This window comes from Physcomitrium patens, chromosome 1, assembly GCF_059467195.1.
Source record: "Physcomitrium patens ecotype Gransden chromosome 1, ASM5946719v1, whole genome shotgun sequence".
NCBI classification, from domain to species: Eukaryota; Viridiplantae; Streptophyta; class Bryopsida; order Funariales; family Funariaceae; genus Physcomitrium; species Physcomitrium patens.
Window position 1 is genome coordinate 30,477,762 of NC_143410.1, and position 72,089 is coordinate 30,549,850.

The window sequence follows — 72,089 nt, forward strand, 5'->3', positions numbered from 1 at the left end:
CAAAAAACATTGGACATCTCTTACCATTTTTGGGATCTTCAAATCTATAATAGTTTGAACTTTCTTAGGATCCATCATAAGTCCATCATTTGAAATGATGTAACCTAAGAAATCGACTTGAGTAGTGTGGAATACACACTTTTCTATCTTGGCATAGAGTCCTGCATCTCTTAATTTTTTTAACACACGATGAACATGAAGTTCATGTTCTTCTGGATTCTTAGAATAGATCAAGGTGTCGTCTAGATAACAGACCACAAAATCGTCCAAAAACTCTCGAAAAACATCATTCATTAGATGTTGAAAAGTTGCTGGTACATTTGTAAGTCCAAAAGGCATGACATTGTATTCAAAATGTCCATACCTAGTTTGAAACGTAGTCTTCTATTCATCCCCTTCTTTGATGCATACTAGATTGTATACTCCTCGGAGATCTATTTTTGTATAGATCTTAGCTTGATTTAGTTGATCAAGAAGTCCAGATATTAAAGGTAGTGGATATTTGTTCTTGATAGTAATCTTGTTGAGTCCTCGATAATCAATACACATCCGCAATGATCCATCTTTTTTCTTCACAAATAGAATTGGAGCTCCTGCGAGAGATTTAGATTGGCGTATGAAATTCTTGGCTAGATTTTCTTCAATATACTCCTTGAGTTTAGTCAACTCATTTTGTGATAAACTGTAGATTGGTCCGAATGGCGGTTGTGCTCTTTCTTGAAGGTCAATTGAGCAATCATAGGGACGATGTTTTGGGAGTGTATCCGCATTCTAATACATCTTTTCGAATACATCTTGAAATTCTTCATATTGGCTTGGAATGCCACTTGAAGTCTTTTCACCAGTAGAAACAAGTGTGGCATAAATAATATATGGTGATTCTTTCATAGCAGCATGCAAGAAAGCTTTTGCACCTATAAATACGGGTTTAATTGAACTGAACTTATGACTCTCTACTTCATTAACTACACTGTTAGTTATACTTTTAGAAAAAGTAAGAGTTCGGGAAATCCAATCTATTTGAGGGTTGTATTTTTCTAACCATGATAAATCTAAAATGATTGGATTAGAGGGAGATCTAATGATATTAAATACTACAAAACTATTATGACCATTGATTATTACTTCTATAGGAAGGGTTTCATGAGTAATATCTCCAGAAGACAATGGACGACCATCTATGACTTCTACATGAACAGGTTTAGTTTTCTTTACTAAAGATATGCCATGTCTTTTAATAAATTCTTCATCTAAAAAATACGTTGAAGCTCCTGAATCTAACAAGGCAGAGACTTTGTAATATTTAGGTGCTAAAATAACATTTAATGTAAAACAAGGAGAAGGCTCTGAGGAGAGAATAGGACCTTTACTAGATGTTGTATAAGGTTCCAACCGCACGGTCCCTATTGTAGCTGGACAAACTCGTTTTCCGACATATTCTCTTCTTTCACAGCCATACTCTTCATTTTGTGATTGCGTCATTTCTTTAGATAATGTTGAGCAGTGTGTTTTGGTTCTCCACAATATAAACATAATCCTTCTTGACGACGATGAGTCTTTTCTTGCTCAATAAGAGGTTTAAAACGTACTACATCAATTTGCATATCCTCTACTTCCAAATGTATTTGTTGAAGAAGTATTGGTGTTGCCATTGAATTATAGTAACGTTGAGGTCCACATGTATGGTTCTCAGATCAAAATTCAAAAAGGCGATTGTCGCACTTCACAGCAAAGTTAATTGCTTGACTCAATATTTGACGATCAGATAAGTTGAGCATTAATTTTTTTACCTCATATTGTAATCCATAGAGAAATTGGCTAATAAGTGCAACATCATCCTACTTGATATCAGTTGCAAGTTGTCGAAATTATGAAGCATACAATGTTATTGATCGATTGCCTTGTCATAAAATACGGATCTTATTGGTTGCAATACGAATTGCATCATGTTCTCTATACATGGATCGAAACTCTACTAGAAAAGCCTCTAGATTATCTAATATTACATCTCGTCGTTCAAAAAAAGATGAAAACCATGATAGTGGTGAATCTGAAAGAAGCGTACCAATGAATCTAACTTGCGATCCTGGAGTTGGGTAGCTTTGGGGTTGAAGTTCAATCACAAGTTACATTTGATTGATAAATCCTCGAAACTTGAATCTGGTGCCATCAAACTTCTCGGGTAGGGCAATTCTTGGTTCTCTAACACTGGAAGGGCGTTCTACCATAGGAAAAAGGACATGGTTTGGTGCAGATGTTGAAACAGCTCCAACCATTTCTATATCTTCACTTCCTGCCAATCTTGTTGCTCCTTGTGGTGGTAAATTGAATTGATGCATTGCAAGCATTAACTCCCTCAATTGCTCTTGCATTTGTGCCATTGCACTCTTCATTTCAACAAGTTCTGCCATGATAGCACTTAGAAAAGAGAAGATGTCTAATATCGCTCAAGACAAATAGAAGAGAGGGCTTGAGAACAAAGAAAATACTAAGGACAATATCAATTTAGAAGAGGGTAATCCGCAACTTCTAATATGCTTATATCTTATGAAGAAAAAGAGCTAATCCACTCTTAATCAAGATTAGACAAAGCTCTGATATTGTAGGTATACTCTTATCAATTTGTCAAGGATAAGAACTCGATGAAAAAACAATTCAGACAAGTAAGCCTTCACTCAAAGAAAGGTAACAAAATATAAATAAACAAGTATGTATATTGAAAGAGAAACTGGAATAGCTATTGCCAAAAGACAAGAAAACTAGAGACCCTTGAAACTAGACTAGAAGCAAGAAAGGAGTTGATAAGAGTGAAGAAGGCTTCATTCTTGTCTCTATATATACTATCCAACTAGGGACTACGTGGCGACGTTCTATAGAACCTCCAATATGTGTTGACTTACAAGACAAGTTTTTCTACGTGTCGGCTACATAGTTAGCTTGATCTTCAAGCTAACAACATGTGTGGCACATGGCCAACTTGTTGACCACGTTTCTAATCCAAAAGGTCAATTAAAGACACCTATGAAGTCAAAGCAGCGTCTATGAAGCTTCTAAGAAGCTTCCATATTAAATACTATAGAATTAACTTACTTTTACCTACTTTTACTTACTTCCACCTATTTGTATATGCAATTACTAGCTTATATAAGTATGTCCGTGACATATATATATATATATATATATATATATATATGTATCTAGATGAATCTTTGTTAAAATAAAAAACATAAATTTCTCTTATTTCTATAATAAGATTAAAAACTTGTAGCAAATATAATTTTTTCCAATTATCTAATTTTTTTTATGCCTTAGCAATAATAGTCTCTAAAAATAATTATAAATATCTTAATATAAATAACTTTGTAAAAAAATTAGAGATACATACATGCATTGACAATCTCTAATTTTCTTATCAAAATTACATTTTTATTTTTATATTTAGAAAGATATATCTATAAATTATTTTAAATTATTATTTATTTGAAAAAATTTGAAAATTTTATTTTAATGAGGCTTTAAAAAAACAACAAGTACTTGTACATTCTATAATAAAGACAAAGAATTCTCACAAATTTCTTAAAAGATGAGAAAATAAAAGATTTATGTAGGTTTTTTATTTCTAGTACGTAATTTAAAATTGAGATTATAAAAATTATTACAAAAATGTATATATTTTTTTCTTTTTTACAAAATATATAATTTTTCTTTTTAGTCTTAACTTTTAATTTTAATGCATAATAAATGGTCCTATCACTCAAGTGTCTTTTTTCTTTACCTTTTTATTTTCACAGATTTTCTAAATTATTTAAAAGTAAGCGAGTATAAAGAAATTGTAAATACTCATTTTTTCTTTCTTTATTTTACAACATATTAATTAGTATTATTGTATTGATACACAAATAATTATGGAAGAATATTATTTTTTTATAGAAATTTCACATTTTTATAAAGAATTTTTAATATTCTATTAAGATTATATTAATGGATTATTATATGTTATATTATATATGATTTTTTTTAAAATATATATTCATAAATGAAAAAAAGAAATACAATACAGTCCACAACCACTTATAATATCAACTTTTAAAATAAAATGATAATAGTGGTACTTTTTGACATTTTTATCCCAAAAGAATGTCTCCACTTTTGCAAACAACTACAATGTCACAATTATTTTTTGATTTATTTCTATGACTTTTTTAATGTATCTTTATTTTTTATAATTATAATATTATTTTTTATTCTTATACAAATAAAAATGAAACGATTTTTATAATAAGATTAATATATATAATTTTGAAAAATAATTTTTTATTAATTTATTAGCAAGAATTCATGTGTATATAGAAAAGCTTTTCTTATAATTACAATAACAACCTTTAAATATTCATAAATTTTAAAATCCATATATATATATATATATATATATATATATACGATATTAACCTAAGCATTATTATTTATAATAATCTTAATTCTAAAACTATTTAAGTTAATTTAAAATTAAAGTAGTTTATTTTATAACTTTTATAAGATATAACTTTAAATATAAATATATATATATAAAGACTTGATGCAAAAAGGAGTTATTACAATAATGCAAAAAGTAGTTAATAATAGTAGAATACTTCAAGATATGTATATAAAATAAAAAAAAATAAAAAAATAAAAAAATAAAAAAATTGAAGAACAAAGACATTTAAGATAGATTTTGTATTATTTGACATTAAAGAATTAGTACACATCAATCTTGATAGAGTCCTTGACCCCAAAAAAATCCTCAATCTTATTATTAGATTCAACCTTGACAATGAAATCAACCTCTACTTTGGACTCTACTTTGGACTCTTGCATCAAGACTACAAGTACTAAAGCGCACATCATGATCATCAAAGAACTACTCTAACTAAAGAGATAGTTTCTATGCAAAAGTATAATAGGAATATCCTACAATTCTTAGGATATTTATATTGGTTAAAAAAGAAAAAAAGAAGAAAAGAATCAAATTTAAAAACCAACAACATTTGCGTCTTATTGTTTTTAGAGCTTTGTGTCTTATATTTATAGAGATTTCTATTTTATTTCAAAAGATGTGCTTCCAAAAATATAATTATTGCAACAAAATATGAAATATTATTATACAATTGATTCATAATTTTTTTTTTGGAATCTAAAATGTAAGAAATAAAATAAGAAATAAAAAATTACATATCATAAAAAATATATATTTAATTATATTATATAATATTAAATTATTTTTAAAAAATACAAAACCAAGTGCTGGAAAAAAACTCAATGATGATCAACTTTAGGATTATAGAAGAATATCTATATATATATATATATATATATAGATATATGTAATTAGATATTCTATTCTATCTCTATGTTTTAATTATATTATATAATTATTTATGCATTAAAGCATTTGTAAGAAATTTTAATATTTATTTTAAAGAATTTTTAAATTAAATATTTATAATTATATTCCTTCTAAAAATAATTTTTTTTAGTTAGTTATAAAAAAAATACCATGTTTATAACATATTAATTTAAATAATGACATATATAATTTTTATTTCAAATAATTTTTATTTATTTTATCCACCATTATTTGTAAATATAATATAGTTACTATTAATTGTCAAAATTCTAAAGTAATTCACAAGTATTTTTAAAATATTTTTAAAAACCTCATGTCAAGTGTATAATCATATATATATATATATATATATATATATATGATTTATAAAGAAAATTTAGGTTTTATATACCTTATATGTAATAAAAATATTTTTAGTCATATGATCAAATGTCATTATCAATAATGTCCATACCTTTTAAGAATTTTTATTTGTTATTAGATGGATAAATTCCATTATTGGTTTCTACACTATCATCACCTTTATGCAACAAAAAATTTGAAATGTTGATATTTTATTTGCATCATAAAAATTGAACAAATAATACTATATACAATAAATAAATTAATAAGATTTTTTACAATATTACAAAATGAGTAAACATTTTTGCGTTTGAAGAAAATATATATATATGTATATATATATATATATATATATATATTTGTACAAATACATATGTGTGTATACATATATATAGTAAGTAGTAGAAATAATAAATTAAATTAATTAATAAGTATAAGAAAATATTTTTTATTTAATATTGATATGTGCAATCATTTAAATCTTTTTAGGAAATCATATTATAGAAGAATTTTTTGTAATAAGCTACAATATTAGAATGCTTCTTGTGGTTAATGTGGAAAAATATAAGTGAAGTTAGAACCGTTGACATGTGATTCTTTGAGATTAGTAATAAATAAATTATTTTTTATTTCTTTTTATATTTATAGATTTTTTTTCAATGAGTGTAAATTAATATTGCTTGATATTCCACATAGGCATTACAAATGTAAAGTCTAGATTTTGAAGTAATTAAGTTTAATGCAAACAAAAAGAACTAGTATAGAATCAAATTTGCTTCACTAGCTAGTATCTACATTCAAAAGACATAATAAACCACTTACATGACACATGTGTGTTTAATATATATTATCTTATATATTTATTTCCACTATTGTATAATATTTAAAAATAACTCATTCTTTAAATCTCCAAAAATGCTAATATATATTATAAAATTTAATAGAAAATTGATATGTAAACAACTACCTCACATAGTTAATTATCAAATGCATATCATTCTACATTTACAATTCTAGATAAATTGTTAATATATATATATATATATATATATATATGTATATATATATAGCCTAAATTCTTTCTTGTTTAATGTAACATATTAAGATATATTCACATGTATAAGTATATTTATTGTCAGTTGCAATGCTCTAAAATCAATCATAGAATACCAAAAACTAATATTATTCGAAAAAATCCCTTAATGAATACTTCTCTAATTTAACGACACACAACAATTCACAACCACCCACATTACTACATGACCAATAATCCACAGATCGACATTCACAATCACATAGACTACTTGCTTGCTAAAATGACCTCAATACAACTTCATTTTAAACCAAATTGCACACCAAAGCACTTGACAAATCTTTAACCCTACAACATATACATTGCGAATATTATTCCTATTGCAACACATTTTTAATTGAATTTGATCCTCCACCCACACAAACAGTTTGGCACATGCATACATGGTGGATAATAAACAGCCCCTCATCTTCGCAACATGTAACACCTTCTGCGACATATTCGCTTCCACCAATGGATCACAATTCTAAGGAGTCAAAACCACAGTGATTGACCATCACATAATAGAGTCTTGCGTTATTTATATCCAAAATACTTCTCCTACCCATCCTTTTACTCTGATTCCTACAAAAGTATTGATTCCACGACCAGAGTTGGAGAGGAACACTGCTGCTGCTGTGACATTACCCGAGTAAAGGTACCCAGCTAAAGCATTGGCTTTTCTCATGTCTTGTACGAGTTCTGTAAAATACTCAGATGAAATTGTTGTGCTGAGATGTCGGTAATACTCAAGGTCTGTCAGGTGCTGATAATTTTGTTTTGAGAATTTTTATTCCAGAAGCGAAGGACCAAACTTAACTTAGCACTAAATAGTAATCCTTCAGGATAACTATCCATTTAGTGCACATCTCTGAGGTCGATGACAATATGGTGGAGCTACACAATGTGCAAATTTGCAGCACAGGCAAAACTACGCTACACAACCTTCAGAGTCAAGAAGCCAATGTTCATTCTTGTCAGCTCATCCATATTCATCGTTAGCTTGCTACATCCACTCAAGTGCAATCCAGTTCGCTCTACCATTTTCTGACCCTAGAACTTTCCCCGGACAAGAACCTCCATGTTGTTTTATACCATCTCCTCGACCTATTGTGCCTCCTCACTGTAGTCTCTCGTCATCTTCCACCCGTCTTTTTTCGCAACCCATTCAATTAGGCTTCTGGTCTCCGACATCTTCCAAACCTTTTGGTTTGACTGATCGTCAGCCTCCTTTTTGCTTTCTCTCAGAAATCTAGAAATCACAGTTGATGCTGGTGAGCATGATGCAAGAATGCAGTCATCAGAGTTCTATATCCACCACAAGTCACGCACACAATAACAAATTTAAAATTTTCTGCAATTCTGCCAATGCAGAAACATTTTCAAGAACGAACTCTCCATCTCCAATGACAAGAACGTGCTTTGCATAGCTTGTAAGGCCAAATAAACTTAGTCCGCGCTCCAAAACACATCACGACTCAAGTGCAGGCACTGCCACGAGAAAGATCAGAACCAACCTAGTCCAAGAGCTATCCTCCAACCTTTAGGCAGTCATTTGTAATCTCAATGCCGCTGAAGTTCAAATATAAGTTTAACTCCACACCAAAGATACCCCGTCTTCGCATTGGCTCTTACCACCCACATCTCCTGAACGAAATTGCTCACAGTCGGCAAACCAGTTCATTACACCAATTCAACTCAATATGGTCCTATAAAAACACCCTGGGGAACCATCCAAACTTGCTGTCTGCAGACCATTCGGATCTATGTTATACATGGACCGATCTCCTCGACCAAGACTGCTGTTCAGCGCTTCTAATCGAAGTTACTGTCGCCCAAATTGAGCCAACGGGAAAATGTAACCCTGTAAGATAAACATTCCTGGCGATAAACTTTTGAAGAGCAGTGTTTGTTCAAGGATCTTTGATGTGCGCAAGTCAAAGCAAGTTTTCCATAGTCGATGATTGCAAGGTATTGCAAACACGTGCTGGATCTGTTTCTTTCCATCTTTAGACACGGCACGGGCACGGGATTCACCAACTTACAACAGCGATGAATACAAGTTCCTAAAGAAGTGAAATATCAAGTGCAGCTGTTGACACACTTTCTGTGGGCATCTTCGCAACTGCTATTGCGTACTCCACCACTGGCTAAATCTGCTCAAGGGCAGCAACACTATTAACTTGTGGAACTGTGAAATACGCCTGAATACAAACGGAATGATTTAGATCGAACTCAAGCGCTGTCGCAGAAGATGCTTCCTAGATTAAAATTTTGAAACTCTTTTCACGATGGAGGTTGGTGGCAAGCTTGAAAAAGCTCCCATACATCATTGTTTATGTTTTGACTATTATTGACGAGTGTTATTATAAGATTTACGTAACAGAGTCAAGATGCCAGTGTTGAAAGGTGTGACTGAGAATCTGTGATTTGCAAAACATTCTTGCACACATTGCGGGGACAAAAGCGAGAAGCGTACCTACGACGTAGGAATTTTGAACCCCTAACATGCCGTGATCTCTCCCATTACTGTTATCACCATCAAGGCGTAGATTGGACGTCTCCAATGTGCTTCCAGCACCAGTTCAAACCCGCACCTCTGTTATAGTCAAATGCTAGAACAGACGCTATTTTGAATAAGATTCAAAAGCTGAACGAACATAAACTTAAGGATCTCTACAAGAACATCAGACATAGGGCATGGATTTTTCCCAGTTGATGTATAAACCTTCATTTGCTAAATTGATACTGCTCTGTAGAGCATTTGTAATGCTTCCAGTGTATCTCATACTACTATGACCTGTTGCTGATCCAACCAATACCTTGAATACTGATTACTCAACTATGGCAGATAATAAATCTGAACTGGATAGCTGTTGATGCAGGGTTAACTGGATATGTGCAGGCATTCATTTAGCGAAATCAACCCCATTTATTAGCTCTAGGTCTAGGCAACGGCCTTATACATACGCAAAGTCCCCAGCGAATTTCGAGTATAACAGACTTCTGCCCCTTGCAAGAAACTGCAGATTTAGCATTCATCACAAGTCTACAAAATGCATGGAGGACTCCGTGGCACAAAAGAAATAGGTCTGTTATTAACACATTTCTTTACAACCAAAGGTTAGAGTTCACTTACCAGAAATCGCACGATACGACGGAGAATCATCTACTCCTGATGGCGGAAGCCAATATCGCATCGATGTTGAACTCTATTCTCACCCATAGCTGCCTGGCCCCATCAGAGTCCTTCATAAGTGGATTAAAGTATTAACATCTGTGAACCCCTTGTTGGGGAGGTGGGAGGCAGAGGAATCTCTAGCAGAGGCATTATCCAGATCGAATGAATTATTGTTAGCAAAATTGATTTATTCAATTACGTCTTGCATTAAACGATTTGAAGTTAAGGGTTTAGCCATCAACCCAAACCCTGTCTGTCTATTACTTTGCAAACTATGTGCAGTTTAAGAGGAATTCTCTAGGAACATTCAGCTTCTAGAGGATAGAATCTCATGATTTATTCCCTTCAGAGCTTCGAAATATTTCTACACCCAAGTGATCAACGATTCCTTCTACAGCAACATGAGGCTTACAAACTTTCACTCTAACATCCGAAATCATGGGATGTGCAGTCAAGAGCGTCCTAGCGATTGCACTCGCCACAGCTTCCACTAACTTGAAAGGCGGGCCTTCCACAATGGTTTTTATCTGCTTATACATGTCCGCATAGCTCACAGACTGCTCCATAGCATCGGTTTCCCCAGCCTTGGTGAGATCCATCCATGCGTCCACATCTACTAAGAATTTCTGCCCTAGCTTATTCTCCTCCTCGTACACCCCATGGTATCCATGAAATAACATTCCTCGCAGCATTATTCTGTCCCTGGTTTTTGGGACCTGGGTTCCCTCTTCTCGACAACAGCACGCCATGCTCAAGTCTGTGCTTGCAAAACGAATGCAAACAGACAGGGAGAGAAAACATTGAAATATACTGAAAACATGAAAGCAGACAAAGCATTGTGCAATGGTTCAAAGGATTTCTGAAACACAATGCGCAGAAAGTGAGATTCCGGCATCTGAAGATGCTGTCAATCTGTAAAGTTGAGCAGCTACCAAGAGCAATGTGCGACAGGAAGCATGACACTCCTAAATTCACGAATCCTGAAACAGGAATTGACGCCAAGAGAGAAGGAAAAAGCACTCACACAAGGCCCCAGAATCTCCAACGCAGTCGTACCGCGTACCAAGACCAATTGTGGCACGGAAACCCCAAACACCGCAGCAGCAGCAGCAGCAGACTCAGCAGATTGAGCGAAGGCAGGCAGGCAGGCAGGCAGGCAGGCAGAGGGGCAAGCTTCGCCGGGGGAGAGGAAGAGGAGCATAAGGAGAATGTGTGGCAGCCCATCAGCGGTGAGTGGAAGAAGTTCGAACCAATTATGTCATATGGATATGGTTTACACCATTTTATTGAAACCTAATTTTTTTTTTATGGGTACTTCTCAAACTTGTTTACAATCTCGTATAGTAGATTTCATTTGATCTTCATGAATTTCGTACAAGGTATCCAACAATTCTTAATAAATTTTGTAAGTCAACCAAAACCCAAACTGTGAAATAGCAATTGTGTTCTTCGATATATAGCCGTGGTAATACGTGATCATGGCAAAATACGAGACACTTCAATCGTGCAAGCATAAATCCTGAAGGATTCAAGCTACATGTGTTTTGGACGTATAATATCGACTGTTAAGGAGACTCTACGAGAAAAGAATTTAACTCAATTTTGAGGAAAGATTCTAGAGAACAGGCCTCGTCACCAAACGGCTTAGAAATTCAACAATTTGTTTTAACCAATTGCGGCGAGCAGGCTAATCTACCAAGACAGAATCAACTGCTCTACTTATATTGATTAGTTCAGCATGCGTATGTATACCCTTTTGAGGTCTGTCAATGGTATATTTGAGGTATTGATCTGGAAACAATCTGTACAGAAGTTCGTAAATGTGCTCCTAATTGTGAAACTACTGTACTACTATTTAACTAAAATCACTGAAAGGCGAACTGAATAATAAGTTCATACGTTAGTGAAATCTGCAAGAGCTAGGGTGGTTGTTAAGTTACGCTGCTGGGTTAACAATTTCGTGCAATATGATCAAGAGATCAACTCTCCGATATTGGCACTACCAGGGTCCGAAACTCAAGGAGCACAGCGCTAATACACAATCTGCGAGATGCAGAACTAATGAAGGTACCCCATAGTCACTTTGTATTGGATCTGCTCTTGCCAAGTTAAACAATCCTTCACCCAGTCACCACTGCTGCCTCTTCGTTTGAAGTCCGGCCTTTTCTTGGATCCTTTGACTTCAAATACTGCATGTACGCACGGAGAGGTAAGCGGCAAGTAGCGAACATCACTACGAAACTCTTGAACGCACAAGTAATGCATGCATTTGCAGTCAAAAAAACTCACTAAGTTGTTAGCACAGAAGGAAGTTTCCACGTGCAGGGAAAAACCAACAAGCTCGGATTCGTCGAAACACATACCCTCGTCAAGGCTGCATGAGCTGGCACCAATAAAGATGTCATCGGGATCTTGTTCAAGCTGTCTCACGAGTTGCGATAGAATATGCTCTTTCCTGTTGGAAGGTAAGAAGTAGAATAGGAAGGATAACGTAAGTCACAATGTGTCTTTAAACAATCCTCTAACCCGTGTGCTCCGTAGAGATTCAACACAATTAAATGCTCGGTAGTCAAAAAATAATGTACACACCTTGCCCATTGTGGAATCGGTTTTTGGGATCGTTTCTCTTCCTCATCAGAATCTTCATCTTCAGAATCTCGATAGGGTGAAATCTCATACGACTGCAGCCCTTTATCCCCTTGTCTAATCACACCTCCCGGAGGACCTGAAAGATTGACGAGCAAAATCATATAAATTTACGACGAGATGTTCTGAAATTATTTTCAATTCAGTAGTATTGATATTACGAGACAGAAACATCTCTGTAAACAAAGCCAGTTTGCAAACCATAGGACGAAGTACAATCCTGTATCCAGCGCCATTTAATTACCTGAAAAACCATTATGTACAGGTTTAGTTAGCTTGCTGCCTAACGCCACAGCATTGACTCCAGTTTTCGAGCCATGTTGATCTTGCGGAACATTGATGGCCCTATCTCTCAAGACTTTAGTTGATGAAACAATTCCGCCTGTAACGACAATGGAAGCCCCTGTAGGATTACCAAAAGCCTCAGGAGGTGTACGAAATAGAGGCTGCCCGGACCCCACTATCGTACTTGAAACACCATGAGCGCCCTCGGGAGTTGTACGAGGCACTCGCATTGCTGTCTGTGAGTTTCTACAAGCCCCTGCACCTTCACCACTTTGTTGAGGAACTCGTAGCGGATGCCCGATCAGGCTGTGAGAGCTAGGTCTCTGAGGGTCAACGAGGTTGTTGACACCAGAAGGTAGGGCAGCCCCTATGCCATCCCCAACGCCCATAGCAGTATGGAGTGAGGCTAAAAACGAATGATACGGACCAGCCACAGGAACTGTAGGATCTTCAGACGAGCGAAGAATCTGCAGTGCACAAGATGGAAGATGTAAGAAGTGACACATACATTAAGCTTGCCTTCTATTCAGAATTCTACGAGGAAATTGTGCTCCATTATTTTGGATGTCCAGTGGTTGGACAGAGAATTCTAGATAGGCACATATTGGAACCAAGAAATGCTGGATCAAGTCGGAATTAAAATATTATCAACTAGGAGCCGTTGCCATTTCAGAGTTCAGACAGCTGCTACACCCAGTCTTGTGGACTTTTACATACACGTACACCACGAGGATGGGTACCTTCGCAGCTTGTTGATACCCTTCAGATTCAAGTAATTTCAACTGTTTGGCAGCCTCTTCTTTCCGCTTCCGAGTGGCTTCTTTCGATTCCAACCATGCTAGCTCCCTCTCCTCCTCCTTTTTCCGCCGTTGCTCGACCTCCTTTTCTTTTTCCAATCGCTTCTGCCGCTTTATCTCCTCCTCAATAGTCTTTCGTTCCTTTTCCATCTCCTCCTGATCGATGATAAAAAATGAAAACACGGGTTATAGATGTACTTTGAATCTACGTTATGACAGGGACAAATGTCGCACCATCAGGAACATTTGCATGCATCGATTGAAATATCGTTTTTACTTTGAGAGAAATGAGACACTAGTGATCGAAGATGAGGAAAGTCTTGTGCAAAAGCCATCCTTTTCTGAAGGGATCAATACTTCACGGAGGAAATGAAGCAGAATTAAAATATATGAAGACGTAAGAGGTTGTCGATTTGTACCAGAGCTTTTTGCTTCTGTGCCTTCCTCTCTAACTCCAATCTCTGCCGCTCTTCCATCTCTCGATTCGCCTTCATGACTTCTTCGAGGCGCCTTCGCTTCTCCATCTTTTCTTTTTTCTCCGCAGCTTCATGCTTGCGTTTCCGGGCAGCGTTCTCTGCCTCCTTTTTCTTCCAATCCTCCTCTTTGCGACGCTGCTCTTCTAGAAGTCTCTCTTGCTTGTCCTGGTCCATCTTCAACTTCAGCTCATATGTTTTCTTGACCTGTCAAGACATACACTCACATGGGGTCACCACCTTACACCTCACATATCACAAATATAATGCATCGTCAGTCCATCTCAAATTCCATAGTTGATCATGTTATTTAATTTCTCATGCGCAGCAATGAAGTTACACCACTACGCCTGAATCGAATCGGAAAATTGTGCTATATGAAGATTCTAAAATCGACGGAACGAAATTAATCTGCAACTTCGAGTAATCGTGTGTAGTAAATATGAATGTTTCAGTCCAAAAGAGATTATTTTCACTCACCTTCACAAGCATATTCTGGTTACTACTCCCTTTACAAGTAGCAGAGTCTACCAAAATCGATTTAGTAGTGCCTGCAGCGACGGCTTTCCGCTTGTTAGATTCCTCGGCTCGTGCTTCTTGGTGAAGCAGCTTCTCTTGCGCAGCTTTTTCTTTTTTGGCCAACTTATCTTGTGCAGCTCTTTCCAGCTTCTCACGTTTCGCCAACTCTGCGGCCTTCTTGCGCTCCTGCTTCTCTAACTCTTTCTGTTCCGCCGCTCTTCTAGCTGCTTCAGCCGCTTCCAACGCTTTCACTTTCACATCACGTTTTCCTGAAAAAAGAGGGTTAAAGTCAGGAGGTTAAGCTTGATGTCAAAACATCAGATTACTCAAAGAAAATGATAAAGAAAATAGTAATAAATTGCGACGGTATTAATGCCGCGGAGTTCTGAATATACCAACATTGCTCAGTACTTCATGGGAACTAAATCGAAACAGTGCATAGGCGGGGAGACAAAGATACCAAACAGACAACTTCGAAAGCTGGAGCCTACCATTCGGATAAGGAGCGGCAGGTTGCTGATGCTGCACAAGCGGTATGAAAGAACGCATGCTAGACACCAAATTTGAACGAGGGAGACCTGGATTGCTTGCTAAGGAGCCAGGGACAGCATTGATCAGATTTGACGAGCACTGCGGCTCAACTCGCAACATAGAGGCAGGAGAGGAAGTCAACTTAAGCTGAGAGTGCAACACAAGCTCATTCGAGGGTTCTGAAGTGCTGTCTGGAATAAAAGTTTCCGCTTCAGGTATCACAGTCTTCTGGAATTCAAGATGAGGAAATGAAGGAACGGCTATAGAAGTCCCCAGCACGTGACAAGAATCATCTTGCCCAGATTGTTTTACAATGAAGACTGGAGAACAGGGAATCCTTGAATCTCCCTCATAAATAGCAGCGGTCACTTCAGGATCTCCAGCTTCGAAATGAACCTTTTTAGATGAGAGCGAAGTCTTACTGTGATGATTGGACGCGCATCCGGGAGAAAATCGAAGACTTTGCACAGGCGTAGGTAGGTGAGTAGGGTGGCTGATTAAAGATTCTGTCCCAAGGAGGTGGAGAACGTCCTTTGCAGTGGAGTAAGTCCCTACAACATCGTCTTTCGATTGAGCAGAGAAACGCGACATGGTTTCAGTTGAATTCTCTGCAACACCAATAGTCTTGAAACTCCAGGGATCTGGATTGTCAGTTTGGCGGGTCGAATGCTCTACAGTATCAACTGTACCTGTCGGACCCCTAGTAGATTGTTTACTCCCATTGCATGACTTCAAAATTCCATCTTTCTGACAACCTGGATGAGCGCTTGCAGAGCCAATGGCTAATGCGCCACAAACGATTGTATTTGGAAGAGCATCTGAATTACGGTGTTTATGTACTGAATCACTCAGTCTGGACATTTCCAATCCAGATTCAGAAGCCGGGACATAAACGCCTTCCTTCGACTGACTGTTATCAGTACACGACGTTGTTTGTAGTTTACCATCATCTGCAAGGGAACAGGACTTCGCACGAGCAGGGCTTTCAATGTTATCAGAAGAAATGGCTGACCCCGGCAAAATCGAATCGAGACACGGGCGTGTAACAAAATCCTGCTCCATGATCTCCTGATTTAGGTGCTTCACTGGTGGAGAATTCACTTCGATGTCATCTTGCAAAACAACGACAGGGAAAATGTTCGATGACGAAGGCAACATTGAGGGGGGAGCTGAGGAGGGTTTCGGAGTGATAAATAGCCTGAACCGATCAGGATACAAGTTTGTATGGTCATTGAACCTGGAGCCTTTGAGTGCGGGGTGTGTAGAAGCAGGTGTCGTCGGCAGTGCTCCAACTGCGTGAGCTCTCTTACTTGAAAGCTGCTCTATAATCTTCTTTGCACTCTCTATTAGAGTATGAACTTGCTGTTGATCCTCATCTTCAAGAATCCCACGGGCGCCTGCCATATCATTCTGACAGGCTTTGCTGAGCATATAAATACTCCGAAGTAAAGGCAGAGGACTCAAAGAATTCCCATTCTTCTGCACATATCACAGAACTATACTAAGACAAAATTCTAGATGAAGGTACGACGGGAATCAGCATGAAAGTAAAGCTAAACAGGTTCAAATAAACTAATACACATAGGTCAGCTAATGGCTAGTCAGAGAACAGTCATATTGGCAGCCTCATGCTGAATTAACATCATTTTTTAAACAAATCTTAAGGTCTGCTGACCTCGTTGGCTGTTTCCATAATTTCATACTCCACAGTGTTGTCGCCTACTTCTCCATCTTGAAAAGTTTGGGTGCAAACCTCGTTGCAAAGAGTGGCAATAGAACGTCTGCAGCTTTCCTCTGCCTGCGAACCGTTTTCCTGGTAGACCACGACATAAAGTTTGCAATGTTAAGAAGAGGAAAGCTGCAGAGATTCCATAGTTTTGGAACCCTTATTACAGATTCCACAAAAATATAGCTTTCCTGAATTGAAGATTCACTCTAAGTAGAAAATCATTGGTTAACCTACAGGTATTGCAGCACCAAAATTGTGAGCCAAAAAAAATCATGACAATAGGTTTGCATTGTTGAGGTACTATGATGTTCGAAGATCTTGCCAGATGTTCCACCTGGCGGGGAATTGTATCTGCTTGGTCGACAGACTTCAGAGCACCAAAACTGAAAGCTGGCTCAATTTGTTGCAAAGCTTCCTCAGGGTTTGGTGACTGTGCCTCCAGGAAGGTTTCGTACGCTACACCTTCAAGGGAACGGTCTCTGGATGAAATAGCTTTGCTTGGAGAAGCTGCGGGAGCATCAGACGACTGGCCTCTTACATAATCCACACCGTTAGTTGCAACATCAGATCTCCAACGCCGTGCCCTCGCCTTGGACCTAGGTGACAACCTCTTTCGAAACTGAAAGCGGTTCAAGGTAAGAGTGACCTCAGGATGAAACTCCTGTTCCAGGGAACATCCCATTGCCTCTTCTATGGCTCTTGCTTCAGAGTACCTAACTGGTGAGACTGCGTCAGAGTGGCCTTGTTCGCGAGCCATATTCATTGTGGATCCTGCGTCCTCAAATTCTTTTAAATCGTTCGGTTCATTCACGCGTGATCCTTCTGATGTTGTACCCATGAAGGCATCTTGCATACTCGCTCTCTTCACCTGCCAAGTCCTCTTTGCAAAGAGTACGTTTGCCTCATTACTACGTTTTTCGATGACATTGTGGTCTTCCATTCCTTCTTGTTCAGAGGCGACCACATCTTTCAGTGGATTTTCTCTTGATTCATCTCTTCCAGCCGGAGTCGGCTCTCTAGCCACACATGCAGCAGTTTGCAATTCCACATTACCGGCTGAGCCTTCTTTCCCGGCTTCAGATAGATCCAGAGAGGTAACGGAAGCGATTCTATCAACCTTGTGGGAGGACTGACGAGACCTTACCAAGGAGCTTTTCTCTTGGAAAGCCACTGGGTCACTGGATTGCTTCATGTGCGAGATGTTGTCATTCATTGTCTCTGAAAGCAGCACTTTTCTAGCTCCCATCTCGTTACTGCTGGGAGCATTAGAAAGCTGCGTGACGTCTTTACCGTGACAGAGCTCTGCTGCTTCACATGAGGCAAGACGTGCTGAAAGATGCTGGGCTTCACTGATACTTGCATGCCTATTATCCCCAATCATATCACATCGCGACTGTGACCCTCCTTTTGTTAGATCCTTGTAGACAGCATCAGGCAATATATCCCCTTCAAGAGCAGCTATACATGGGGCAATCTTTCCTGTCACCTCTCTGGCAGTTCTAGCATCAAGCAAAGTCAAAAATTCATTCCTGACTTGTCGCTCCGTTGCATCACGCATTGCGAAAGGAATAGCTGCAGACGTAAGATCAACTTCTCGTTGTCCAACACCCACTTCAATTCGCCTTAATTCCAGTTGTGATAGACTCATGTGCTGATCATTTTTCACGTGGTAGACAGCAACATTCCCAGCACTCGCACGGGCCTCGGCAATCCGAGAATCCACCCTCACACCCTCCACTTCGGTTTTCGGAACTGGAAAGACTGTGTCTTCTTGGGAAGTAATACGTGCTGAATTACTTGCATCATCCGGTTGGGTCATTCCAAGAGCAACTGGACTAATCTCAGAACCCTTGCGTGCGAATCGGGTGACCGGTTTCTGTAATCTGGATTGAGACGCTTTACTGGAACGCTGCACGTCGTTGGAAATCTTTTCTGCCGACGTGCTCACATCGACCTGATCACATTTCTCGATCTGCGGCCTTAAAACCAGTTTCGACGACCTGTCATGTTCTTCATCCTTACAATGCGACAAAGAATGGCAGGGCTTGAGCTCAGAATTTCCCACTCCCACAGGAAAATCGGCTCCTACACGAGGCAAAACAACTGCGCCACCGCCCCCTTGCAGATCTGACGCCTTACAAGCCACCTGGGAAGAGGACAACTGTTCACAAATTCCTGATTCCGATTCCACCACGCTTTCAGCCTTGCGAGCCCTAGATCGTGTAACTCGTGGGGCAATCTGCGGCACTGCTGCTCCAGAAACTGTGGACGCTTGTTTAGACCGCCCTCTCCGAACAGGTTCTTTGCTCACAACATCCGACCCAACCGCCGCCATAGCGGCTCGAGATGCTGTAGATGTACATTTAGCTGCCCGTCCCCTGCGAGAAGGGGCCTTACTAACATTCACAGGTTCAATCTCAACCTTCACTACATCCGCATCCGCGCCAAAAATTGGCATTGTCTCTCCAGTTCCCACATTGCTTTCGATCTCAGGTTCAACAGCTTTGACGACTTCTGAATCCCCAGAAGCGTTCTCCAACTGATCCTTGACCTCCACCGAGCGTTCATTGTTTATTCCTACTTTCCGGGCCCTTTTGGACTTCGAATTCTCCTCGCCAACATCCGCTATTGCAATACGATCTGCTTGCTTCTCATCTTCCACAGGGGCGTCCGGGATCTCTTCATGAGACATCTGCAATGCAATAGATTTATCCTCTCCTCCTCGTGATCTCTTCCTAATTTCGACTTCACTGGCTGAAGGGACTCGAATGTCGCAGGATCCACCTTCATCAGCTTCAATTTTGACAGACACTTGACGAGAAGTGACTTGACTGATATCTCTAACGCCATGCACAATTCTAGTGTTCAGCTCTGGATTATCGGCATCCAAGCAGTTTCGCCACGCTGATTGATAGAGAGATGGTTGACCGAGTGACTCCAATGGTTTAACCTCCATACGACCGGCGGACTTGACATCATTGTCACAAAACCTCGTATTAAGATCTCGTTTGGCAAGTCCTCTAGAATGCGGAGCTTTGGTCTTAGGGGACTCCAAAAAACCATTGCTCGGAAGAAAGCCCTGCAATCCGATAAAGTTCTCCTTATCATGGCTTGGAGTGGGCCCAGGTTGCTGACGATAACTGTCAACCTTGTGTCGCTTCTTTCTTGGTTGAACGGGTAGCATGTCAATCAAGGTAGAAGTATTGATGTGAAAGAGCTGCTTCTGCTGCTCGAACTCTGCGTCCCATTGCGTTGCCATCTGCTGCTGCCGCAGCAAAACGGTACGAAGGATTGCCTCCATCTTACAAGGCTACTGATATTATGGCATACCCTGGCCCTTCACTCACTTCTCCGTCAACTTTACATTTCACGTTAGGATCGGCCCCCCACTTCCAACCATCTGTCACCGCACCAGCTAGCCCTCAACAAAAGATCGGAAACCCTAGAGTATCCATGACAGCCGTAGAGTTGTCAATTGTGAGAAATAGAAGAAACTAAGCATTAAGGCCACTACTTGTCACCGCGCACGATAATAAGTATTGAGAAATGGCTTAATGAGCATGTTCCCAAGCTGCGCAAACGAACTACAGCCAACCAGCTAAGCATTCCCGAGTGCGCCTTGTCCCTCCACATCCAGTCCTCCTCGATCAAAAGTACTCACTAGTTCCTCGACGTAGGTAACTCAAATATAGCCCGCTCGCATAAAACAAAGGGGTTCCCCTCTTGTCGGAACTTCTGAAGCTCTCTCCGCTAATTCCCTTCGGCACATCCGAACAGTCATGTAAACCACACGTTGATAGTGACCGAGAGAAACCAAAATCTCATTCTCTAAAATATTTCTCTCCTGGTTTTGCACTTCCAAAATTCACAACACACGCAAACATCACGAGAAACAAGAACTAGCAACTCGTTAGACCTTCAGCAACGTAAAAACCATGAACATACCGGCAAGGCTCTGGAGAGAGTCGACAGACAGCGCAACTGCAATCGTTTCCGCAACGTTCCAGCGGATCATTCCTTCCCTGACTGAAGTGGCGACTCCTGAAGACCAGTTCCACGAAGAACTGGGAACACTCGGAACTGCGACAAGAACTGAAAAGCTTGGGGAAGCCCCCGCTACGACGTCGACGCAGATAATACTCGTGATCACCCACACAATTGCGGCGACGCCTTCGTACCTGCCAGTCTGCCTACCCGGCTGCGTTGAGGTAGAAATTCAAAAATGCGTCTCGGGGAGTGGGGCGGGATAGTTCTTGTCCAGAACCGAGGAACTTGGAAAGAGAGAGAGTGAGAGTGAGAGACGAGCCAGGCAGGGAGGGTGGGGGGGGGGGGGGGGGGGAGGGAGGGCGACGCTGGGCCAGACCCCCTATCAACCCTCGCACCCGGCCCGGGCCTGCAGTTAACGGTCTTGCTCCCATTCAAACTGGCACCGTGCCTCCCCCCTCCCCCCCTCCCTGGGTTTCAACGTTCCCTCGTTCAAAGTTCAAACCCCCCCCCCCCAATGCATTTTGAATGTTCGAACGATCGTTTGAACATTTGAACCTGAGAGTGAGGGAGAGAGAGAACGAGAGAGTAGGCCGGGTCCGGCCTTCACTCCCGCGCATCCTCCTCCTCCTCCCCCCTGCCCAACCCCGATCACACCGCAGGTGCCCTTCCTTTCGTCATTCCTCTATCTTTCTTCCTTCGTTCTTCCTTTCTTTCTTCCTTCCGTCTGCTTCTTCCCTGCTCTCTTTCTTTCTGCTTTGTTCCTTTCGCCGGGTCCTCTGTACTCTTTCCCCTGCCTTCCTTTCCTTTCGTCTTCCTTTTCCTCGGCTGATAGGCACGTGTCCCTGAGTTCCCTGGTTGTGGTCGTCGTCTGACGTGGACTGCCCTGGTGGTATGTGTATGTATGTCTGCATGCTCCCCATTTTATTTCTGGTTGCAACCAAAACCTTTATTTATATCTTCCTCTCCAACACTTTTCTTACTTACTTGCTTTTAGCAATTGCTTATTGGTTTCACAATGTCTCTTACTAACTAACTAATTAACTGGTGAAGCCAGAGAGAGAGAGCAAGAGAGAGAAAGAAAGAGTGTGTATATTTCTTTATATATAAATATATAATATGTTAAATGCTAAACACATCCAATTCTATTACTGTGTTAATGTAATCAAATCAGCCGCTTATTTCGTTTTATGTGATGAAAGTAGGCAATTTCAGATATTGTTTTTTCACTTGAGATAATGTCATCATGTTTCCAATGAATCAGGTTAAAATTGAATTTGAATGTCTCACTGCAAATTTTGCAATTAGTGTTGGACCTTTCTTATGCAAGTAATCAAAGCTGTAGTTGATATGAACATCTTTACCATTGTGAGGTGATGTAAAGTTTCAAAATTCAATGAAGTGTGGTGTTGATGCCCTCAAATGAATGAATGTTGTGTGCAGTGGGGCTTCTTCAAATGCTGTTCTTCATGGTGTGTGTGTCATACGAGACCTGCTGCTAGCTATCTCTCTCCTCTCTCTACAATGTTTGTGGACAGCGTTTCAAGGCCCTCCCCCCGTGTCCTCGCACCCATCCATCTCACATTCATCCATATTACAATTCATTAGTTCATCCCCTTCATAAATGTATTTCATACATCCATCTATTCCTTCATCCGTAGTTTCATTCACAAGAGAGAGAAAGAAGAGAGAGAGAGGGTGTTGACAGTTGCAACACCGAATTGAGACATTTTCATGGAATTTGACACAAGCACGCACCATTGAAGGGTGACACAATAGCCATCCATCCATACAAAGAATAATATAAAGAGAATGTTAAATAGACCCATGTTTTTACTAAATTGAACTACCCATCCTAATCATCATTAAACAGAAACAAATGACATCTAGATTCATTTCTTCACTATTGGATCTGCAACCAATAAAAATCAACCTCATTCATCATGATTGTCATATTCTTCATCAAAGGTGGGTCTACTTAGAAAAAGCATGAGTCTATATAACATTCCCTTGTATATAAAATAATAATACAATGCAATAGTGTGACCCCCAGAAACACCTCCCTCCACCGTCACACTGTCTTCCTTCCAACTCGTAGTATATTAAGTTCATGTTGAGGCACGACTGTTGAGCTACAAGCAGCAGCAGAAGAAGAAGTAGAAGAAGTAGTAGCTATGGCTGGAAGTGCTCCTTTCACCCCCCAAGGTATTACAAGAAAGAAAGCAAGGAGCGCAAAGTAGGGTTACGATGATAAAAATGCGAAAGAGGAGGCAGGCATTAGCAATATTCTCGAGCTGCAGCAGAGCTTTGTTTGTTCGATATTCAATTGAATCCTGCCATCGAGGGAGGCATTGTTGCTGATTATCGAGTGAAGCTCCAGATCAGATCAGCAGAGAGTCGAATGCACAAAATGGCAAATGGAGTTGGATGCATTGCAAAGCAGCTGCAAAGAGTACTACCAACTTGCATGCACAGTTTCAGTGGACACAACCTTCACTGTAGGGAATGCGTCAGGATTCGAGTATGTAAACGTTTCTTTAGGATTAAAATTAAAGTTAAGAATCAGGGTTTTTTTAACAGTAAACCTCAAAGTAAGAAAAAGTTTGGAATTTTATTAGGGTTATAACCAGGTTTCATTATAAGTCATCCAAATCTATTACAAATACTTATCTTTTACATGAATTTTAATAAAAAATTATTTTAAAACTACTTGACATTTTAAACTTTTTTATCTGATTGTATCAACTAGAAATGTTTGAAAACTTTTATATCTTTGTACACCTAATTCAGTAGTTTTATGACATAATGATTTTTAATCCTACAAAATTTGTAATTTTTTATACAAAACTATACTATCATATCTACTACAACATTGCAAAGATATTGCAAATAACAATACAAGAGTATTTACATTTATCATGTTGACTTATTTTAATTAAATAAAAAATAATTATATAAAAAATAATTATTTATTAGTAGAAACACAAATAAATCATTATAATTAATTTATTTGTATTTTGTACAATAGCCTTGTATATTTTATAATTAATTAAAAGAAATTAAATAAAGATCTAAGTACAAATAAAGCATATACCAAAAAATCATTGAAGTGAAATTAAAAGTTATCTCTTATTAATTCTTTTGAGTGTTTTTTGCCATATCTTAAATCTTGAAAAGAAAAAATTGAATAATTTCGTAACATTGAAGATTAGTTATGAATATGTACCTAAGATACACACATACACCTATACACACACACACACACACATATATATATATATATATATATATGTATATACACATAAGTAAATAAATACATGCATATTAGGTATGATTTTTTTTGATTGGCTTAAAATGCCTTATTTTGAATAGCAAATATATAATATTAAATCATATGTAAGAGAAGTTTTATTATTATTATTATTATCATTTATTTATTTATTTTAAATTTGTTTAATTTAAATAAATTTTAAATTTAGTTCACAGAAAAAAATCACAAAATAATAGTTTCTTTTATTAAAGTGCTAATTATAAATAAATTGATTATGTATACTTTTAATATAAATTTAAATACATTCACGTTTTTAAAAATATTTTTTAATGATAGAATTAATGAAATATATATATTCCTTTGAAGTGTCATAATTTGTATCATTACATTTAAGGTTATAATAAAATAATAAAAAATAATACTAATTTCAATTAGTTTAAAATGATCTTCAAAAAAAAGTAAAGATTAAATATTATACAAATTATAATTCAATTTTTTATTTCAAAATCAATAAGTTTGAGAAATTTTATTGACACCTAGAATAAAATTTGTTCGAGTTAAATTTGAATGTAAAGACTCAGGTAGTAAAAAGTATAGTATAGTAAATAATAAAATTAAAATGAGTGTGTCACTTATAAATCAAAGTGGTCTTGACTCCAAAACCTTGTAAATTAGAACTAACATGATGTTTGTGAAAAGTTTATAACTTCAGTTGAGAGAAAATATCAGCTCTTTATTTCTCATTTTCAATTTTGTTTTATCAATTTTTTGTCCACAGTATGAAGTATTTCTTTTGGAAAAGGTTGCTTATTTATTTAATTACATATTTATATTTATATGGGTTTTAGACTTCATAAAAATTATCCATGAACTCTTCTTTTCAAATTATAGTCATTATTTCAAAAAACCATAGATAATGGTAAAGAAGTTAGCTTTGCTGTTAATCAATGTGTGGCTTTTTAGACATTAATCTTACACTGATGATACTTGTCAGTTTGCTTATTTACGTAAAACAAGTTTTAATTTTTTTTTATGTTCTTGGTTATTGTTGTTTTCATTGTTATATTCTTTATTTTGAAGTTTCTCTTTCGGAAAGCAATATGTGCAACTTTAAATCTTGGGAAATTGAAACATTATCAGTATTTTATTTCGACACGTAGTTTTGCAAGTACTTAAATTGCAGGAACGTCTTGACTTTCATTTATAGTACATAAAATGTTTTCCATTTCATGATTCATTTTTTCCTAATTTTTCCTTTTCCCAAATTGCATTGATGATGAAAGTTGTACATTCTGATGTCTTACAAATGCTACTCTTATCGAACAGCGATTTATGTCGGACAGTGGAGAACGCCAAGAGCAAGCTAAATAAACCATCTTTTTGTGCAACAATACTCGAAAGAATAAGGCATACAAAAATGCTGGACTTGCTAGAAACTTTGAAGCCTGTCAATCTACTGAAATGATTTGTGTGTTGGATACTTCCTACTATCATGCAGTAGGAGGGCGTTTACAACCACAGTTCTTTCTAATCTTCATCGCACTTTGAGTTGGTTTCAAGTTCTACCTCCCAATAAAGATGTGTATGAAGTATGTCAGAGAAGGTGCCTATTGCATAGGTTTACAAATCCATGATTCATCAAAGAATGTTTGACCTAGAACCCTGGCAATATTGACAAATCAGCTATGCCTCGTGGCAAGTTGGCGACACTTGAGAGGAGTGCCAATCTGTTGTTACGCAAATCCTCCTCTTCCTGTCAGCGAGTGAATAAATTATTGATGCTTGTTAGAAGGATATTGCGATCATTTAAGTAACTGATGGTGTGCAGGACCTTAACTAGTGGATCAACAGACTAAACTACAGTATGAATGGGTTGCACCTTGCACGCATCTTCTTCAAAAATAGACCATTTGGGTCAAGATTCACAACTGCGGATAGAAGGTAAAACACGTACCGCCATGACAAAGACATTTTTGAAGAAAGCTTCCAAGGGCTCCACCAAAGCCTGAGAAGCCTCCACAAAAACATTCACATCCACCCCTGTGGAACAAACAGTTTCAAACCTTGATCAAAAGAAACTTAAGCAAGGAAGATTCCTAGTACCGTTGTCTCACAACCCCACACCAGAACTCATCTATAGTTTCATATGAAGAACCTCAACATTATCTCTGAAGAACACTTCTCACTGTTAATCAGGTACATAGAAATGCCTATGGTTAGAGAACAACCGCACACGATCATATAAATGAGTCAACTTATGGAAGAATTGGTGTTGCTACCTGTATGCAGTTTAGAAGCAGTCTGCTTGTACGCATCCCACAAGGCAATTTCCTCTGGAACAGCAAAGAGATCTTCGTTCACCTTCCATGAAGGATCAACATCCTTCCCCCGAACAATCCGCGTAGGTCTGGCGTATGCAGCTACAACTCGATCAAGAGCTTCTCCAGTCGCAAGAGTCTCCAGCTGTACGCAGCACAGAAACAGTGCATCCCAAATACTTGAGTTTTCGGTCATGAGCAACAATCATATATGTATAGTAAGGACACTACGGATAAACCTCAATCAAATTTAGAGCAGCTATATCACAAATACTTCAGGTTGACATAATTACTTCGAAAAGAATTTACGTGGAAGTAAAAGCGCGGCAAAAGGCGTCACACCTGAGACACTGATCGAGCTGCAAGAGTGGGTACTGTGCCTCGCTCAGATAATACTGATCGCACGTTCACAACGTTTGCACCTCCATCGACCTAAACGCGACATGTCCAGAAAAAGAATATCAGTCACTCTGCCAACATACATAACATTCTTCACACAATATACAAAAAACCCCGAGGGGGAAGTGATCTCCATAAACCCATGGAGGTGTAGCTCCAAAACAACGAAATAAGTTTTTTGAATATGAAAAGAATATCTGGGTGCGAAGGAGTCATAAAACTAGAGTCATACCAAGAGTTGCTCAAGCCTGCGAGCAATAAATATCAACACCTGGGCACATACGCAGCAAATGGAATATTTATCAGACTTTCCACAGAAGCTAAACATTCTAAGATCCACGACATGAACATACACTTCAGTATAGCGACCATAAACTACATGGCAGCCAAAATCAACAGAGGCTAAATGAAAAGTGTTGAACAGAAGATGAACATTAGACCTCGTCAATAACTTTGTCTGGAACAGGCAAGGGCTGCACATCTGCGGCAAATCTTAAGGCTTGAGAAAGGTCCAAGACTTTTCCATTCGCTACCAAAGTTTGTACCTACATAGAGGGAACTTAACTTAGAAACCTGCACAGATTGCACGAGCATTTAACTTCTAGAAACAATGTCACTAGGAAATCATTAATAATTTCCCATGTATACCAGTGAACTAATTATGCTCCTATTACACAACAAGTGGACGGACAGATATTATCTCCACACCACGCAGAGCCCGGAAGAAACAACTAACAAACTATTATTCCAATTAAAACTAGGGTCCTACTGCTCCACAAAATGCGCCATATTTCTGAGTAAATACCAGGCCATATGCACTCCGTCTCAAGCCGAAAGGATCTGCAGCTGCTGTAGGTTGACATCCGACAGCAAATAATCCCACTAAACTGTCAAGCCTGCACATTACAAAACGCTCCACTTCAATACATAGGCCAAACCCAACAAGGAAACATCCACAAAAGCTTTAAGTAAAATTCCAAATGCAAGTGGTACTGTTTCTATAAGTTCTGAAAGTAGGATAGTTACATAATATTTTGTGAATCCGTTACAAAAATGTACATGAAACACAACAGCAGGTACTGTCTGTGTTGAAATCAGGCTCGCACATTGAAATGTATTACCTGTCTACAACAGCTAGTAAAACCCCAGCATCAGTCTTCGCCAACGAGTCGCCCGCAGAGCGTGGAAGCGCATGCTCAAAAATGGCATCTGCTACCTGAGTCACAGTTACGAAATTACAAGCCTCAATGTTTGCATGCCCAGAAGTGACTGCATCCGAAGCTAAAGAACTCATTGAGGTTCTAAAATGGCATTCTTGTTCTACAGTTAACCAACTTTGACGCTTTGCTGTCGTCTCTCTCATTTATGTAAAGATATTTAAATCGTTCAAGTGAATAGGAATGCTGCAAAAATGTACTGACTTGCGGAGGCTGTCCCTCTCGAAGTGCATAATGTCGACCCATTATTCCAGATAGTGAGGTAAACTCCTTGACCATGGCTGTTGCCAAATCAGCTGTCGCAAGCGGTGCAGCTTGCCGAGCTATAGCGAGACTGGCCTCATCAAGACCCAAAGCTGATGCAAATGCATCCACCATAGCTTCCACCCTTTTGCTTTTGTCCAACATTGAACCAAGTTTTTCCTGTGACAGACATTATTCAGGGCACTGTAAATCGTGAAGTGTAATTAAAACAAAATAAAGACCTGCAACTTTGTCTCTAAATTACACATCACTCGATCTATTTATTGATAGATGTGCCGTCATTCAACATTGAATATTTTCTGATATAGCACAGATTTTCGAGTTCTGAACTAGATCACTCTTTCATAACTCAGTGTAAGAAATCTCTGCAGGAAAGATTGGCATCAAGTGTAGTCATTATACCTGGAAAGTTATACCCTGCAGCAGAGGTCGGTAGTCTGCAAGTGGCTTCGATGTGTCTGCTTCATAGAAGAACCTTGCATCCTCATATCGTGCCCTGGTCGATTGAGAGAGATGTAAGTGCGAAGTTTACACTGATATTAGTTATTTTGAGCCACTAAAGGAATATCAACAGATTCATCTGCACACTCTACGTGTCATAATCAACACAATAAACTGGTTCTGTGATATAATAATATCAAGCAGTAGTATTCAATAAATTATCAGTAGAAATTATGCTATTGAAGGGTGTTACAGTTCCATTCACAAGTTTACCTGAGCACAGCTTCATTGCCTTTTCTAACGACAGCCTGATCTATTTGTCCGTTAGCCACCTGCAAGAAGAACCACACCCATTGGCAACGTTGTAACAATCAGAATTAGCAACGGTAGTATCATGTTTGAAGCTGATACATTTGTGAAAAATAACAAGATTAACAAGATCAGTCATGTACTCACCGTAATGAAAGCTGGTAACAACTGTCCATTCAGCCGATCCACAACTGGAAAGTACCGCTGATGTTTTCTCATAACCTGCAAGAATATTCAAACCCTGTCAAATTTTGGATTTAAAGATGATAACGAGACAAGATAGGATGATAAAAACTCTTTTCTCCAAATATCATATTCCAAAAGATCATATCAAGCCCTCACATCAGCAGTTGTAAACTCAAAAGGTGAATGTCGTAAATTGTCAACATACAGTGGTAAGTACGTCCGATGGTAATTTCAAGAAAGATTCATTAAAGCTGCCAAGCAGTGGGTTCGGGGACTCCACAAGGTTGGCCACCTGCAGGCAATAGTCAACTTAGATGACATCAACCAAACGATCTCAGCGATCAACTTATGGACAACAATTGGAAATAAGCATAACCTGCATTAAACTCATTAACAAATGATGAAAAAGAGTGCAGAAGCATAATTGTGGACATATTTACAAAAAAAAAAAGGTACACAAGTCAAACCTCTTCGAGAAGTCCGCCTTTGAACTCATCGGGAATGAGACCATTAACGCTGGCAGCAAGTTCACTACTTTGTGCCCATATGCTATCCATCCGCTCCTGTCAAATACATACTACCAATCAATTGCTTCATATCTCCTTCATTATCGCACAACAGCCTTTAATAATTATTTGTGGTTCCTCCCATGTAAAAAGTTGGAACCCATGGCTAAGATAAGAGCTTTTATCAAAATACAAACCAAACCTTCATGCTAATAACGAGGCCTGCCTCTTTTGTTGCTTCCACGTAATCTTCTGCTTTGGCAACCTGACTCACACAAATTAACAGTCAAAATCATCGTAAGAATCAACAATAACCTCCCTGGTGGACATCAGGATAATTGTACAATACACAGTAAACAAGGTTTCTGTACCATGGTTGCTTTAAATAGTTAACAAAGTAGCTTCAAAGTAACAAATACTATTGATGAGCATTTAGAAGTGCACAACGTGCATTGTGCAGCACGCCGTGTACCTGGATGGTTGGCTGGAAGGAGTTGCGAAGCACTCTACAGGATCTCCCACTGGTTCAACATAGCCACCGTCAAACCAATAACTGAAAACGGAATAAATTATAGAGGAAGATGCATACGACTCAAGCCTAGAAAACATTAAATTGGGAGTTTGAGTTGAAGCTCAGATTTGAAGGCCTGTCGTGATAAACAAGTAAAAGAAGCTACATAGCAGAAGCTCAAAGTGACATCAATTTCGAATGGTCGAATGAACAAACACCTGCGGACGTTTGCATATGTGAAGGGCACAATAGTATCTCCATGAAGAGCCAGCAACCACCTCAGAGGCCTGCTATAAGAGGCCTGCATGTTTATTTTGCATGTTAATGAGGTATAAAAAGAGTGAAGCTGGATGATGAATTATTTTTTTATTTTTTTATTCTATCCTTTTTATGGAATATACATTGACTGGCTTTAACAACACACAACTGAAACTTTCAAAAGCATGGAAAGGATGCTATTGACTATCTGCCGACAAGCAAAAGAAAAATTAATAGTGCTTGCCTGAGAATTCCACCGCATTGTTTTGGGAAAGGACAAATTTGCAAGAAGTACTGGAATCTCTTCTGCTAAGACCTGCACGATCATCAACCCATTGGTGATTGCATAAGGTTCTGGTCAATATCATCAAATCTAAACCACTATAAAAACGAGTAAAAGAACCAGTAAAATCTTGGTGACAACCATACTGAAGTAAACGTGTACTAGGAATAATAGAAGTTAAAACAGGAGACAAACCTGAACAGATGATTTCTTTTGTTGCTTGACTATCGCAAATACGTATTCTGTCTTTCCTGGATAAATCAAAACAATTTAAATGTACTCAGGTTCAAGATGATATTGTACTATCAGCTGTCTGAGGCCCAACCACACGTACCCATGCAAAGAACATGACTCATCTAAGATCTGTACCTCTGTATCAGTAAGGAGATTAAAGTTAATACAAGTTGGATAAAAACGATGCCAAAGAGTTTGAAAAGTATCAAGTTAGAAATCTCACCATCTGTCTTCGTATACAGTTCTTCTTTTCGAACTCCATTCTTTTTGCAAAAACCCTCTGCGGCCTAAAAACATAGCAGAACATGAAGAATGATTCTACAGCACATTTAGAGGGAGCCGATTGTGATTTCATATATGAAATTGCAATTATGAAGAACGCCAAGTTGGATTAGGATGTTCAAAGCGACAAAAGTATCTCTAGTAGATTTTTTGTTAAAGAACAACATCACAATCAAACAGGTGAAACCATACCTTGGTGACATTTCCTTCAGCATCAAAGGCTTTGGCAGCTGGTGGTCCACGAACTTCTTTCTCGTTATCATCTTGCTGCGTAGCCAGTTCCTCTACCATTACCTGCAACTTTCTTCCATCAATGTCTAAAAGGCTAACGAAAGACGCATGTGGCTGAGTTAAATTAGCTAAAACAGCTTAACTCTTGGAGGCACAACGGTTCTACTTGCATTGCAGCAGATATTCTGCACATAACCCCATGGAAATGATCCTAGCATAAAAATAAATGAAAAAGAAAAAGAAAAGAATCTCCACGGTATATTAAGAAAAAATAGACTTTCAATAATGTTGAGGTGGATACCACAAGTCGGCGTGGAGTTCCTTGGACAGAGATACTACCATGCTGCAACCGCTTCTCTTTCAACAAGGAAGGAACTACCCCCTTCAACTGTCATTAAAGAGTGTCATCAGAAAATAATACGGTATGATTGAAGATAATCGGAAGAGCAACCACTCTAATCGAGAATCAGATCCCAATAAACCCTCTGACAGGTCATGACAAGAAATACATGAAAGTAGAGACATACTTGGGAAATAGCACTAGAGACATCCTGGGGTGGAAGCTCCTCCGAACCTATTTCCAAAACAAACGTGCGGGAAACATCTATCTGATATAAATAATCACAGGTTAGTGAAAATAGCACATGGATAAAACTGAAGCAAAGATAACATCCACTCCATTTGCTGAAACAATCCTTCACAAGGTATGCAAAAATATGAAAACATGAAGCGGACCTGAGAAGTTGCTTCAGGGATTATCTCTGAGCAGCGGAACTCCTCCCAAACTCCTAAAGGATACCCTAGTTTCTCCCGGCTCTCCGCCCACTTCTGGGCACACTGACGAGCTAATCTGTGCATGCTCATAAAGTTAAGATGTTAATTCCAATTGCACCGCACACCTTGTAGAAGACTCACTGCAAAAAATGAGGCTTCAAGGAACATAAATGCATCAAGCATTAACATTAACAATGAATCTATATAGCATTCACTTATGCATGTAATTAAATTGTAAAAATACTCTCAAATAATACTCAAAAAATCAAAACCATTCCTTTGATTTCTAGCTTAAAGAAAATGAAAAAGGCCTGAGTTAAGAAGCATAGTCTTACGTGCGCATGCGGCCAAAGTAGCGAGCTCGTTCTGTCACACCAATCGCCCCTCTCGCATCTAGGATGTTGAAAGCGTGTGAAGTCTTCAATACATGGTCGTAACTGTCATATCATCAACCCATGCTGAGAGGTGTTGGAAAGTCCAACCAATCCTAGAAGTTCTTATAAGAACCCTTGTAAAATGGTTGGGAGAAATAAGACACGTAAACCAAACAACTTCTGACGAAGAGCTTACGCTGGAATAGGAAGTCCTTGACTTAACAAATAGCGTGCTTCAGCATCGTACAGGTCAAACAGCTGCTGCATCCTCCCAACATCGGCATGCTCCAAATTGTATGCACTCATCTCTTTTCTGCCAACAGCAATCAATTAAGTCTGCGTAATGCTCCACTATCTATGACCTCGCAATGCTTCCATCTGCTAAATCATTAGAAATAATTTGCTCTTACACAAAGTATTCGCAAAAATGGTCGGGAACTTACTCATTCTCTAAAAACAACTCGCCGTAAGTGATCCCAGGAGCATACTGAATTTTTTTGAAGTGGTCAACACCCTGGTGAAAAATCGACAAAAATGGAGAACTCAAAAAAAACTCAGGCGACCAAATTAGTCTGTACATCCCAACATCAAACCAGCACATTGCAAAATAGCAACTGGCTCTCTCAGCAACCACACTACTTTGAAAGAAAGAAATAACCTCAATATTACGGAGAAAGATCAAACCTGGAGAGACATCAAGATTCTTTCAAGTCCATACGTGATCTCCACAGATACCGGTAACAAGGGCATACTCCCCGACTATACACCACATCCCATCACACTCATTACACAGTATATGACAGGTAATACAAATCAAGTTCCAAGGAGTTTTCAATTCCTATTGAACAAGGATATGCGATACAGTTTAGAAATAGATAACCAGATCGTGATAAATAATACGAATGCGTAGCAAGATAATTCTCGAGGTATTGAGAAAGCATGCCTGCTGAAAGTAAGTGAACTGAGTTATTTCCATCCCGTCCATCCAAACTTCCCAGCCAAGCCCCCATGCTCCAAGCACCTGTTAATGATCCCAATAGCCGCATTGTGAAAGAGGAAAGCTGATTTATAAAAGACACAACACAGGCTTCGCGTAATCCTGAAACTTCTTTCCACAGGAACACGATTAATGCCGACGTTTTAGGCAACAATGGCCACACCCCATGCATAAACCCCAAACCCAAATTACCAAGTCCATTAACTCTTGACAATAATATCTATTTTACAATGAAAGAGTGATTGAATGCTATGGGTACGCCCTTTCTGTCACAAATCCAAAACTTGCAAAAGATTCTTTCTCACGCCGTGCCGTTAACCAATAGCCCCCACGTAGAATCTGAAATTCCATTCAGATGACAAGCAATATAAAAACAAACATACCGGACTTTCCCAGTTGTCCTCTACAAATCGCACATCATGAGCCTTGGTATTGATGCCTGCCACAACGAACGCCATTTCATATCCACAAACATGTATACGAAAAATGACGACCAGTTCAATGTCAGTTCTTGATCAAGTCACCCAGTACTTGTCAATCCCAACGCGTACAGCATCCATGACTAGACTTAAGCTTCTCAAGTATTTCAACCAAACGCAAGTCACAATAAATGACCCGACCCTTGGGTACAAAGCTTAGTGACACGCTGAAACATACCCAAAGCAGACAAGCTACCCAGGTATAATTCCTGAGAATTTCCAGGATCTGGTTTTAATATGACCTGCACAACACAAGAGAATTCTCCTTTAAGAATTCGTCTTCAATCACAACACAGTTCTTCATGTGTTAAGATGGATATGAAACACAGATTATAGCCTGTAACATAGCGACGAGGTCTATGTGGATGAGACCTGAAATTGTGTATGGCGCTGCACCCTGTTGGGATTATCTCCATACCTACTGTCATCTGGTCTAACACTAGGCTCCACATATCTGAAACATTCGAACATTTCGCAGCTACAATAAGCATATTCCGTTTCGAAATCCAGAATAAACTCCCCGTATCAAGACCCACACACAAATCAGGCGTAGAAACTTAACCCAGAAAACAACAGCAAATGATACTTCAAGGGCTGCGATGAAAGCAAAGGTTAAGAGGAGGTTACATACGCAACATTCCATGGCTCTGGGCCAAGTACGCGCAAGAAGGTTGCCGGATTCATGGTTCCGGCTCCCACCTGCAATCAAACCCAGATGATTTCTATGGCTTACAAAATAGCACAGCCATTGACAATCTAGACATATCTCACTACACAAAGGCAAGCATATTCCAAACACTACAGTGGAAGAGGTCAGAGAGAAAATCCCTTCTACTCTCCGATGGGTCTGGTATGCTATAGCATGGCTTACTGCATTACACAACATTGCTCGTACAGATACTTGAGGGACTTTTGAGTATGATTAACGTGTCTAGGACAGGACAGCAATAGTAGGATAAGATCACATGATGAGTTATTAGAGTAAAGTACAGAATTCCTGATCTTGTAGAAACAATAACTTTCAAAAGATATGATAGGATCAGGCTACCTCAGTGTTGCTGGACTGCATCACAACGCATCCCACAGATGCCCAGTATTCCTGCCGCCGCCCAAATGGATGCTGGAGTTAGTTCAAATTCAAATCCAACATAACTAGCAGAGCCCATTTGAATGCTAACAAGCGAGTCAAAAATTCAAGTAGCAAGAGAAAAAATACTATCATTTTCGTGTAAAGATGCAAATCATGATATGACGTTGGTACGCCTCGACTAGGTGAACATGGTATGCAAACTTTTTGAGTTCGATTGTATGTAAGAAACCATCAAAAGAATGGACGTGTCCTCAGATTCTACTTGCTACTAGAAATTCAATCCCATTCTCCCTTCAGCAATGTCTGCATTGTGCCGCAACTGCGCATTTGGAAGTAAACCTCACTCGCGATAAAATAACGGTCCAAGGTCAAATTTGCTGAATTTCTCTAAAAAACGATAGCACTATCCTGACACAACCACAATCCCCAGAACTACACCTGCAAGCGCTGAATTGCCTGCTGGAACGAAGGCGCGGTGCTCGGTGAACCTGACGACCTAGCTAAGGCGGCATCCTCCGAATTATCTACTTGCACCGCCGTCTCGGCCTGGACGGAGGCTCTCGCGCACTGCACAAATTTTCGTTGCTGCTCAGAAGAGGCACGCTTTCCAGGCAACGTTACGCCACTAACGGAGCGCAACCTCAAATGCCTCCCAACAAGAATGCTGCCAGGAAGACTCAAAGTACTCCGACACCGAAGACTCCTGCTGCTCAAACACGGCGACGCGAGAAAGATGCGCAGATTGGAGGGCGCCATGAGAAGGCGGGTGTGCGTTGCTGCCGCCATCATCCCCATCGCGATAGAAAGCAGCACATCAATGCTGCTGCGCAAATCGCCCCCTTCCCCCTTTCCTCCCTCCCTCACACTCTCTCACTCGCTCTCTGGACGTTCAGCCTTCAAAGCCCACGCCCCTCGCCCCTCCTCGCTCGCGAGCAGGATAGGCTGGATAGCAGCAGGGCCTGTGTGGTGGCTTCTTTATGGATGACTCTCATCCCCTCCTTGGATGACATCACTCTTTCTGGTCGTTGTGTTCTTTGACTTGGCAGAGCAGTTTTGTCAGTTTCCAAGGCCTCTTCTGATGAAGGATGAAGCGAACTCTTAGGCTGAGTTTGTTCCTGACGTTCCAACCGGTTTAACAATATACTCGGTGACTCTTGCCGATTGTCATGACCTATCTCCATTGAGCTGAAGTTTCAATTGTTCAAGATAGAGGCCAGAGTTTCTAACAGAAGTTCAAGAAGAGCCTCCGCTGCAGGAGGTATTAGAATAATAGAATTGGCTATGGATTGGTTTTAGATTCAACGAAACCTCGCAGCTGCTGTGGCAGGAATCAAAGGTTTACTGTTCGAGGCAAGGCGAGTGCAAATTGCACAAAATCAGCAACAATTTCCCCACACGCTTCTCTGGACTACGTCACAATAACCCTGAGTGTATCTTTCGCTGAACCTAATATTCATTCACTCTCTCGGCTTTAGAGCTTCATTGACAGATTGGTCCAATTGTTGCCTGCATATTTTAGAAGGTATTTGTCCTCGTTTTTTCAGTCCTACTTGAATTGATAACTGACATGGTCCAGCGTTTTATTTCGTGCAATAACCTGCGTGGCGTGGGGAAAATACTCTCTTATGCGGTAGTTCATCTTAATACAGATTGGTTGCAAGCTGCCAGTGAAACAAAGGATTGCAAGGAGAGGGCATCGTGCAATGCTTGGATTCTGAACAGAAGTAATTGAATCTTAAATGCGAGGTGGCCACAACTTGCAAAACGATAACAGTAGCTGCAGTTGGGTGCTTGATAAGCTTATGCTCTTAGAAGGGAATCCTGGCCACAGAATAGACTGTTCTCAGAAACATCATCCTAAATGTGATCCGAGTTAAAAGCCAAACGCTGTAACATACTGAAATGTTGAGTACGCTATAAAAGCGGCAGCAAGAACTAAGCCGGCGGCAGCGGGGAAAGAGAGGCAAGATATTTGTTCTTGTAGCTACGTTATGGTACAGAGTTTAGTTAACGAAGAAACCAAGTTGTAGGGTTAGACAATAAACCTAGCGAGTCACGGTAAATGTTGATACGAAACCAGTGTATACAACTCAACACATAATATACCAAATTTATCTTATAAAGAGAAAGTTCCTCCACATTTGGTTGCTTTCATCAACGACATACTGAATGTTTTTAAAGGTCATCTTAAAACGACACCATGGAAAGTGGCAAATAAGGGGATTTAAGGTTGTGCTTTGGATTTTGCTCGATGCCTTCAAACCTCCACTGTACTACTCAAGCAGTCTCCATCCCGGTCAAATGGCTTTACTGCTCTCTGAATCAGCTCTGTTGGCAACGAATGATGTGGACAAGAACGAAGCAAACCACATTGCAACAACGGACTCGAATAAATATGATAAGTTGTGTTCTACCACGCATTGTCAGCTAATTTTGATATGAAGTGTACTGAATTCAAAACAATGGATTAACAAGCATATCCCTGCAGGTGCCTGGAAAACTTGTAGCCATGCACGACTCTGGAATCAAAATCTACGAAAACCATGATATCTACCCACATTTGCTATTATATGGACTGAGAGGAAGAGAGGAAGAGTGAAAGAAAATAAAGAACTGCAAATTTAGAAGCGATGAAGCACCACGCCGAAGTTCACAGCTGCACTTTCTCAAACGGGGCTTGCATCTTCAAAGTCAAAAGTTAGTCTGGAAGTTGCGTCAACTGCATTTAACGCACACCTTATCTTACCACTTGGTGATCCGAATGTTGATTACAACATGGTTGCCAGTCATGTAGAACACGATCAACCTGGCAAAAAACCGATGCAAAGACGGCCCAAAGGCAAGGCCTAAGCTGACATAATTTAATCTTGAGATAAAGCACCAAGTCTTCATAGATATTCAGAAAATCAGCACTAATCAAAACATGGCATCCTTTCAATTGCAGTGCTCACCTTTGTAATTGCCTAATTGACATTGAGACACCAACAAATTTGCGGTAGTTACTGATGTTTTACAAGCATGCACAACAAAGCTTTTGAGACCTCGATATCAGTGCCTACCCACAAGAAGTGAGTTGATGCCTGGAACAGGACAATCGTATATGTTCCAAAACATGACAGGGCTCAATAATGGAGGGAATTGCTCTGGAGCTACTCGGGCACGTGCCTGGTATGGGGCTTCACAGAACTATTACGATAGACAACTAAGCTCTCGCGGCGAAAAACTTCTATACAGAAGGCAATGTGGGTATTGAAGATGAATCTTGGTGGTTTCGTTATATTTTCAAAACTTTGCGGAAGTGTTTCATCAACTGCCTTTTCTTTAAATAGGACATGTATGAGCGAAATTGGCAACGCCGTCAAAGCCATTCGTTAGAGGCAGAGGCATTCTCAACTTCTAGCTAATAACGAACCAAGGAATAATGCTCCAAGGAATAACAAAAGCAGACTAATATGCCAAGAGCGACATTTGTTACTCGTCTCCGGTAAGAGGACGACAACTAAGAAAACTTGCAACATCCGCTGCCAAGAAAATCTCTAAAATAATCTCAATACCTTTAAGTCGAACATCTGCCTTTATATAATCTTCCGCTCCTACTGAGTGAGGCCCCGGCACAGTCCATGTTGCGTTCACTCCGAAATATACAAATCAAAGTTCGCAGGTATTGACTGGAAGAGAGTCTTACTGGCTTCCAAGATAGACTGTGATGCCATAATCCTCAAAAGAAATTCATGCTGCATCAGAAGGCGCCACTGATTCAATTGTGTCACCGTTCATTACGAGCACACCATTCACAGGAAAACATCGAAAGAATAACAAATTATATTTTTAAAAATGAGATGCCTCCAGAGCTAAATAATTAATATTAGGTCAAATCAGAGTCATCCACTTTATCTGCCCTTAATGTCATCTTCTGCACGTAACCTGCAAAACAAGGACAGAGCTTCTTTCAGGTAATGTTCCTTGCCGTCCTCATTCAGAGGGAAGAAAAAACACCTCAAAACACATGCGTTTACCTTGCACATGGGTGTCATCTATTTCTCTATGTGATGCTTGATGAACTGCAGGACAAGGGTTTAGGGCTTTGGCAAGGTCTTCAAATCACCAACTTCGTTCTTAGGCACGTGTCAGAAACACGACTGACAACTTGGATGTGCCCAGTTTAAATGAATGGCAGAAAAAGAAAAAAAGAAGAAGAAAAAAAAAGAGAAGGGTGACAGTGAGGTACCTATGCCTAAACAAGCAATACACTTGCTTATTACTTCTTTGCCTCGTTTCCTGTAAAAGCTCACTTCCCCTGTGCCTTGGCATCTGGAACACTTAGCCGTCCACTGGTACACGGGATCCTTACAATACTGGAATTCAAACACACATGTGGCTTGGATCAAATTTCACCAGTTCGAGACCCACATTCCAAAATGCGGAAAAATCCCCCACTCTATCCTCTGGAGCAGGAACGCATGCTAATTCTAGCGAGCACGTCAAGACTGTCCGCTGGGAAGACAAATGAAGGTCTAGGCAGCAGGAAACTTGAGAGCAAGAAGAGCAAACTAACCTCTAATTCGGGGTCGCAATTCATCATGGCGTCTATCTCTTTCTGGGTGGCAGGCTTGGTCCCTGGATAAGACATGGGAAGAGATAGCGGCGAGTCGCCACTTAGCGCACTTTCGTTGTTTCTATACCACTTCTCTTTCGCCCCAGCTTTCACTTCTCCCGCTATTTCTCCTTGCCCTCCTGGTCGCGATGTAGAGGGCCACTGAAAGTCGGATAAATCTGGCTGATTCGGAAAGGCGGGATCCAAAGCGGCGATCAATCGGAACGTCCTCCCCTGCTTTCTCCATCTACTCCTAGCTAATTGCAATGGTACATGACTATTCAAAGGCGTCCCCGCGCTAACAAGTGATAACGCGTGTCCTGTTTCCAACACATGGTGTCTTACAGCAACGCCATACATTTGTTTAAAATCTTCGAAAAAAAAATACCTTACAGTTTCTGAGCGCACCAGCTCCACTTCCTGTCCACTCAATCTCCTTCAACAACGTCAATGATGAGCGTCTCCACCGTCAAAAAACCAACAGAGAGATCCTTTGCCCTCGTCTCTGTCCCTTTCACTTCTTCTCTATCCACTCCTCCCAATTCCTCTCCCACCCTCCCCGCACCTGGCCTGTTGTTGGGTTCAGTTACCTCACCCTGCAGTTCGAAAGAAGGATTGGAGAAGAGAGGGAATTCCAGTTGTGTAGGAGCAGAAGTGACTTATCTCTCCCAGTCGGAGGCAGCAGAGAAGACCGGTGTCGACCTTGAAAGGGGGGTGCGAGGGAAAGCAGGACACATCGCGGACGGACATGGATTGATTCAGCGCCCCCACGTGGACGACAGCAGCATTGAAGCAGAGTCCCCGAGGGCAAAGAGACTCACATAAAACCGCAACGGAATCGTAGATGAAAGTATAAGGGGGCGATGGCGATGATCGCACCAGGGCTGCACCACCCCCAGCACCGGCACGAAGCAGTGGCACCACGACGAACAACAACGGCGCACTCCCACACCCTTCCTTTTCCTTTTTCCTTTCATCGTGCCAATCCTTTATATTCCCTCCATCCCTGTCCATGATACGAACACATGTCTTCCTATGTCCTTACTTCCTTCCTCCATCTATTCATCCATCCATCCATACATCCATCGTCGAGGGACCAGCAACTGCAGAGGAAGGAGTGTTCCGGCTCACCTCCCCCCTTTCCCTTTTCATGAACCCCCATTTCCCTGAAATCACACGCTCTATTCATTCATGACTTATCTACTTATTCGTTCTTTTTTTCCATTTGAACTCCTTGCCTCTGATACACACACAGAACTCTTTACTATTCTAATGAGGAAAAAAATCAAATCTAATAAAATCAAATGTTTGATGAATGTCTACAGTGTGAAAGACTATTATGTTTTATTTCAGAACTTTATAAGATTTCAAGCTCTTCATACTTGCTATAATTTTGACCATGGACCAATTCTGAATGACTTCTGATGCCCTTGACAATGAAAACATGTGTGTACATATGAGAGTGTATTGGTGAATGTATGTAAAGCACCCTGAAAATTGTTTAAGGAACAAAAAATTTCATTGAAGCTCCTAAAGACTTTTGCACCATTCTTTACGTATTAAAGTATTACATAGTAAATTTTTATATAATAATATTTTAGATAATTTGACCACAACTTTATTCTAATTGCACTCTATTTGTTGAGCCGTAATTTTTTTTATTTTAATTTAAAGTAATTTTTTTACAGCAACATTAAAAACATTAAAGAATGAAAATAACAGTTATACATATATATATATATATATATGATATTAATAAAATCACCACAATTTTTGCCATTGTGATCACAATTTTGTCATCCACCACATAGCATCTCTCTTTTTACGACTAATATTGTCACTTATTCTTATAATTTTTTTACATATTTCTTAAAAATTAAACTAGTTTTTATTTCAACCCTAAATATATATAGGAAATATTAACATTTTTTTATTGAAAAAAAAATATTATGTCAAATAAGTGGCATGTTGTGGTGAAGTTAGCAACACCTTTTAAGTATATGTTATGATAGTAATTAAAAAAGAAGTAAGTGTGTAAGATTTATTTTATAAATATGTACCATACTTTTTTTAAAAAAAATAAAAAACTCTCTCTCACATATGTGGATGATTATAAATATATAAAATATATTTGAAAAAAATATGTGTTGTTCTCATTGTGTTCAAGCTTCAGTATACCAAAGTAATTGAACTAATAGAAGTGGGTTCGAACATGAGGAAAGACTGGTTATATGAATTGGATCTGTTAGTGTCACAATTGACTGTACTCTGGCTATCTAAAATCAATTATCAAACTACAAAACACCAAGGCTTACTACTTCCGTCTTGATTCAATACATAATCTATTCTACGACTATCAATTCAACAATACTTCTCTCAATCACAATTCTTTATAAGCAAATAATAAAAGTAAAGAAAACAAAGAGGTAGCACCAAGTTTATCCTGACATACGAGTCTCACAATCTGGTCCTTGGCTTACAACTCTCATAGTCTGGCTCTCGGCTTACGACCCTCACAGTCAGGTTCTGATCTCTCTTTCCTCAACCTATTTATCCTACCAAAAAGATGATCCGTCAGCCAGCGGATTGCAAAGGTTATGATCCTTTGAATTCTTAACCATTTGTTCTACTAACATCCTACTGTTACCAACTAAACTACCTAATCATAAGTCTGATTCTCAAGGTTATCAATAACCAATCAGTAACTTATCACAAAGTTTATTTATCTATTCTACATAGCCACACTCCTAATTGTACAGCGTCCTCGCAAACACACAATTGTTACCTTTCTAAAAACTACTTAATAAAATTCTACAAAGGTACTATTTCCTTTGGCCCACCCAATTGATCATTTGCTGTATTATCGAATGTGCATTCCACCGAATCTGGTTCCAATTGCAAATCTTCTTCTTCTTCTTCCAGTCCGTCCATCGACTCCTTCTTCAATTTATTTGAGAGATCTTCATTATATTCTCCCAATTCATGAACTTGAGCTTTCAATTTCAAGATCTGGACATCTCAAAGTTTCAATTGTTGCTGCTACTCACTCATCAATTTTGGAACATCTTCAATTGACACTTGTGACTGACTCTTCATTATTAACTCTTAACTGGAACTACTACTCTCAAAAATACAAGAAATACAAGAAAATGGTACTCCAGCCAACTCAAAATAATACCATAGAATGACTTTAACTGGTGTCCCACTCCTATTCTTTTAATATCTGATAATAATGACAACATATTATCCATACTGTCCGTGAAAGGTAATGGGAAGTAATCTTTCTTGGTGGCCACATTAAGTTTCCAGAAATCTTGATAAATTTGGATTTTTCCGTTCTTTTTTGATACCATCATGATTGAAAAAATCCACTCACTATCAATACCGGGTAAATAAAACCAACCTGCAAGAAGCTTGTCCAATTACTCCTTTATTATGATGGAATATTTAGGATTAAGGCGATGTTACCTCTGTCATACTAGTGTAGCGTTCTCTTCTAATATAATTCGATGCTCACAAACTTCAGTTGGAATTCCTTTCAAATCCGTATACAACCATGTGAAAGTAGTTTTATGCATTAAAAAGTAATCCATCCAAATTTCTTTCTCTTTGCCTTTTATACCATTGTAAATTTGAATGATTTGGGCAGCCTCCCCTGTACCTAAATTAATTGGTTGATATCGTGGAATTTCAGGAGTCTTTGAAATAATGTTCTGTTCAATTTCAGAATCTTTCATAAAATTTGACAAATTAGAACTTTTCAACTCTAGTTCCATAGTACTAACGTAATTGACATCCTATCTATTCATCCAATATCTAATCATATGATCAAAATTGTCAATAACATCTGGAAGAACTAAGTACTCTCTTGGTCTCCTATACTGGTATTTCATTCTAGTGTGCTTGACAACTTACCTTGTATCAGCATAAATTGGGTCTGGTGTACCAATTTCTTCTTCTGTAGATTCATCTTCACAATCCGACATGAATTTTGAACTTACAACTTGAGTTTCTCTGTGATATTGGACAAGGTACATTTGAAGCACAATTTTATCATTACCTTTCCCACTTGTCAATGTACTATGATCCCAATCATTTCGAACTTTAGTTTGATACAACCATGGTCGCCCCAATAAAATTGGGTATGACAATATAGAGCTTCGCAATCGGAAAACAATATAATTAATTTTGTAGGTAATCCCCACAATTACTGTATCAATACTCTGTAAAATATCCATAGGTTTAACTCGATTGGAGTCAGCCATTCTCAAAACTACTGTAGTAGGCAATAAGTGATCCAAACCCAGCTCTTCCATTGTAGCAACATTCATAAGATTTACACTAGATCCTCCATCTACTTGCACTTCCGATAATAACACTCCATCAATTGACACATCAATCGTTATTGCATCCAAATCGAGATTCAAACTTATTTCTCCGAATTCATTATTTCGAGATTTGCAATGAATTAATGAGAAATTCAAGATAGTTAAGTACTTAGGTGCTACCACCAATAGTTGCTTCATAGAGATTGTGGACTGTATGGTATCCAAATCTTTTAGAATATCATATGGTTATGTATTAGTGGTAATTTCTAATGTCCGTTTCTTCTTCCCAGTCTTAGACACCGATGTAAGTAAATTGATTTTCTCTATATTGGAAATTCATAAAGTTATTGGAACTGAATTTGACGAAGCTTCTAAAATTGGTTCTTTCAATGGATAAGACTCTTTTTCCGATTGGACTAATATTGGTTCCTTAGAATTTACGCCTCTTAGAGGATCTTTTAATGGAAAGGACATTTTCTGAAACTTTGTAGAGAATGGAATAGCTTGACATAGAATCGAAGCCTCTATAATTGATACCTCATTGGAGTGTATAACTGATTTAGGTATTATACTGAGTAAGGGGCCCATGTCAAGACCTGGATTGGATGGCTGTGTAATTGGGTCCAATTGACCCTTTGCTTTAGGATCACCCAAATATTGAATTGGTCCTTTCCCTTTTTTTTGACTTCATGTAAAGATAGCTTGGACTACTTCTACCAGATGAACTAGTGAATCTTGAGGACCTTGATTTATCTCGTCTATTTTTCCTTGGATTTGGATCTGCTGATCTCGATTATTGAAATTAAACAGAGCATTACATTGGTGATAAATATGTCCTGACTGCTTGTAATTCGTACACACTAGCACATAATCATCACTGGCTCTGAGATTGGAACATTCATTGGCATAATGACCAATCTGTCTGCAACAAAAACAATGAAGTGGTCTTCTTGTACCTCCATTTGGCATATTGAGTGTCTCCACTAGTATATACCTACTAGACTTGTTCCATGTAGGATTAGAAAATGATCCTGGTTGTCCCATTGGTACGGAGGATACTTGATTTGATGACGCCGATGGATCATATTGCTGATACCTCTACTACTCCTTCCCGTAGTTCTGGAGGTTTGATGCAGACCTCTGATTAAAATTGGAACTTTGAAAATTATTGAATGTTTAATTTTGTCAATTAGATCGATTTCTATTCCATCCATACATATTTCTTGTTTAAATTTGATTGACTTCCCACTGAGTCGGTGGAATCATGGTTTGATTATTGAATTGTTGTTGCCTTTGTAAATGCGAGCAGTTTTGGATAGGGTGCTTTCTTCCACAAAATGTACATTGAACATTCGTTTGTCTAGGTGATGGATATTTCGTATCAAAATGACCTTGTTTCTTACAATTATTATACCATACATTAGGTCTCGTATTAGAAGGTTTATGTCATTTTTCCTTATCATTAGCCAAATTCATGGCCAATTCTTCCATCTTTTTTGTTAGATTTAATAACAAGGCTTCATTTGGATCTTTAATAGTCACATTTGTGAACAACTCCAATTGTTGATAGATTGGCAATGTAAAATAAGGTATCATTGCTATTGGTGCTATTGCTTGGAGTGGTGTAGCATTAATTGGTTGTTGCAACATAACATTCTTCACATTGGAGGCAGCCATTTGTGGATAATTATCCATCGACACATTTCTTGATTGTATTTGTTGGCTTCCTGAACTTGGAATCATCATGGCCCTCACTATTAATAATTATTCATAATGACATTCTTTCCACACCTTTGCTCGTGCCAACAATGCTTCTATCGTAGCTGGTCGAGCCTCTTTTATAAACATTTTCAATTCTGGTGGATGCAAACCGTTAATTAATATTGACAATATAAATGCATCTAGCATTTGATCATTTGACCATTTACGAAGTATATCTGCGATTTGGCCATAATAGGATTCTATGAATTTTTCCACAAATATCTTGCTATTCATAAAACTTTCTCGAAGCCGATCTTCAAATCCAATTGGTCTAAAATGAGTTAAGAAGGCATTCCTGAAGGCCTCCCAATTGGAAAATCTACCCACTGGTTGCTGAATATATCATTCAAAAGCTATATCTTTTAAAATTGCTGGCAGCCATCTCAACCAAATGTCTTTAGTTCTACCATTATTAGTCACACAGGCTGTCAAGAATTGAGATATATGGTGATCAGGATTAGAGTCCGACCAACCACTAAAAATAGGTAATGGCATTACACTTGTAGTTTGATCTCCTATTGCTCCCATTTATACTGCAATTGGTACTTTTGGCACTCCCACGACCATTGGTGTTATCGTTGGTCTCCTTATTATTTGAATCTGAATTTTTCTTCCTTTGGTTTTTCTTGGACCTGTAATTCCTTTTTGTCGTTTCTATAGGATATTTCTTATGCGTAATTTCTCTTGTCATTCTTTTGCTTGTCGATTAATTCTTTGATAATCGTCCCTTTCTTGATTATGACTCATAATCTTTCATTCTTTTAAGCAAAATCAATACTGCCTTGAATTATAACTCACATATTTATAACCCTAAAACTGGTTCTTTTCATGTTCTTATTCAACATATAATTCCATCTCTCATACAATCAATTTCTAACATTTCATATTGTTATCATTTCCTCAGCAACGGTGCCAAAATATTGTTCACGTTGTCTTCAAGCTTAAGTATACCAAAGCAATTGAACTAATAGAGGTGGATTCGAATACGAAGAAAGACTGGTTATATGAATTGTGTCTGTTAGTATCACAATTGATTGTACTATGGCTATCTGAAATCAATTATCAAACTACAAAATACCAAGGCTTACTACTTCCGTCTTGATTCAACACATAATCCATTCTACGACTATGAATTCAACAATACTTCTCTCAATCACATTTCTTTATAAGCAAATATCAAAAGAAAAGAAAACAAAGAGGTAGGACCAAGCTTATCCTGGTATACAACTCTCACAGTCTAGCCTTCGACTTACGACTCTCATAGTCTGGCTCACGACTTATGACTCTCACAGTCTGGCTGTTGGCTTAGGACTCTCACAATCTAGCTCTCGGCTTACGACTCTCACAGTTTCGCTCTAATCTCTCTTTCTTCAACCTATTTATTCTTTCAAAAAGATGATCTGTCAGCCAACGGATTCCAAAGGTTATGACTCTTTGAATTCTTAACCATTTGTTCCACTAACATCCTACTGTTACCAACTAAACTGCCTAACCATAAGTCTAATTTTCAAGGTTATCAATAACCAACCAATAACTTACCACAAAATTTATTTACATATTCTATAATATGAAAATAATATTTTTAAAGTTATAAAAAAATAAGTAATAAAATAGATATTTTAAAACTTAAGAATTTTTTTTAAGTTATGTTATATAAAAATTAAGATTTTTTTTCTTTATTGTAGTATTACTATATATATTTTAACTTTAAGAATTAAGCTAGTAAATAAATAATTTTTTCTCTTTTCAAAAGCTTTAAATTTCACAAAGTTTTTAGAAGATGTAATATGAAGATAAAATATATCTCTCAATTTAAATTACAATATGACTATATGTCACAAACATATACATATAAGCCACTAGTTACTTGTATAAATAAGTAGAAGTAAATAGAAGTAAACAAAAGTAAGTTAATTCTATAATATCTTCTTTAGAAGCTTTTTAGAAACTTTATAGATGCTACTTTGACTTTATAGGTATCTATAATTGAATTTTTAGATTAAAAAAGTAGTGAACAAGTTGACTATGTGTCACAGATGTTGTTAGCTTGAAGACCAAGCTAACTATGTCACCTACACATAAAAAAAAACTTGCCTTGAAAGTCAAGCCATGTGTCCTACAAAGTCAATACATATTGGAGGTCCTATAGAACATCACCACATAGCCTCAAGTTAAATACTATATATAGAGACAAGAGTGAAGCCCTCTTCACTATTATCAATTCTTTTCTTGCTTTTAGTCTAGTTTTAAGAGTCTCAAGTTTTCATGTCTTTTGAGAATAAGCCATTTCAGTTTCTTTTTAATATATGTACTTCCTTATTTCTATTTTGTTACTCTTTCTTTGATACGGATTTCATTGGTTTATGTATCATCTTTTAGTTCATGTCCTTGATAAATTAATAAGAGTACACTAAAAATATTAGAGCTTTGTCTTGTCTTGATTAAAAGTGGATTACCTCTTTTTAATGATAAGATATAAGCATATTAGAAGTTGTGGATTTTCCTATTCTAAATTGATATTATTTTTAGTATTTTCTTGTTCTCAAGTCCTTTCTTCTACTTTTCTTGAGTGGTATTAGATATTTTTTTTTTGACTATTATTATGATAGAGATTGTTGAAATGAAGAGTGCATTGGCACAAATGCAAGAGCAATTGAAGGAGTTGATGCTTGCAATGCATCAACTTAACTTACTACCACAAGGATTAATAAGAATGGCAGAAAGTGAAGATATAGAAATGATTAGAGCTTCTTCAACATCTGCACCAAATCATGTCCCTCCAACCATGGTGGAACATTCTTCAAGTATTAGAGAACCAAGAGTTGCTTTGTCCGAGAAGTTTGATAGTACAGGATCCAAATTTTCAGGATTTATCTATCAAGTACAACTTATGATTGAACTTCAACCACAAAGCTATTCAACTCCATGATCACAAGTTAGATTCATTGGTACACTTCTTTCAGATTCAAGACTATCATGGTTTTCATATTTTTTTGAATGACGAGATCGAATATTGGATAATTTAAACGCATTTTTGATAGAATTCCAATCCATGTATTGAGAACATGATGTAACTCGTGTTGCAACCAATAAGATTCATATTTTACGACAAGGCAATCAATTTGTAATGTTATATGCTTCACAATTTTGACAACTTGCTACTAATATCAAGTAGGATGATGCTGCACTTATTAGCCAATTTCTCTATGGATTACAATGTGAAGTAAAGAAATTGATGCTCAACTTACTGGATCTTCAAATATTGAGTCAAGCAATTGACTTTGCTATGAAATGTGACAATCGGCTTTTTAAATTTTGATCTGAGAGTCGCACAAATAGACCTCAATGTTACTATAATTTGATGACAACATCAACATCTCTTCAACCCATACATTCAAAAGTAGAAAATATACAAATTAATGTGGTACGTTTTAAACTTCTTATTGAGCAAGAAAAGACTTGTCGCTGTCAAGAAGGATTGTGCTTATATTGTAGAGAATATAAACACACTACTCAAAATTATCCAAAGAATTGACAAAATCACAAAATGAGGAGCACATCTGTCAAAGAAGACAATGTGTTGGTAAATGAATTTGTCCAACTAAAATAGAGACTGTGCGGTTGGAATCTGGTACAATTTTTAATGAAGGTCCTATCCTCTCCTCAGAACCCTCTTCTTATTTTATAATAGATATGCATTTAAGACCCAATTATTATAAGGCCTTCGTCTTGATAGATTCAAGAGCCACAACTTATTTCTTAGATGTAGAATTTGTTAAAAGTCATAAAATATCGTTAGTACAAAAAAACCAAACTTGTTCGTATAGAAGTGTTGTTCTCATTGTGTTCAAGCTTCAATATACAAAAGTAATTGAACTAATAGAGGTGGATTCAAACACAGAAAAAGACTGCTTATATGAATTCGGTTTATTAGTGTCACAATTGACTGTACTCTAGCTATCTAAAATCAATTATCAAACTACAAAATACTAAGGCTTACTACTTCCGTCTTAATTGAACACATAATCCATTCTACGACTATCAATTCAACAATACTTCCATATTCTTATCAGTTCATCTCCAACTTACTTTCTTTGCAGTTTATATATATTTAATTATTGATCTCTAGCTTACTTATTATATTTAATTTCTCAATTCATCACACAGAATTCAATATCTTCACTTAACACAATACAATTCAATAATCTCAATTCTCAATGTCATAGATTTTCTCCAAATCAGTCAGTCCAAAGTCATATTCTACAATATTCTAATCACAGTTTCAACAATACTTCTCTCAATCATAATTCTTCATAAGAAAATAATAAAAGTAAAAAAAACAAAGAGGTAACACCAAACTTGCCTCAGCTTACGACTCTCACAGTCCGGCCCCGATCTCCCTTTTCTCAACCTCTTTATCCTACCAAAAGATGGACTATCAGCCACCACATTTCAAAGGTTATGTTCATTTGAATTCTTAACTATTTGTTCCACTAACAATTTACTGTTACCAACTAAACTGCCTAATCATAAGTCTAATTCTCGAGGTTGTCAATAACCAACCAATAACTTATCACAAAATTTATTTACCTATTCTACAAGAAATTATAGATGGTTTTCCATTATCTTTTGGAGATGTCACTCATGAAATACTTTCTATAGATGTAGCAATAAATAGTCATAGTAGTTACATAATCTTTAATATAATTAGATCTCCTTCTAATCTAGTCATTTTAGGTTTCATTATGGTTAAAAAAATATAATCCTTACATAGATTGGATTTCTTGTATCCTTCATTTCTAAAAAGCATAATTAAGAGTGAAATTAATCTAGTAGAAAGTCATAAGTCTAATGCAATTAAACCTATGTTTGTAGGTACAAGAGCTTTTTTGCATGCTGCAAAAGAAGGATCACCTTATGTCATTTATGCCACACATATTTCTAATGATGCAAAGACTTCAAGTGGCATTTCCACCCAATATCAAGAATTTCAAGATGTATTTTAAAAAAAGAATGTAAATACTCTTCTTGAACATCATCCTTATGAATACTCAATTGATCTTCAAGAAGAAGAACAATTGCCATTTGGACCAATCTATAATTTATCACAAAATGAATTGGTTGAATTCAAAGAATATATTGAAGAAAATTTGGCCAAGAATTTCTTACGCCATTCCAAATCACCAACAAGAGCTGCAATCTTATTTGTGAAGAAGAAAAGTGGATCACTATAGATGTGTGTTGATTATCAAGGATCCAAGAAGATCACCATCAAGAATAGGTATCCTCTACCTTTGATATCTGGACTTCTCGATCAATTGAATCAAGCTAAGATCTATACAAAAATAGATCTATGGAGAGCATATAATTTAGTACGTATTAAAAAAAGAGATGAATGGATGACTGCGTTTTGAACTAGGTATGGGCATTTTGAATACAATATCATGCCCTTTGGACTTACAAATGTATCAACAGCTTTTCAACATCTAATGAATGATGTTTTACGAGAGTTTTTAGATGATTTTGTTGTCTGTAATCAGGATGACATCTTGATCTATTCTAAGAATATAGATGAATATGAACTTCATGTTTGTTGTGTATTATAAAAATTAAAAGATGGAATACTCTATACCAAAATAGAAAAGTATTTATTCTACACTACTCAAGTCGAATTCTTAAGTTATATCATTTCAAATGATGGACTTATGATGGATCCTAAAAAAGTTCAATCAATTATGGATTTAAAGATTCCAAAAATGATAAAAGATGTTCATTGCTTTTTGGGCTTTGCTAACTATTTTCAGATCTTCATCAAAGACTTCTCTCAATTTGTAGCTCTTCTTACACATTTGACTTGCAAAGACAAATTTGAGTGGAACAAAGAAATTGAAGCATCATTTGAAGCTTTGAAGTCAACATTTATTTTTCCACCAATCTTGTATCGCGTTGACTTTTCTAAAGTATTTTTTATGGAAAATAAATCATACATTGCTTTAAGTGCCATATATCACAAATGAGAACAAATGATAAACTTCACCCAATAGCTTTTCATTCCAAAAAAATTTCAACAAAGGAGATTAACTATGAAATCCATGATAAAGAAATTTTTGCAATCATGGATTCATTTCAAGAATAGCATCATTATCTAGAAGGCACATCTAACCCAATCACTAATGTCATGTTGTAGTTTGGCTACTATATAAAAATAATGTAATTATGTACTTAATATATAATTTACTAAGTAACATAGTGAGAGCCATGTTAGTAGATTTTAATTGGTTGAAGAATATAATTTGATTATTACCTTGAAAAAAGGTTGTTTAAAAAGATTACTATAGAATTTGTATAACTTTAATTTCCTTTTGATAGTAGCTTTTAAGATTGGTTTTGATTGATAGTAACTTCTAAATATTTAGAATCCCCTTTGTTAGACATTGGTGACCTTTAAAAACTTATTTTAGTTCTTTTATTTGGTTTTTAGAGCATAAATTATATAAATCTTATAAGAAAAAAGATTGAAGAAGGATTTTGGTAGCAAAGGGAGTAATTAGGGCACCAATATAGATGAATAGAGATGGATGATGAAAATCTCCATTCCTATTGGTCAAAAATCATGACCAATGGGCCTTGAGGAGGCTACCCAAGGCCATATTAGAGATTAGGATTAGTTTTTCAGGGTAATTTGAGCTTTGAAGGCTAAGGTCAGCAAGTTTAGGTTTTTGGCTATGATTTTGGTACAAATCTTATATGATTTGGAGTTTATATGAAGGAGATATAGGCGCTCAAAGTTAAAGTTTTTATTTGGGAGCAACTGTCACTCTTTTTGACATAATGCACGCATACGAAGGGCAATTGAGGATCGACAGCCATGACTGGAGAGAGCACTTTTTGTGACTGCACATTTTGCATACTGCTTGCTGGATTCTAAGTTGAGATGAAGGAGTTATTGGATTTTGAAGTCAGTGCATGCAATCCAAGTGTAGTAAGTGGCCTGATTTACTAGTGGTTGTGTCTTGAACTATATCTTGAGCAATTTCATAAGGTTTTAGCTCAAAATTTTAGAAAATGTGTAAATTCATGTTTATAAACTTTATATTTAAGTTTGATGACATTTGAGTATTGGGTTCTTGAGATATTAAGAAAATAGTGCTCGAGTGCTTGTAAATTAGAGTTTAGAGCATCTACTGGGGTTTCTTAGATGCAAGAAGATCGGAAGTGAATTTACAATTGGTTTTTTTTTTGTGGTAAAATTTAAGGGCGAATTCTACCTATCCTATAAATTTGAAATAAATTAAATAGCTAGATCAAGAATTATGAATTTTTAAAGTTTGAGACAAGAAAATCCTTCACAAGAAAAATATATTTTTTGAAGGGATTTTGTTATATTTTGAATTTTATGCAAATCAAAGGAGTTTTGGATACTAAGACAAGATTCATATAAAGGTTTAAGCTAAACTCTCTATAGCTAGATATCCAACATATTTCTAAATAGCAAATCATGCCATACGATAGACTTGGTAAATTTGATATGAATTTTTTTGAGATAGAGAGTTTTGAAGAAATATTTTGGCTTTCTAATATAGAAGGGGGGCAAGGAAGTGATAGTAGGGATTGCATTGAGATATCTTTATTGCAACTTGATCTTGCTTCAATTGAAATATTTTAAGCATTTGTGCTTTTTATACAACAACAACAAGCAGTGGAATGTAAGGAAGCAATGGCTACTAAAGCCTTGCAATCTGTAATTGGTTTATTGGATCAATTTTATGGAAGAAATATTTCCAAGTATCTTAAGTATTATTCTTGAGAGATGGAGCTCAATAAAGTGCTGATGTCGTAATACGTGAAGTCTTGCTTGAGAATGCTCTGGACTTTTGGCTGTGGAAGATAGAATGAAAATTGCAACAATAAAATCCTAATTCTAATAGAACACCAATAATGCTAAACAAGCATTAATCAAATTCAGAGAAACCTCAAACGAATTGTAAAGAAATAATAAGAAATCTTAAAGAAATATTAGAATGATTACAATCATATCTCAAATATATCTCAATTTAATCTTAATTTAATCCTAGTTGAAATCTTATAGGACTTCATTCAAACTTTAGGCCAAAAACTAACTAAATCTTAAATCTTAAATAATTTCAAATAAAATCGTAAATCCTAAATCAAATCCTGATCAAATCCTAACCAAATCTTAAACCTTAAACCAAATTTTAAATCCTAAATAAAATCCTAAATCTTCAATCAAATCCTAACCAAATTTTAAATCCTAAATCAAACCTTAATCCTAAATCAAATCCTAACCAAATCCTAAATCCTAAATTAAATCCTAATCCTAAATCAAATCCTAATTAAATCCTAATTAAATCTTAACTCTAAATCAAATCCTAACCACCTCTATACTAAATCCTAAATCTTAAATCAAATTCTAATTTTAATCCTAATCCTAAATCAAATCCTAACCAAATCTTAACCCTAAATCAAACTCTAATCAAATCTTAAAACCCTAAATCAAATCCTAATCCTTAATCAAATCCTAATCAAATCCTAAATCCTAATCAAATTTTAATTCTAATCCTAAATCCTAAACCAAATCCTAACCAAATCCTAATTCTAAATCAAAGCATAACCAAACCTTAATCCTAAATCATACTCTAATCAAACCTTAAATCCTAAATCAAATCCTCATCTTAAATAAAATCCTAATCAAATCCTAATCAAATCCTAATCAAATCCTAATCAAATTCTAACCAAATCCTAATCATAAATCAAATCTTAACTACATCCTAATCCTAATCTTAAATCCTAAATCAAATCCTAAGCAAACCCCAATCCTAAATCAAATCCTAATAAAATCCTAATTCTAAATTAAAATCCAAAAACAATCTTGACTTTGTAAAGCTCTTACAAAGTCATTAAAACTCCAAATCATCCAAAACCAATGCTCATAGAAACCTTATCCAATTTGCTATCAAATTCTACTCTCTAATATATAAAAGAATTCTCAAATTATCGTCGAAACTTGGTTTTGTGCCTCAAGGTCTCATTTCGACTTTGGTTCATAACCAGCCCTATTCAAATATCAATATCTAGTTTTCTACATAAATTTTGCTAGAATTTACTCTTAACTTTCTTCTAAAGATGTTTATATCATTTATTTTCCAATCTACTTTGTTTTGCCTTATTTATGGTCCTACAAAGTAAGTAGAAGTCACCTTTCTAAAAGGCAGCATTGGTACCATTTAGTTTTATTATCCTTTTGACTACTAACTATATTTCTAAGATAATTTGCTCTAATATTTTGAACTAAAATCTCCTACATTATAATAATTTCTACACTCTTTCACCTGTTTGTCATGTTACATCACTACACTACAGAAAGATATGATCATAACATTTGAGATTGCAGTTGTACCAGAGCTTTGTGAGCATATAAGGGGGATTATTCAAACTCATAGAGAAAAATGGGATTATTTTATCCTTCAACTAAAAGAAGAGCATTCTTTGGAAGATTTATAAAGGGTGACAAGAAAATTGTTTATGGAATGGATCAATAAATCTAACAAGGGGTTGGTTACAATAGAGTTATTTCGAGAATTTGGAAGACAATTTCTTCAATTGTCTCGAGTGGAAAAGGTTACACTTGAAAATGATAAGGTAGAGTTATTTCTTTAATCAGCTAGCAATTATTTACAAAGGGAGTTGGAATCACTATTAGAAGATAATATAAAAGACAATGGACTTACTACTGATTGGAAGAAAGTATGTGAAGCTGTGGGCATACTTGCTAAAAGAGAGTACCATAGGAGTAAGGTGGTAGTAAGGTAAGAGACTAGACCTCCACCAACTACAATACCTCATATGCAATTGTCAGAACCTACTATACCAGTAAATACTATTCCAATTCCTATGTCTATAGTTGCACTCCAAAAAGATGCTATTGATGAGTTGATAAAAAGAATGAAAGACTTACAAATTAAATTGGCAAAGCTAGAGGAAAAAGAAGGATTACTTTAGAACAAATTTGTATCAAAGCCAGGATATATACAAAGATGTATTTGATGTGATAGTATAGAGCATCCTTGAAGGAAGTGTAGAGATTTTGCTGATATTCTGTGATAGGGAGTAATTTTATAAAAAGATGAAAAAATTGCATTGCAAGATACAAGTGAATTTTTCAAAACCAATTTTGAAAAAAGAGGGATGAAGAAGGTTTTAGAAGAGCATTTATCTCAACAGGCTATGGCATCAAGGAAGGCTATTACTTATAGTATTGAGGCTATAAGAGAGAAGGAAGATGTTTTTAACAAGCATGTAAACACAAGGAATCTAGGGAATCATGTTATTATCAGCATGAATAAAAGAAAAACAACAAGGCAAGAATTACTTAATACATCCACAATAATTAAAAATGCCATAAGATGGAATGATGCTGTAGATACTATGTCTGTACATGCTTATTTGGCAAAATCCCAACATGAAGCTCTAATGGAGGTAAAAAGGAGAGGAAATGAAATAGGAGAAAATTTTGAAAAGTCAATCAACAAGAAGAGATTTCAAAGGCATATAGAAACAACACAAAATAAAGAAGTACCTATATCACTGGCTAATAGACCATCCAAGGCTGGGCCATCGACATCGCACCTTGGAAATGCACCACTGCCATAAGAAAAATGGAAAAAAAGGATGAAAATTGATAAAGACAAAGGGAAGAATAAACATGTTACTTATAAGCTACAATCAGATATTGAAGCAGCCACAAATTTGAAAGGAGTATTAGAAGAAAGAGTATTGAATGCAAAAATTGAATTTACTCTTCGAGAATTTTTGGGCATTGCAAAGAGAGAATTTCATAATATCATCATCGATACCATTAAGCAAAAGAGACAGTTGATAGGAGAATCACTTGTATCTAATACTTTAGATGTAATCTTGAATGAAGAAGAGGAATATGAATTGGTAGAATGTTATACCAATAAAAAGGTATAATTTGATTTAGATGAATACAAGGATAATGACAAGGGCCTTGGATACTATATGAGGGGACATTAGGCTAGAGCCACCATAGAGACTTTAGTAAAACTAGAAGACTTCGTAGAATCCGTTATTGCTCTCATTGACTATGGATCTAAAATTAATATTATGTCAAAAGAAGTCTACAAATATGGAAGGTGGTCCATTGATATTAACCGTGGTCGGGTGATTCGGGTAGCAAATAATATATGAGGAGATATTTATAGTGCTTGTCCAAATATAAAGATAAAAATTAGAGATGTGACCACAGAACAAATTTTTTTGTTCAAGACACTATTTCATATCCAGTGATTCTTGGTCAACTATATATTACAGCTGTGAGGATGGAGACCAAGGTTTTGGATGATGGATCAGTATGTACCCATATTAAAAATCAAGATGGAAAAAGAGCAATGCAATTTCTAACAGTACCTGCAAACCATAAGCACAATCAAGATTATTTACAAAGTGATTTATTACCAAGGATTAGTGAAGAATTTATGGAATTTTGCAAGGTACTACTATAAAGCAAGAATATAGTGGTACATCAAAGAAGGTACTCTTGCATGAAAAAGAAAGTACCTTTTGTACAAGGATTGTAAAATTATCTAAGAATGGATTTTCTACCTATATACAACTTAATAATCTACCAAAGTAAGAGAAAAAAGTTGTGGAAAGAACAAGAAAAGACCTAAAAAGAGTCGGTGTGCTCGATGGAAATGATAAGTTAGTAGGTGTGTATATAGAGACTGGTTTAGAAGATTTTATGGAAGAACTTTTAGAGGTTGAACAAGGAAATGAAGATCAAGTGGTGCAAGTACATCCAAGAGAGCTCTACTCAGCTATACAAGCATTTCAAGATTATGAAGTCAAAATTGAAACTAAGTATAAAATTGTGGAGAGGAAAATAAAACGTGTAGCTATACCCTTACCTAGTGATTCCAATCATCAAGTTCAATAAGCTTTGAAGGAGAAGGGCTTATGGGATCCTAAACAAATTGGCCACAAATTTACTAAGAATATACTCAATGAGTTAAAAGTAGGATCTACAAATTTTCTATTACATGTTAAAGAAATAGAATTTAAAAATATGTTAAATACGCATGGAAAGGCTTTTGCTTTTGAACCTTCAGAAATTAGATGTGTCGATCTAAGTGTTGTGGCACCAATGATTATATTTATAGTTCTGCATGTTTCTTGAGATTTAAGACTAATTTTGGTACCTAAAGCACATCTAACTAAACATATGGAGCTTTTAAAAGAAAAGATGCAAATGAAGATCTTAGAGCCATCATTTGTACCATATTCCATTCGTTGATCTACAATACCAAAGAAAAATGGAACACTATGGTTCATTCAAGATATGCAACTAGTGAATCAAGTAACTATTAGAAATACCGGAGTTGGACCAATTGTTGGAAAATTTGCAGAGGCATTTGCTTGTAGAGCTATTTATTCTATTGGAGAAGCAATTCAAAAGAAGCTACATATGCATATTGAGGAATGAAAGAAGAAGTATACAAAAATAATATGCATATGTAGCTGAATTATTTCTGTGTGCTTCTTCTCTCATTTGCTACAAAAAAAAAAGAGATTTAAATGAGAGAAGAAGCATAGAGAAATAATTCAAAAACTAAAGTAATTATTATCTTCTCCACCTGTATTGCGAAGGATAAGTTATGAGGATGGCAAATCGGTGATACTTACAATTAATACTAGTCTAATAGCTGTTGGTTAGACTTTAGGATAAATCGATGAAGAAGGTAACAAATTTGTTATTAGATTTGGAGCTAAAGTATTAAGTGAATGATAAAGAAAATATCCACAGGTGAAATAGGAGCTATGGAGAATAGTTACAACTATGAAAAATGAAAGAGATTATTTAATTGGGGCACTGGTGATAGTGGAAATAAATTGTTTGCTACTATTGGAAATGAATACCAACTGTAACATCCATAATATTGCTATGCTAAGATGGATTGTATATATTAAATCTTTGAATCTTGAATTTAGGCATATAGGAGGCAAAGATAATCTTGTAGCAAATATGCTATCCCGACCTAGATATGAACACAAAAAAGATTTAATTGAAGATACTAAAGATATAGGAACTACCTTCTATTCTAGGGTACAACAAGGAGATGATGAATATCCAAGATCATTTACAGAAGAATTATATGAAGAAGAATGGATTGATATTGGATGCTATTTAAGCACATTATCAAGACAATCAGGATAGAATGATACTCATTTCAAACAGATTAGACGTAAGGCTTACAACTACCTCTTACAAGGTGGTTATCTATGGAAGCAATGCAAATGGGATAGTGGAATGCCACAAAGAGTAGTTTGCAAGAAAGAGATGAAAGAACAATTAATCCATGAATTCCATGATAGTGTGTGGGTTAGACATTGAAGTATTTATGCCACCTTTAACAAGCTCAAAGAAAAATATTGGTGGTACGATATGTATAGAGATATAGTGAAGTTTGTAGAATGATATCAGACTTCTCAGATATACTCAGAGATTCGACATAGAGATAGATTGCATTCTACATATCCACTTGTAATATATTATAAATGAATTATGGATTTAGTTAATATACCTATGGGAATATGGCAAATACGATACTTGGCTTTGGCACAAGAAGATTTATCTAACCAAGTAGAAAGAAGAGCTCTACGAATAAAATCCACTGAATGAGTTTGTAGATTTTTACTAGAAGATGTCATTTGTAGATATAGATATATTGGAAAAATTATTGCTGATTGTGGAAAATTAGATGCACATGAGGCTAGACAATTCTTTAAAAGATGTGGAGTCAAGCTAGCACTTACTAGATCTTATAATCCGGAAGGCAATGCAAAGAGTGAGCGAGGTCATCCTCCTATTGTAAAAGCCATTGTTAAAGCTTGCAAAAGAAGAGCAAGAAAATGGCCAAGGTTAATACCATTTACTCTTTGGGTTGATCATAGTGACATGATATATGCTGATAGAGTTAATGCAAGGACAGAAGCCCATTATGCCAATTAAAGTGCAAATATTCACTTGGAGTATCTTGCCTTGGGAAGATAATATATCTAAAGAAGAACTTCTTGTACTTCGAATTTGCCAACTAGCGAGAAGATCTGAAGATGTGGAAAAAAATAATTATAAGACTAAAAGAATTGTGCTTGAAAAATAAAGATAGATTTGATAAGCGATACAAGTTGAGGCCAGAAGATATTCAAGAAGGTGATTGGGTTTTGGTATATGACAACAGCTTAGATAACGAATATAGTACTCTTAAAAAGTTCTCTCAGTGTTGATTTGGACCTTATGTGGTTGTACATGTTTTGGATAATGCAACATATGCGTTCAGGAAATTACATGGAACAAGATTCAAAATTCTAATTGCAAGAAAACATATAAAACTTTTCAAACAACGACCAGGGTTTAGGATTTAGGGTTTAGGGCTATTCCTTGAAGATGTTAAAGAAGAATTTGATCTATCTAGGTATAAGGAAGAAGAATTGATTTTGAAGAAGACATAATTGAGAAAGTAATATGATGCTGATCATAACTTTGATTCTTCTTGGTACATATCGGAGGATGCATAGATTTAGAGGGGGAGGATATCATGTTGTGATTTGGCTACTATATGAAAATAATGTAATTATGTACTTAATATATAATTTACTAAGTAACATAGTGAGAGCCATGTTAGTAGATTTTAATTGGTTGAAGAATATAATTTGATTATTACCTTGAAAAAAGGTTGTTTAAAAAGATTACTATAGAATTTGTATAACTTTAATTTCCTTTTGATAGTAGCTTTTAAGATTGGTTTTGGTTAATAGTAACTTCTAAATATTTAGAATCCCCTTTGTTAGACATTGGTGACCTTTAAAAACTTATTTTAGTTCTTTTATTTGGTTTTTAGAGCATAAATTATATAAATCTTATAAGAAAAAGGATTGAAGAAGGATTTTGGTAGCAAAGGGAGTAATTAGGGCACCAATATAGATGAATAGAGATGGATGATGAAAATCTCCATTCCTATTGGTCAAAAATCATGACCAATGGGCCTTGAGGAGGCTACCCAAGGCCATATTAGAGATTAGGATTAGTTTTTCAGGGTAATTTGAGCTTTGAAGGCTAAGGTCAGCAAGTTTAGGTTTTTGGCTATGGTTTTGGTACAAATCTTGTATGATTTGGAGTTTATATGAAGGAGATATAGGTGCTGTCGTATTAAATGAAGTCTTGCTTGAGAATGCACCAAGCACCTGGCTGTGGAAGATAAAAGAATATTACAAAAAAAGGTCCTAACAATCCAATAGGATTATAGAGAATTTACAATTAAACATTAAAAATCATAATCAAACATTAAGCAAGCTCAATTAATTTTTATTGAAGTTATAAAAGAAACACAAGGAAATCCTAAAGAAATATAAAAAAATATTAAAGAAAACTTAGTCAAATCCTAAAAAAAATCTAATAGAACCTTAAATTCTAACCAAATCCTAATCCTAATCCAACCTTACTCAAACCCTAGACAAACCCTAAATCCTAAATCAAACCCTAATCAAACCTTAATCTCTAACAAAATCTTAATTCAAATCCTAAATTCTAAATCAAACCCTAATCCAAATCCTAAACCCAAAACCAAACCCTATCCAAATCCTAAATCCTAAACCAAATCTTAATCCAAACTCTAAACCCTAAACCAAACCTTAATCCAAACCCTAAACCCCAAACCAAATCCTAACCAAACCATAATAATTCCTACAACAGATTTAAACCTCAATAACTAATTAATAAACCATTGATCTTAACTAAAAATTTTCAAACTTCTAAAAAAATAAGTTAAGAACAAGCACAAAAAATTTGATAAAGATCGGAATTACCAAATTGACGATATCCTGAAAAATGTGCTCGGGTATTGGCCGGCCTCCTTCTCCAATCTTAATGCCAATCTTCCAGAGCCAATATCTCTCCTTTGCACCTTTCGATTGATCTCAAAATTCTCATACGCATAGAAAAACAAGTCTTATATTCTCTCACATAAGTTTCATTCCAATCCAACTAATAGATTGCAAGAAATCTCAAAAACCTCCACTGGACCTAAAATTCTACTTTTTGAGACCTTGACCCTTTTAAACCTCAATATTCCTCACTTCAACCGTTAGATCAATCTCAAATTCATGACACATATTAAACACAACTATAACCATAAATTCACAAAATTTCACCGATAGATCTATTACAAAACTCTTGATATCACCCAAAACGTAAATCCTATTTTATTTTATAAACCCAAGTCATCCAAAACAAACCTCAACTTTGCAAAGCTCTTACAAAGTCATATCAACTCCAAATTATTCAAAATCAACATTCATAGAAAACCTATTCAGTCTGCTATCAAACCTCACTCTCCGATCTCCAAAAGAATCCCGGAGTCGTCGTCGAGACTCGGTTTTGTGCTCCAGGGTCTGATTTTGACCCTGGTTCATAACCGGCCTTCTCTGGGTATCAATATCTAGTTTTTCTAAGTAACTTTTTTTTAGAATTTACTCTTAACTTTCTTCTTAAGATTTCATATTATTTATTTTCCCAATCTACTTTGGTTTGCCTTATTTATGGTACTACAAAGTAAGTAGAAGTCACCTTACTAAAAGGCAGCATTGGTACCTTTTAATTTTTCTACTCCTTTGACTATTAACTATATTTCTAAGATAATTTGTTCTAATACTTTGAACTAAGATCTCCTAAATTATAATAATCTCCACACTCTTTCACCTATTAATCGTGTTACATCATGACACCACTCAAAGTTAAGGTTTTTATTTGGGAGCTACTGTCACTCTTTTGGACATAATACACGCATACGAAGGGCAATTGAGGATCAAAAACCATGACTGGAGAGAGCACTTTTTGCGATTGTACATTTTGCATACTACTTTCTGGATTCTAAGTTGAGATGAAGGATTTATTGGATTTTGAAGTCAGTGCATGCAATCTAAGGGTAGTAAGTGGCCCGATTTACTAGTGGTTGTGTCTTGAACTATATCTTGAGCAATTTGATAAGGTTTTGGCTCAAAATTTTAGAAAATGTGTAAATTCATGATAATAAACTTTATATATAAGTTTGATGACATTTGAGTATTGGGTTCTTGAGATATTAAGAAAATAGTGCTCGAGTACTTGTAAATTAGAGTTTAGGGCATCTACTGGGATTTCTTAGATGCCAGAAGATCGGGAGTGAATTTACAATTGGTTTTTTTTTGTGGTAAAATTTAAGGGCGAATTCTACCTATCCTATAAATTTGAAACAAATTAAATAGCTAGATCAAGAATTATGAATTTCCAAAGTTTGAAACAAGAAAATCCTTTGCAAGAAAAATATATTTTTTGAAGGAATTTTGTTATATTTTGAGTTTTATGCAAATCAAAGGAGTTTTGGAAGCTAAGACAAGATTCATATAAAGGTTTAAGCTAAACTCTCTACATCTAGATATCTAATATATTCTTAGATAGCAAATCACTCTATACAACACTATATATATGTATTATAAGAATCTCGAGTATTTCATGTCAACATACGTTTTAAATTGTCACCAAGACTGTTGGAGGATGGTTTAATAAAGATTTGATTTCAAGATCACATATTGACCCTAAAGACAAGAAGGTTTGTTAGATGCCCTTAGTAGATATTTTTATCCTGCACCAAAAGTAGGAGATGCATCTTTTGATCAGCAAAGAACAATTCTCTTCAAGCTAGAGCATTTTCATCTTCAAGTAATAATATCAACATTGACTTTTGATTCGATCCTTGTGAAACAAATCCAATCAAGTATGTCTTCTAATCCTTTTGTTCAAAATATCAAAAATCCTTTTTCTAAGTTCTAATATACTTCTAAGTTTGAATTCAAAAACAACCTAGTCTATTTTGAAGGTAGATTATATATTCCAAAAGAAGAAGCACAATAACATATCCTTCAAGCACGTCATGACTTTCCTACAGCAAGACATTTTATTTACATCAAGACTTTGGAGCTTATATCTAGAGATTTTTTATGGCCACAAATGTAATAGGGTGTAAAAGACTTTGTATAGTCATGCAACATTTGCTCAAGATTAAAAACTCCCTATCATCAATCTTACAAACTTCTTCAACCATTATCCATTTCAAAATAACCATCGTCTTCTGTTTCTATGGATTTCATCACAGATCTTCCAATGTCAGATTTTTATGTCTCTATATTTGTGATAGTAGATTGTTTTACCAAGATCGCACATTTTGTATCATGTACAAAATATATCACATATGAAGAAACAACTAAACTCTTTCTTGACAATATCCAATGCTATCATGGATTATCCAAGGATATCATATCAAATAGGGAAACTCAATTTGTATCAAGATTTTAGTGGATTCTTTTCAAGATTCTAAAAGTGGATATAAAATTCTCTTTGGTATTCCATTCTCAAATTGATGAACAAATGGAGTATGTTAATTAAGTTTTGAAGGAGTATTTAAGATGTACCATCAATTACCAACAAGATGATTAGATAATTCTTTTGCCATTGGCAGAGTTTGCTTATAATAATATGGTGTCATAATACATGAAGTCTTGCTTGAGAATGCTCCGGACACTTGGCTGTGGAAGATAGAATGGAAATTGTAACAACAAATTCCTAACACTAATAGAATACTAACTAAATTCTTATTAGATCATAATAATGCTAAGTAAGCTTTAATCAAATTCAAAGAAACCTCAAAGAAATTTTAAAGAAACAATAAAAAATCTTAAAGAAATATTAGATTGATGACAAATATATCTCAAATATATCTCAATTCAATCTTAATTTAATCCTAGTTAAAATCCTATTGGACTTCATTCAAACTTTAGGCCAAAACTAATTAAATCTTAAATCTTAAATAAATCCTAATAAAATCCTAAATCCTAAATCAAATCGTAAAGCCTAATTCAAACCCTAACTAAATCTTAAATCCTAAACCAAACCCTAACCAAACCCTACTAATTTCCATAAAAGTTTTAAACCTTAATAACTAATAAATGAACCATTGATCTAAACTCAAATTTTGCACACTTCTTAAAAACTAAGTTGAAAACCATCACAAAGGTTTTGAAAGGGATCGAAATTACCAAATAGACGATAACCTCAAAAACGTGCTTGGGTATTGGCCGTGCTCCTTTTCCAACCTTGATGCCAATTTCTCAGAGCCAATATTTCTCTTTTTCACCATTTTATTGAACTTAAAATTCTCATACACATAGAAAAACAAGTCTAATATCCTTTTACACAAATTTCACTCCAATCCAATTAGTAGATTGCAAGAAATCTTAAAAACCTTTACTAGACCTAAAATTCTACTTTCTCAGATCTTGACCCATTTTAAACCTCAATAACCTTCATTTCAACCGTTAGATTAAGCTAAGATTTACAATACATATTAAGCACGACTATGATCATTAATCCAAAAAATTTCATCTATAGATCTGCTACAAAACTCTTGAAATTATCCAAAACGTAAACCCTATTTTTTTCACAAAATTCAAGTCATCCAAAACAAACCTTGACTTTGTAAAGCTCTTACAATGTCAATACAAATTCAAATCATCCAAAACCAATGCTCATAGAAATCCTATCTAATCTTCTATCAAACCCCATTCTTTGATCTACAAAAGAATCCTGCAGTCGTCATCAAGACTCGGTTTTGTGCCTTGGATCTGATTTCGACCTTGATTCATAACCGGCCATCTCCGGATATCAATATCTAGGTTTTTTAATTAATTTTTGCTAGAATTTACTCTAAACTTCCTCCTAAAGATGTTTATATCATTTATTTTTCTAATTTACTTTGTTTTGCCTTATTTATGGCCCTACAAAGTAAGTAGGGGTCACCTTTCTTAAAAGGCAGTATTACTAGTAAAAGTTTTACTACCTCCCTATCTTTTATCTATATTTTTCTACATAATCTTTTAACTTGGTTCTTCTATAATAAGATCCATATTATCATCTTTCACCATATAGTTATGTTATAACATGACAACGATACATTCTTCTACAAAACAAACACCTTTCTTTGCCAATTATGGTTATCATCCATGACTTGATACTTTTGACTTTTCAAAAGCTGATAATCTTGCAGCGGAAGATTTGGCAAAGTAACATGCAACAACGAAGGGACAGTTAAAAGAAGCTCAAAAACAACATAAGATCAATATAAATGTCTATCGAAAGTAATAACCACCATTCTACATGGGTGACAAGGTATGGTCACTTTGTTGCAATATCAAGACCACTTATCTTTGTGATAAGTTGGACTATTGTAGGCTTAAACCATTTCCTATTTTTACACAAATCAATCCAATCGCATATCGTTTATACCTATTGGAGTCAATAAAAATTCATACAATATTCTACATGTCTCTTCTTAAATCATACAAGATAGTGGATATACTAAAAAAAGACAAGCTCTACCTCTTCCTATAGAAGTGGACAATAATAAAGAATTCAAAGTGGAAGAAGTCTTAGATTCAAGGCGGTGCCAAAGTAAATTACAATAACTTATCCATTGGCGTAGATATAATATTAGTGAATACACATGGGAGTCAGTAAAGAATCTTGCAAAGGTAGCAAAGGCGATAGAAACTTTTCATCGACAACATCCATCAAAATCAAGATGAAGATCTTTTTTATAAAAGAAACAAGATCTAAGCAAGATAACATTCTATTTTTAATCCTTGTTTGTAGCTTCTTTGTAGTTGTCACCCTAAGAAGATGAAGAACCAACAACCAGCAGATTTATGCTAAAGAGCCCTTGTTTATTGATCTACTTGATGAAACATTGCGATTGTCACAACCTTCAAGCTGATGTAATCAAAATGAAGATCCTCAAGAATGATATGTTTTTCCTTAAATAGATGGCAAGATATAACGCACTTAGTATCATGACTTGGGAAGAGACTCCCGATATTTGGTAATTTTATTATAGGTAGGAACAACTCCTGATGATGTTCCAAATGTTTTATTTGAAGGAAGTTATGAAGGCCTCAATAATGATCAAATAACAAGGTGGTCTTCTCACCTTCGTATGAGACACTATCGATGGTTGAGAAGCCCTATCAACCATCTTCAAAGAGAATAGAGATTTGAGTATGTGACAAATATAATTCGTCATATCATAGATTTTCTTAATATATGATGATTGCTCCTTCTGGAACTCGTCCTTAGAAGAGGAGGTAATATCACCGATATACACATATAAGCTACTAGTTACTTGTATGAATAAGTAGAAGTAAATAGAAGTAAACAAAAGTAAGTTAATTCTATAACATCTTCTTTAGAAGCTTTCTAGAAGCTTCATAGATGCTACTTTGACTTTACAGGTATCTACAATTGACTTTTTAGATTAAAAAGTGGTCAACAAGTTGGCCATGTGCCACACATGTTGTTAGCTTGAAGACCAAGCTAACTATGTCGCCCACACGTAAAAAAAAAAACTTGCCTTGAAAGTCAAGGCATGTGTCTTACAAAATTAACACATATTGGAGGTCCTATAGAACATCACCACATAGCTACAAGTTAAATACTATATATAGAGACAAGAGTGAAGCCCTCTTCACTATTGTCAACTCCTTTCTTGCTTCTAGTCTAGTTTTAAGAGTCTCAAGTTTTCATGTCTTTTGAGAATAAGCCATTCCAGTTTCTTTTTAATATATGTACTTCCTTATTTCTATTTTGTTACTCTTTCTTTGACACGGATTTCATTGGTTTATGTATCATCTTTTAGTTCATGTCCTTGACACTATATTTGAAAGTGTAAATCCTATTATTGTGACTTAATTGATAAATTTATTTAAATAATTTCTTTATACATTTTAATCAAAAAATAATGACATTAAATTTATGAAACATTTTAAATTAAAAAAAATAAAAAATATTTTTGGATGATAATAATCTTATTGAATAAATAATCATAAAATTAGACCTTTAATGAGTATTAAAGAAAATTATTTTAAATGGTCTATTATTTTTATGTTTTTTTTATTGCATAATGTTTTATTTTTTTTACTTTATTTATTTATTTTATATGATAATTATTAAAAATCTTATTGTAGAAGTTTTATTTTTATTTAATTTTTATAATATTCATTGTGATTTAATTTATTTTTGTTTAAAAGTATAATAGAATTATTTTAAAACTTATCCCTATTTTTTTACTTTTATATTTTATTATTTATCTAATGAAAATCTGATGAACAAATCATGTATAGTTTTTTAGTCTATATTTTTTATATGATTATTTTTTATTTAATTTTTTTTCTTCTTTGATTGTAATTTTTAAATCATACCAAATATTTCAAGAAAGTCTTAACTAAGATAATTTTGGAATTAAGATTGAAATATAAATTTTACCTTTACAAAGAGTTGTTTGTAATTAATGGTATAATTAAGCAGTATTATTAAAGAAGAAAGAAAGAAAAAAATTAAAAGAGAGACATCACAAGAATTTTACATTAAAAATAAGATATGCTCTATTTATTAGATATTTAAATAAATCATATATATTATAAAAGAAAAAAAATAAATAATTAAGATTTTATAATAGAATTAATTAATTATATGGTTAAGGATTTGAACATCACTAAAGCTTAGAAGTGGTATAAAAGATATTTTACATTTGAGTTATTCTCATAACTACTTCTAAGGTGCTTCAATCCATACGCTATAAATACATTTAATTTCCTACTAATTGCTTTCAATAGTAGTTTTACTTAATATTTTACTTTGTTTTTATTAGAAATCTAACTTCATGAACTTGTAAATCATGAACTTGAAAGAAAATGAATTAGTCTATAATCTATAGTAGGCCAAATTCTATTCTTTTCATTATAATGACCTCCAAAATTTGGTAAAACCAATTTTATAAAACTTCTTTAAAACATGTTTAAAAAATTATTAAATAATTATAAGTTTTTTATCTTAAATTTTTTTAAATAATTTTATATAATAATAAAAATACTTAATACATTTACTTTGGTTAACCTTAAAAATATTTATTAATACTAAAAATAATTTAAATTAATCAAAAATCTTAATTTTATTATATGAATTAATTAAAAAATATAATTTTATTTCATATTTTTTTAATTAATATTTATTATTATAAAATTTGAATTATATATATGTTATTTAAAATTTTAATTTTAAAAATTTTAAATAATATTATATATATATATATATATATATATATATATATATATAAGTTACTAAAATAATTAATTTTAAGACCTATTAGAACTTTATTGTCAAGAGTACTTACAATATAAGAGTCTGATCTTTCAAAAAAATATCACAACATTCATTAAATATGATGCAAGTATAAGTACAAATAACATTCTTCTAATACTTGTTAATTACATTATTCTCCATAATATTTGTATCTTAAAAGTTCCTTTAAGATATTCTTGATATATTATGTATTTAACTTTTATTAAATAAATACATATTTAATGTCATTTTTGTTAACTTCTATCTTTTATTATCATTTAATAATAACATGGTAGTTTATCTCTTAATGTTGTTGTGTAGTAATATAGCTATTAGGTGAAAAAAGAAAGAAAGTATTTTATTATAGAAGAGCCTAATAAAAAGATATTGTAGAAAAACAAATATAAATAATAGGAATGTATTTAGAACTTTAGTCTTAATATTGCTTTGTAGAAAATAATTCTATTTGTTTTGCAGGAACATAAATAAGTCAAATAAAAGTAAATGAGATAAATAATTAATATAAGCATATTTTGAAAAATATTAAGAATAGTTTTTAGCTTAAATTACATCAAAATATGAAGAATTTATGCCCAAAGAGGACTAGTTGTGAACCAAGGTCTAAATCAGATCATGAGGCACAAAACCACACCTCTAATGTGATTCTAAGGTTCTTTGGTTGTTTGAAAAAGAAGATTTGAGAGCAAATTTATGAGAGGATTTTTGAGAGTTGATTTTATGTGATTTGAAGGTATATTGAGGTTTTGAGAGTTTTTCAAAGTAAGAAATGTGTTTAGTGGATTTAGATTTTAAGAAACAAAATAAAATTCACAAATTTGATGATTTTGTGAATGTTGCAATATATTTATAAATAAAAATTTGCTTGTTTGTTATGATGTTTGTCTTAAATATGTATAAAAAATTTAATATCAATCAAGTGAATAGATTGAAGGTTGTGAGAGTTTTTGTGGGTCTGGCCTAAGATAATTGAAATTTAGAGTAAATGAGGGTTTTTATGATCTTACAACATTTGCTAGTTTGATTGAAGCAAACTTTAGACTTTAATATTTATATACGAGCTAATTTTTGGAGCAATTGAATGGTTCAATAAAGAGCAATGTTTGAGGAGAGATTAACATTTAAGTTTGAAAAAGAGATTGACTAATATCCAAAAGGTTATGATAGCTTTTTTTTCAATTGGTAAGTTTGATTCTTCTTAAATCTTAAATGTTTATAAATTTTTTGTGGATTAAAGTCTAAATAAAATTTAGCTAAAGATTAATGGTTCAATTAATATTTATTGAGGTTTCAAACATCAATAACAATTGATTAAGATTTACTTTAGATTTTATTAAAATTATTTACGATTTGATTAGAGTGTAATTAGGATTAAGATTTAGAATTTGATTAGGATTTGATCTAGGATTTGGTTAAAATTTCATTGGGATTTCATTAGAATTTCATCAGGATTTGGTCTAAAATTAGGATTTAAGATTTCATTAAGATTCATTAAGAGTTGGTTATAATTTATTTAAGATTTATTTAAAATTTTATTAAGATTTATTGAGGACTAAATAAGGATTTAATTAGGATTCTATTATGATTTCTATTTTTAATATTTTAAAATTACTTATTTAATATTTATTTTGAAATTTTATATTTTATATATTTCTATAAAATTAACTTATGATTTCTTTATGTTTCTTTTATAAGTTCTTTAAGACTCTTTTGGAATTTAATTAAAGATTGATTAGCATTGATATAATTGAATTAGAGTTTGTTTAAAAAACTATGAGAGTTGTTAGGATTTTCTTGTTGCAAATTCTATTTTACCTTCCATAGCTAATTGCCCAATGTGTTTTCAAGCAAACTCCACAAAATACAACATAATTTGGTAAATCTAATGTGAAAAGCTTAAAATGGACGGTATTTAGATTTTTTTGGTTTTATTTGGATTATGAAGAAGGAAGGCAAGAGAATTGAAGAAGGGGCTTTGAATAGCAATTCAATTGGTGCTTCAAATGGAGTTAGAAGCAGAACTAGAAATAAAGCACAAAGTATGTATTTTGATTCCAACTCTATAAGCATATTTTAGGATTTTTCTTTATTTATGCAATAACAACATGTTAAAAATTAAAAGGGGATATGGCAAAAAAGGCTTTATAATTTGTTGTTAACAAAATTGATCATATAAAGGAAAAGATATTACAAGGTATTTAAGATGTAATATTAAAGAAATACAAATGAAGTGTGTTTTTGAGAAGGAAATAATTCAATAATTTGTATTAGCTTCTATTCCAAAAATAAGAGATCATATAAATTCTATTATAAGATATTTTAGAGGATCATGGGAGAAATTTTTTCAAGTAGTAAAAGATGACTTTTTCTTGAAAGATAATGACTAGGTTACAAAAAAGTCATTTTTTGAGTGGATTAAAAGATCTAAGAAGGATCTTCAAGCAATATATTATTAAGAAAATTCAAAAGATAGTATTCTCATTTATAAAATAATAATAATAAAAAAAATAATTATTAGATCTAAATAAGGTAGAGTTTTTTCTTCAATCAACTAATAGAGACTTGCAAGAAAAGTTGAAAATTTTGTTTGAAGATAAGGGAAAAAAAAAAAAAAAAAAAAAAAAAAAAAATTGACAACAAAATTAAAAGAAAGTAGAAGTGAAACAAGACCAGATTTTCTAAGATCTAAAACCTTATCACATCCATAACAACAAAGATCT

The 72,089-nt window shown here is 35.5% G+C and overlaps 3 protein-coding genes across 20 annotated transcripts; all 3 read right to left on the reverse strand.

Moving 5' to 3' along the window:
• Window positions 1-7,557: 7,557 nt before the first annotated feature.
• On the reverse strand, window positions 7,558-21,226 carry LOC112285295 (uncharacterized). 18 transcript variants are annotated; one of them, XM_024525988.3, is made up of 12 exons: window positions 20,907-21,226; window positions 17,263-20,711; window positions 16,908-17,045; window positions 15,193-16,711; window positions 14,663-14,970; window positions 14,129-14,389; window positions 13,653-13,865; window positions 12,872-13,379; window positions 12,571-12,706; window positions 12,345-12,436; window positions 11,006-12,170; window positions 10,149-10,738 (listed from the first exon to the last, which is right to left on the reverse strand). In XM_024525988.3, the coding sequence occupies exons 2-11, from the start codon at window positions 20,260-20,262 to the stop codon at window positions 12,040-12,042; spliced, it is 6,306 nt and encodes a 2,101-aa protein (XP_024381756.1). In that variant the 5' UTR covers window positions 20,263-20,711; window positions 20,907-21,226; the 3' UTR covers window positions 10,149-10,738; window positions 11,006-12,039. The 18 variants fall into 18 exon arrangements, with proteins under 18 accessions (XP_090112135.1, XP_090112131.1, XP_090112155.1 ...); XM_024526007.3 differs by having other exon boundaries at window positions 17,296-20,719; XM_090255996.1 differs by having other exon boundaries at window positions 17,263-20,719.
• A 4,444-nt stretch (window positions 21,227-25,670) lies between these two features.
• Window positions 25,671-36,269, reverse strand: LOC112283990 (glycine--tRNA ligase, chloroplastic/mitochondrial 2). The gene is made up of 35 exons (XM_024523430.3): window positions 35,808-36,269; window positions 35,328-35,378; window positions 34,911-34,978; window positions 34,652-34,733; window positions 34,458-34,521; window positions 34,184-34,239; window positions 33,747-33,824; window positions 33,488-33,562; window positions 33,247-33,317; window positions 33,000-33,116; window positions 32,765-32,866; window positions 32,391-32,505; window positions 32,183-32,263; window positions 31,957-32,043; window positions 31,617-31,718; window positions 31,366-31,429; window positions 31,104-31,159; window positions 30,870-30,941; window positions 30,586-30,668; window positions 30,329-30,377; window positions 30,059-30,121; window positions 29,818-29,913; window positions 29,556-29,642; window positions 29,312-29,386; window positions 29,129-29,187; window positions 28,817-28,910; window positions 28,355-28,573; window positions 28,055-28,149; window positions 27,739-27,829; window positions 27,374-27,478; window positions 27,166-27,204; window positions 26,877-26,966; window positions 26,496-26,679; window positions 26,171-26,256; window positions 25,671-25,969 (listed from the first exon to the last, which is right to left on the reverse strand). Exons 1-35 carry the CDS (start codon window positions 36,162-36,164, stop codon window positions 25,871-25,873), a joined length of 3,312 nt encoding a protein of 1,103 aa, XP_024379198.1. The 5' UTR covers window positions 36,165-36,269; the 3' UTR covers window positions 25,671-25,870.
• Window positions 36,270-39,159: 2,890 nt separating this feature from the next.
• LOC112283998 (uncharacterized) lies at window positions 39,160-40,323 on the reverse strand. Its single transcript, XM_024523441.3, has 3 exons — window positions 39,925-40,323; window positions 39,598-39,724; window positions 39,160-39,293 (listed from the first exon to the last, which is right to left on the reverse strand). Exons 1-3 carry the CDS (start codon window positions 40,321-40,323, stop codon window positions 39,235-39,237), a joined length of 585 nt encoding a protein of 194 aa, XP_024379209.1. The 3' UTR covers window positions 39,160-39,234.
• Window positions 40,324-72,089: the final 31,766 nt, after the last annotated feature.

Coding starts and splice junctions, on each gene's coding strand:
- LOC112285295 (XM_024525988.3), bottom strand. CDS start 20,262: ATGGAGGCAATCCTTCGTACCGTTTTGCTGCGGCAGCAGCAGATGGCA. Junction 13,380..13,652: donor GGTATCAACAAGCTGCGAAG/GTACCCATCCTC, acceptor TGTGCACTGCAG/ATTCTTCGCTCGTCTGAAGA. Junction 12,171..12,344: donor CTCATGCAGCCTTGACGAGG/GTATGTGTTTCG, acceptor GCGTACATGCAG/TATTTGAAGTCAAAGGATCC.
- LOC112283990 (XM_024523430.3), bottom strand. CDS start 36,164: ATGGGGATGATGGCGGCAGCAACGCACACCCGCCTTCTCATGGCGCCC. Junction 33,318..33,487: donor GAATCTTGATGTCTCTCCAG/GTTTGATCTTTC, acceptor ATTTTTCACCAG/GGTGTTGACCACTTCAAAAA. Junction 27,205..27,373: donor CAGACAAAGTTATTGACGAG/GTCTAATGTTCA, acceptor GTATGTGCCCAG/GTGTTGATATTTATTGCTCG.
- LOC112283998 (XM_024523441.3), bottom strand. CDS start 40,323: ATGTATGGCGTTGCTGTAAGACACCATGTGTTGGAAACAGGACACGCG. Junction 39,725..39,924: donor ATTGCGACCCCGAATTAGAG/GTTAGTTTGCTC, acceptor TTTGAATTCCAG/TATTGTAAGGATCCCGTGTA. Junction 39,294..39,597: donor TATTGCTTGTTTAGGCATAG/GTACCTCACTGT, acceptor CTTGTTTTGCAG/GTTACGTGCAGAAGATGACA.